This window comes from Ixodes scapularis, unplaced genomic scaffold, assembly GCF_016920785.2.
Source record: "Ixodes scapularis isolate PalLabHiFi unplaced genomic scaffold, ASM1692078v2 PGA_scaffold12__126_contigs__length_90152505, whole genome shotgun sequence".
In the NCBI taxonomy this organism is placed as follows: domain Eukaryota; kingdom Metazoa; phylum Arthropoda; class Arachnida; order Ixodida; family Ixodidae; genus Ixodes; species Ixodes scapularis.
This window is the reverse complement of record NW_024609838.1, coordinates 36221908-36292711: the sequence shown is the minus strand read 5'-3', so window position 1 is coordinate 36292711 and position 70804 is coordinate 36221908. Positions and strand designations below refer to the sequence as shown.

The following is a 70804-nucleotide window of genomic DNA, read 5'->3' as shown; positions in this document are numbered from 1 at the left end:
TCCCTCACATCTTGGGTATTGATACCTTTAGTGTCGGTGTTTTGAACAAATCACCATCGCATTTTTCTCAATAAACATATTTCTCCCTCACCCACCTCATTTAAAAATGCCCCATAAACACATTTTTTCGCTGAAAGAAAAAGAGAACACGTTTACCCTATACCCCTTAGGTGAGTACATACAAAAAAGAATCGGTTGTGGGTATGTTTATAGCCTTAGAGCTAGTCTGCCTTCAACAAGCGACTTGCTTCTCGGTTATAGATGAGCAATTTAGCCAGTGCAGTACAGCCGCTAGCCTGGGGACTTTCACGTGCACCACGCAGCAGTAAGAACGTACAGCACGACGAAACCTGCGACGCGATGGTCCAGGCTCGAGTTGCCTCAGAGCCGTATTGGCGACGTGATGTTCTGTTGGCTCCACCTTGTGGGCACCCTCCTGTGACGCAACTGGTAGGATGCGAGCAGACGACGCGCTATCTCGAAGCACGGAGTGGCTACTTTAGTTCGCATTTATGCCGATTAAAAACGGTTTATTTATTAAAGAAACTCGTATGACTTTTTTTGGGAGGGATCTTTGCAATGCATAACAGCGCCTCGAAGTTGCTTTTTGTATTAGACAAGCTTTAAAATGTTGAAAAAGAAGCCTCGAGCTTTCTCATTGCATCTTCCACGGCGTGCGTCAGGGCTATTCACAACCTCCCGGAGTCTTTTCTTTTTTCTTTTTTTCCTTTTTCAGATGTGTGGAGGCTGTTGTAGAAAAGGGTTTTGCATTCATCAGAGTAAATGACGTGCTGTCTTCTTAACTGTGCACATGCGTACAGTTGTGTTGCAAAGCGCCGCACACTTGTTCTATAGCTACATTGAGTTTGCCGATACCGACGCTTCTATTCAGGTGTGACTCGACAGTTGCTCGACGCTTAGCTCCTCCCGAATCTAATACGTAGTAAAGTTTGTCACATCGCGACTTCTGCTCGAAAAAAAAAGCTGAATTTTTCATAAATTCTTAAATTGTTATCTATGGCCTGGCAAGTTCCGTCAATTGATTAATTTGTTCTGTCCAATATTTCCCAAGAATATTTACAAATTTAAAATTACTCACTGACAAGCGCATCACGCGTTATGCTTCATTTGGGTCCGCAATATTTAAACATACAAACGGTAGTAATTCATTGCAGGTGTATTCCTCATTTCTTGGTACGCAGAAGTGTCACCGATTTCCTAGATTTAAGGCATCGATCACGAGGGGGTCTCGCTCTTTCCTCGCCCACCGGGTGAATAAGCAGGGATTTAGTTGAAATGACTTCGGAAGCCAGCCACCGCTTCTTCCTGCCAGTTATTTTGAGGAAATGTTCGTTTACTGGATTTCAAAATTTAAAAAAAAGGAATCAACTCAGAACTAATTAGAGCAGCACTCATGGAACACATTGGAACCAACAGGATACATGGAGTGGTTTTCATCGAAGTGTTTGTTGCGCACGCGAGAGGTTCTCGAATTTCGCTTTCGTGTTTTCTATTTAATGAGACATTCCTTTCTTTGTTTTATTTCGTCTGAATCAGAAAAAAAAAAATGAAAGTCATTTACAGCTCTTTGTAACACCGAATTAGAGCGCAGCTCTTGAGGAGGAGGAGGAGGGAAGGGTACTGAGGGGAGCGTATACCCCTCCTCCTCATCCTGCTTGCTACTCCTCCCTCCGAGTGGCGTCGGCATAACCGTGGGGTCACGTGACCCTCGTGACCTCACGGGGTTCACGTGATATTATGGAGGTCACTTGACTCACAGGCGTCACATGACGTCACCGAGGCCACGTGACCTAACGGGGGTCACGTGACGTCGCCGGGGTCACGTGACCTCACGGGGTTTGCGTGATGGCACCGGGGTCACGTGGCCTCACGGTTACGCCGACGGCGACGGCGATGCAGCTCAAGCCGGGAACGGGCGCCTAAGAGGTGCGCTCTAAAAATCCGGCCTATTCGCCGTGGTAGATGTTGTAGCCGGACAAAGCGCTGAATATTCTATTTTGCTATTTTCATCATCCAGCTCTTTGTACTGGGGTAGAGAACAGCACTCCACCATCCGAGCGGTTCGACACTTTAGCGCCGAAAGTGCTTGTTGGCTCGACTAGCCGTGCCATGCGCGGTTTCGAACTTTGGTAGAACGTCCTACTACAAATATCACTTCACCAAATAAACACAACGCGTGACACAGGCTTTGCCGCGCATCACCCAAATAGCGCATGAAGTGACCTGGCCAGCCCGGAGGGATCCAAGATCTGCGCGGTCTGTACCAGACTGTCCTACCCGTGACGTCACAAACGGTGATGATGATAGCTAGAGAAGCGCTCTCTGTAGTTCGCACGCCCCGCAAAAAGAGCTCTCTGGCCTCAGAGAGCTCTTGCAACTCAAGCGACCCCTATCAGCCAGAAATTTCTGCATTCTACCCGAGCTGTGGAAACCCAGTCAGCGCGACTCCCCATCTGCATTGAGCATTTCAAGTTCGCCGCGGCTTTTCTTGAAAGCTTTACTTTATTTGCCTGTTTGGGATGCTCTTTCTGTTATCTTCCACTGTGAGAACCAGGGAATACCTGGGCTCGTAGCCTGCTCAGTCTTCGCATGAAACGAACGAAGAGAGCGAACGTCAAGCAGCCCGCGACGCCGGCCAGTCGACATCCTTCGAGGATTATTTTCGCTGAGATAATCTCCGAAAGGCCTTCCCGGCTATGTTCCCGGTCTTGGTCAAAAATTGTAAGATCCGGGTTATGGGGACGGAATAGACACGTTCGTTCATTTGCTTTGGTGGTGTGCAAAAAAGCACCACTCTTCAAAACGTATCCCAAGATAAGCCTGATTCCGTCCGATCGTCGTGAAGTGACAACCGTCAACACTCTATATTGGATATGATGTGTTATTTCAGACCCTTCTCAAATTCTGTTTGGATAACACGGCATCGTGGGGTGCGTACAATATATGTTGTTTGATTGATGAGAGTCGTTGAATTTCACGTTGTGAGCGGGGAATAATCATGCAGTTCGCCTATATCCTGTGGTGTGGTGTGGACAAATACAAATATACACGACATGTAAAAAAATTAACATAAAATGAAAAGAAAATTTCAGTTGCATTTGTTTTGTCGCGCACGGACTCACCAAGAATAGCTTTTATTTGTTTGTTTTTGTCCCTAAAAAGAGTGCTATATTTTCTTTGAAACCTCGAGAAATTCTCTTCGCCATACAACACAAAAAAAAAAAAAGAAGAAAACGAGGCAATTGACGAAGCCGGTGGAGAGGTAGATCGCCGAAGGAGCGAGAGAGGAAGGAGGGAGCAAAGAGGAAAAGACAGCCATTTTGACGCAACAAGCGTGCGGCACAGAGCACTGTTGAGGTTACGCGTCGTCTGCTACGGACCGAATTCTTTTTCGCCTGAATAAAAGTGCGCGGTCAAACATCGAGAAAACTTTATTTATTAGCTTCTTAACCAACCGAGGAATAACACTGTATGATGATTCCACGTCATTTCGTGCAATGATGGTCCGAGTCACAATTGTGATATTTTTGTTAAAAATATATCTGAAAGTCATGGTCTTGAAAAGAACATTCAGCTATATATGAACGCCGTAACAATTGTTTTCGCTGAGATCTAAAATAGAGAAGCTCGAGGCGTGGAAATTGAGATTTCACGCTGCTTCTTTGCACATTCGTGATTTTCTCATCGAAGTTTCACGTCACCTTAACTTTTTTAATACATTTAAAAGAAGGCATATAACAGATCCACAAAAAATTAAAAATATCAATAAAATATTTCATGCAAACAAAATTATCAAACATAGCATAAAAACGCGTTTTAAAAACATTAATTTTTTCCCAAATAAACCATCTTTCATAATACTTCACAAAATATTTCAAAATGCGCGTCTTTCATTATTTTTTTACGAATTAATCAAAATAATATGCCCATCCTTAATTGTCTTCTTGTTATTAACGCAAAAACGCAGCTGATTTCTCAAAATGCAGCAAGATCGGGCGTTGATACTTCAAAACCTCCATCTTTTTTTCTTTTTTTTTTTAACTCCCCTTGGCGCTTGCAGTGACTTGAACTAACCTGTGAGGGCAAAATATTGAGTAACATATGACCTCCGAACGGGAAAAGCGACAAACCTTCACTCGGAGCGAGCCGACGTCTTCGTCATTGCGGCTTTGCCGCACAGCACCAAACATTTTGAGCGTTAGTTATGGCATGCATTTTATGTTTTTCAATTCTTTTTTTCAGAAGGGGCGAGTATAACTGACGCGAAAGGGGACTTTTAGCTGGAATACCATTAATTAGCTTACAATTCACAAAAAACAAAATGGCCCCACGCTGACAATTCGCTAACTATGCCTGCATAGTCTTAAAACTCTTAGTTGCGCCAGTGGCCATGTAAACATTCAACCTCTCGGTATATGCTGACCTCTACAGATGAGATGCCTCGATTCCTCTCACAGGCTTTGCGGTGGTTCACTCTGCTTGCTTCACCACAGACAGGTGGAACATGCAGACATTTGTTACTTTTTCACGTAGCACTTCCACAAAGCTTTTAGTGGTGACAATCGTTGAGTTGAGCGAAGATCTCGAGTTGGTGAGCGTTGCGTAGTGTTTAAGAGCACCACCATTTCCATCACAAGCGCTTTTTCCGTGTCCACACTCTAAAAAAAAAAGGTGTCAAGGGAGAGTAAGTGCCCTAACTTACTCTCCTTTAACTCTATCTGCATGGAAGTTACTCTTTCCCGACCGCTTCTTTCGATGATACTCTCCCTTAACCCTCCCTCGACCTCGAGAGTAACTGTAACGAGAGTTAGTTTCTCCTCGCGATATCACGGGCTGTCGATAGATGGCGCCGCTATGGGTTCGGCGCAAGTTCGACGCTATTCGGCGCAGGTATTTTTTTTCGTTTTCTCGGGGGAAACCTTTTTTTCCTACCCGCTTTTCTTTTTTTTTCTTTTTTTTTTCTTCTTCTTTTTTCTTTTTTTTTTTGGGGGGGGGGGGGAGATGGGCAAGGATGTTTTAATAAATGAGTTGGTACAGCCTGCCTTGACGGGTTTATATTTCAGTATTTATTAACTTAATTATTACCTGCGGCAGGAAGATCATTTGAGCGGGGGACACTCCTTTATCCAAGCAATAGGCAATTAATGTTTTTGCTACACAGATATATTAAACAATAAACATATAGATCAGTGTGTAAACGGGTGTATGAGCGGATGCTGACGCGCGTGTGCGATTATGTTTCGTTACATAAGTGCCTAGGGTTGTTATGTAGCCCAGGGATGTTTTTGGGGCATTGTTATATTTTTTGGGGGTCGTTTCAAGTTACTGCTGAGCCCGACCTCACTGATCGTAGGAACAGGTATATGTATAAAAAAAGTATTTTTTTCACATTCGCATTAAAAGCAAGCAAAGAGGAAAACCTCCCTCCGTGACGGAAGAGGTCGGCTTCGCGCGGTCTATTGTATACGCCACGTGACGACCATTTCATGAAACGTCGTCCTAAACACGGCGTTCGTTTCGAAGCCATGTATAGGTTCAAAAAACCTATACATGGCGGCAAGCCAGGTTTATGGTACGTGAGGGGCTCCCTTATTTTCACCGCCGTGGAGAAAATAAACGACGGAGCCAGAGCGTTTGGAAAAGTTGTTGGCGATGATTTCCAAACTTGTTATGCGGTCTTTGTTTTGAGTCATTAAATAAACCTGGCTTGACTACTACCTTTTTTCAATCTTTACATCTTACTTTCCGATGCTCGGGAGTCGGGCAGTCTTCTGCTCGGTTCAAGAAAAGCTCTGGGGGGTTAAACCTTTTAACTGTGCACAGGTTGCTACATCCATAACTGTTTTAACCTCGCTCTCCGAAGCTCCCTTGACAGGAAGGTTTTCGATATAAGGGAACATTCAAGACCGCTGCTCTTTTCCGCTGTTCATCAAACAGTTCGTAATGGACAACTGAAGCACCATGTAGCATTCCGGATATCAATATTTGTGGTGCGGATCTGACGGGCTTTAAATATAGATACATTAGTGTGGATTACAAAACTCTTATTTCGCTGTCCAACAGAGCCACATTTAAACTGCCATTGACGGGTTCACCTTACGTTCAGTTGATTCTACACAGCAAGCGATAGCTCAATTATTTGGGGGAGAACGTAGACTGCTCTATGTCGCCCTACGATATGTTAAAAAGTATGCTAAGCTTCTTATGTTCAATGTCCCCGAGGTACGAAACACGGACGACAGAAGCTCAGTTAAAATGAATGAGCGAAAATGTATATATGTTCTGTAACTAGCGGTGGCTTCCTCCATCTAGCATGGCCTTTGAAAAAGCCTGTGTCTAGAGTGCCGTGGTACTCTTGCGGAGCGTTCAAGTGCCCACGTCCGATGGCACTGTAAGCACGCATTGGAGTGCCGTCCGAATGCCCTAAATGGGCTGTACAGAAGACGTGGGTCAGCGCGTCCCGAGAAGCATAGCCTGCCGCATCCGTGAGCTAAAGAAATCCGATTCACAAAACATTTTTCACCATCAAAGTGCTTCGGAAGTGAGGGAAGTGTCGCAAGCGGAAATTTAGAGGACCCAGAGGAAATTAGAGAGTAAATAAATTTAGAGGAATTTAGAAGATAAATAAATCTGTCTTTTAGAGACAGCCAAATTTACTTATAAGCTTGGTCTTGGTACCAATCCAGCCAGCTGAAAGTCATGATGTGGAAAGATTGTGAACTTTAATTTGGTCTCCTGTGTTTGTTAGTTACCGAATCGACAACAAACCAGCACCGACCAACCAGCTCTTTTACGACGCAAATATTTTCACGAAAAAACTTTAAAAAAAAAAATCTTCGAAAAAACAAATAAATAAACACAAAAAAGATAGTGTGGAATGGGCATGCTGCGGACACTAAAGTTCGTTAATATTTTTCTCTTACTTTTTTTTTTTTTTTTTGTATGGAGCATTAGTGCAAGCTGGGTGCAAGGTGCGCAAGGAACGGGCGAGGCGCCCATTGAGTCCGGATTCCCTGGATTACCGCCTTCGGAGGCACACGCTGTCCTGAGTTGCCACACCTTTAGTCATGGATCGGGACTTTATCCCCTGTAAGCTGACAGCGCGGTGGAAACTACGTGCTTGTTATTGTTAGACCGTTTGACTGTCAGTCTCGCACCACGTGATCACCCCTTCTCCGCATACACACGCGAGGCGAGCGAAATCAAGCGATAGGAGTCAGGCCACTGAATGGTTGGCTAACGCTTAGCTTCACCGCATTGTCAACTTAGAGATGAACGAAATAAGAGCTCACCTCTACAATCAATTTCCGGCCTGTTATCGCCTGACATCACTTTCTGCGCGCGAAACCTCCAACCTTGAAAGCAACAAGATCGTTTTGCCCACGAGCAAGCTTCCCGGAACTTTAGAACGGATGCCTTGCGAACGATGGGGCCTAGGAAGAGTAGCGCTGCCATATATTTTTTTTTTTTTATTCTGTTTTTGATTTTACGAACGGTTTCGGAATATATGACCGAATACCGTTTTGGCATCTCCACAGAACTAAGATTTAGTGACACTATGAATGTGTCATTGATAGTAGGTATTCCATGCGTAATTATGCATAAATATATAGGACAACGATAATTTATTTGTTATGTTTGTGAACACGGAAAATACATAAATGAATTAATTAATATATTTATAAAAGTATCTGTTTCACATTTTTTCTCAAGAAGGTCTTTCTCGCGCGCTTCATGGGTAACAACACAATCATTTAAGTACTGACGTGTGCACTTATATGGCAGAATTTTTTTTTATACAAAAGAACTTTACGTTAATTTACCTTAATTACTTTTCTCGATTAAATTTTCCCTATAATAAGGGACGTGCTTAAATGCATATATGCTTCTGTGCAACCCTGCTGTCATTGCTGCCAAAAAAAAAAAATCTTTTTGATAGGACAGGTTAGCAGTGCTTATATTATAAATTTGAAATAAACACCCGTGCCAAAACCACCGGTGCATTTCCAATGAGAGGGGCCGCCATCCCGTGCTCGCCTGGCGTATAAATGATCAGTGACTCGTCATTCGTAATCTATAGATAGTATTTCGGATGAAAACATTATTTCAAAGCAAATGAGGGCGAAATTACAGTCGATGTGCCATAGTGAATCGTTAATTAAACAAGAGTCCCACCTACACCAAATCTATGACGTTGCGCTTAGGCGGTGGTGCAGCCTGTTGAACGGAGCATGGCCGAACGCTTCACACTTCGGAAAATGGGTACATGCAGCGCGTCGTGCGCGGAGCTCTTGTGTGCAAACGCGTGCTTGTTTACACGCAATGAGTTGGTGTACACTCGATTCAAAGGTCAAACTGTTCGTGAGAGATTATTCGGCGTGAGGTCGGTCTGCCTTTCAAGATTTGCGACACTGGTTCACGCTGTACATGAGACATGCGTAGCTATACTCTGTTTCATACTTAGCGTGCAACGCTGTGAAAGCTACTGGCGCGAGCGCGTGGCTTCATCTATGGTTTTGTTTGAGCGAGAACGCGTGCAAATGATCAACGAGATCAAGCCCCACGCTCGCGCCAGTAGCTCTGACAGCGTTGCACGCTAAGTATGAAACAGAGTATAGTGCAGCACGACCGCTAACCTGAGGTCGTTAACGTGCATCACGCGCTATACTTAGTTTCACCTCCGAATGAACCGCAGATGCTGTTTCAGTGCTTGTGCACCCGCGAGCGCTCGTGTGCCCGCCGAGGCGTCATCCAAAACAATTAGCTCGCGCTTTTAGCACGTGTGACCAACAATGGTCCATGCTGAGTTGAGACGAAGTATTCCTGGTGTTCATAGCACGTTCTACAGAATGAGCTTGCGCTCCTCGTGCTCCTAGCTCCAACCAGTCAGCGACACGCGCGGGCTAGCGCGTAAACCTCCCTTTGAAACAAATATTTCTAGCGCAAGCGGTCATTCCGCGAAAACACCTCGGAAGGCTGCACTTTCGTACCGGTAGCCTTCGCTGTTTAAGGACAAGCCTCGGGCACGTGCAGCATTCGCGCGGAAATATATGTTGGTGGTGTTGTAGTATTTTGAAGTGCAGGAGAAAAGCTGCAAGCCACCCGCATCTATTTCACAAGCAGAGTGCTCGCGAAAGTAGCGTAAGTGCTTTTAACGTAAGCTACCACTTTTAGAAACAGATTGTAATTGTGTGAATAATCTTCTTTCTTTTTTTCCCAAAAAATTTATTTGTGATAGGAGTGATCTCCGAGAATACGGGTCACCAGTGGTACCTGTATAGTGCCATATTGGCGTGATATTTGAGTGCTGTGCTCTTGATGGATCGTGTTCCTTCTTATTATTCCTGTTTTTTTTTTCTTTTTTTCTTTTTGCAATTTGAGAACTGGACTTTTATGTAGTCGGACGCTGTGTTTCTCTACCTGTGACAATTTGATAGTTTATGTACGAAATTAATCCCTAAAATAATGCCCTCTGCACACCGTAGGTATTTTATAAATAAATAGAACAAATAAATATCCGCGGGAAGGGTGCGCTAATAACTGATTGAATAATTTTCGATTAGTCTTTCATAGGTTGGCACTTTACGACAGTTAATCATTCAAATATTAAGCTGAGATCTGTTTTTGTAGTGAAGGCAACGTGGAAACCGTTCGCGAGTTTTAGAGATTCGAAGAGCTATATCGCTGTAAAACGCCAAACACTATCCAATGTACTTTTTTTTTTTTTTCGGACATGTTGGTTTGAATATATTTACTGTGGCGGATGCTTTCAACGCGTGAGCTCTTGTTTAGTGGGGACATTCCTTCAGTAGTGCACCCGCTCTCTCTTGCCTCGGTATTACGCAAATCATATGATTAATAACCCCTCCAACTAGCAATCCGGAAAATGGGTTTCATCGACGTGTTTTATCCGCTATGGCAATCAGTTTGTTGGAGGATGCTTCATCGACAAAATCGACTCGTCGGCACCCTGTGCTGTCCCATCGACGGTTTCATTAAAACGAGCGTTGTATCGTTTCATAACATAGCTTGCTTTGTGGTAGCATTTATGGGCGAGCCCTGCGCACTTTACGCGCCCGTAACGGTCCGCCGGTCGGTCGTTTGTAACCATACAACAGATTGGAGCCACCACGTAACCACAGTGGAAATAGCGCTCCATATAATAGTCACAAGGTCACGTGACTATAATCCATGCGGGCGATGTAAACATCCTCACTGATGAATCCATGAATCCCGAACAAGAGCTCTGCCGGACAAAAGCTTTTATGACCCGTACTAAACCTCAGCACATTTTTTCCAGAGACCCGGATAAAAGTACATCATTTTACGACTACACATGAGCAAAGGGTGCATGAAGAATTTTTTTTATTTCATTGCCGATCTTGATATGAGGACCGTATGTTTGTTTCTGGGGCCGAAAACTGCGATCAGAAATGTCTCGATATGGGTTCATCGGCGCCGCCAAATGGGGCTGCCGATGTCCGCGTCAATGCCTCGCAGTTCTGTCGCGGCCAAATGCATGGGACCTTTCGCTCCAGATTATTATGTTGACTCTATGACCTCGAGAGAAAAGCTTCGTACTCTAACTACGGGTTTATGGACTCCATTTCGTGTCCAGTGAAGAACCCCGGTGCGATTGACAGGACAAGAACATATTCTGAAACGTGGTTATACAAGGACGGCTCTATGACTTTACGGCACTACTGCTGCCACAATAACACGCCGAATGCCTCCAACATGGCACCAAGGCACTGATAGCAGACGATAACGTTGTTTTTGATTCAGAGTTTAGCCGGAAATAACGTCAACTGCAAAACGCAAAAAAAAAAAAAAAAAAAAAAAAAAAAAAAACGAGCACAAAGAAGTATGAGTGCACACTCGGAGCGCTACTGGCTACTGCATTTTATTTGGAAAACACGAACATATATACACACATCATTATACCTCACCCCAAATGAATCTGATTTTCTTGTTTGATGAAACGAGTGACGACGCACTGATGCAACCGTCATCCTTCTTTACACTGATTTTGAATGCCTCGAAAATTTTACCCTCTGTTTTCGGTACCTACTTGCCCGGAATAGGTATTTTATCTAGCAAGAAATCATACGAACGCTTATCACAGTGGACTGCCAAGTTCCACAAGGGAGACCGCTTTACAGAAAGTTCGTGCCCTGTGTACGATCTGGTGGTGCACGAAAGCACCCAATGTCAAAAGCCCGTGCCAAATGCCCCACGACTGACACCTCACCCTTTAGCCCCGCCTTTAAAAGGCTAGCTTGATCAGAAGCCCATGACGCGAATCCCGAGATCACATGGCCGGGTCCTCACCGTGACGGCGGAGCATTCTGCTTTTAATTAAGAGACAGCAAGTGTGCACGGGAGCGTGTGTAACGTAATCATGCCGTCATTTGTAGACCCTCAACGTATTAGCTTAAGACATGGAACAATGCTGGTTGAAGCTCGCACAGGGATTCTGCACGAGAGGCTATAATGCTACACCCGTACGATCGCCCACATGTGGTTGGTATTTTAGACTACCGATCTGGCGCAATCCACATGTTTGCGTGCATGTTTTTTTTTTGTTTTTTTTTTTGTGCGCATGTTTTGCTGTTTTGTTTATTTTTGAGCTTCGCTGGTGCTCCAAGGCCACGCGAAAGTGGCTGACGATTTTCTTGAAAATCATATTGCCTCTTTTTTATTCGTTGGGAGACATTTGATTTATCATTCTCTTTTTAATGTTGACATTAGACTTCAGGCTGAGTTCGGAGCGTCGTGTCTGCCAGACTCCTTTTGTCTTCTTGCTAGAGCTGTCATGTCTAAGCAATCTCTACCACATTGGTTTTTTGGATATCCGGCAAGCAGATACCAGCAGAGACAAACGAAAGAATAGACCATTTGCAGTCCTCCCAAGCGCCCCGGCGCGCGCGCGAGGAATCTTGGGATCGGTGTTCTGTCGGCCCCCGTCGTCTGGCTGCTCTCCGTTGGAATCGCATCACCTCGCTCTAGACATACTTTTCATCTTCGTTGTTTATACTTAATAATCCTCTTTTTTATCTACTCCAGTGTATTTTTCTTGTTCATAAGTGTATCTATTTCGTTCAGCGCTTTGTATTTCTTCTGTATATTACGTGTTTTTGTGCATATTCCATCGTTTTCGACGCGGCCGTCGACGGACACCACGCCGCTTCGTTCGCCGCTCCCGGGGTGAGTACTGACTGTTGCCGTTACGCTCTATCCCGCTCCTAGGCCGTTCATTTAACTCGTGTGCGGTCGCGAGAGAGCAGTTTCGAACATCACTACAAATGTCACCGCTGTAAGCAGAGAAATAAAGTAGTCATCACGAAGCGAAGGCCGACATGCCTTCGCTTCGTGATGCGCTCGCCCTGTGAAATGTGAGCGTGGGATATCGAGTACTGCTTGCGTGCTCAACATTCGGGACGGTGCTTTGTCGTTGCGATCTTTTTGCCCTTCGGACGCTTGCGAAGCTGTACCAGCGGTCGGCGTGCCTCGGCAGCGCTCGTCAACAACCGTCCGCGCGGCGTCACTTTTCTCGCGTTCGCTGACCGTCCGCGAGCGCCGGTGATTCATCGTCGCGGCTGGTATGCGTATGTAGTACATCGCATAGCTTCACAATCGCTCTTAACAGCGGTTGTGAGTTGAGCGGGCCCTTAGCAAGCGAGTTATGTCAGCAACTGCAACTTTGAAACTGATGGTCACTTCACTTATTTATTTCACTATTCGAGATGTCAGCTGAATGTAGTATCTTCTTAGGTCACCCTCAGAAGCCACATGACGGGCGGTACAACCTGCTGTGTACCGGGCTGTGCCCACACCACTCTCACTGCCAAGCATGTGTCCTGGAATCGCTTTCCGAAGAACAGCCATCTACGCAACATTTGGGTACAGCGAATCAACAGGAAAGGTATTTACCATATTTTTTTACTTGTTATCTACACTTTCCTGACAATGATCAGGAAGGTACAGTGTGTGTACTGTCCGACGTGGCCCAAGTCATTTTACCCATATGTACAACATACCTGCGAAACACATTTTTTTTAAAAATAAAAATAGCATTCATTATTTTTGACCTATAAGTGCAACATACGACTGAAACAAAAAAGACAATCTCAAAGAATCCCAGATGTTGCATGTGCCCTTTTCACTCTCTTGGCCACTTCCACCTGCACCGACATACCAATATTTGATTGCATCGCAGGAATGTCGCTTCATCTCACTACCCTACAGCTAAAGCAAAGATACTCTCACAGTGCTTCTATCATTTTCAGCGTGCATCCACTCCAGGTTTGTTAGGCATAAACTATGTGCTTGTTCTTAGTGCCCGCTGCACAATGGTACTGGAAGTGTTTAGAAGGCGGTGGGGTGACGATGGGGGAGGAGGAGAACTGAATTCTACCCCCTTGCCCGGATAGTTTACTGACGCCCCTGTTCAGACGCCACGGCTGCTGCATCCATTCTTACCACTGAGATTGAGTTGCACTTGCTCCAAAGTTGAATGGGTGAATCTTAATATGGTGCTAACTGCTTCTTTTGCATGCAGGTACCACTGGACGGTTCTCTCTGTGGACGCCAACCTCTGACAGCAGAATATGCGGCGCTCATTTTAACGAAACTGGGAGAAAGAAGTACGAGGACAAAGCTCCCCGGTTTTTTCCAACCAGGACATTTCCGAAGTGTATGTTATTTGCCTATTTTTGTTTCTTTCTGCAATAGTTGTTTTTCCCTGCTTATATTCTTGCTTGTGATCACTGTATACATGGGTCGTTTCTCACGTGAGCTACGTCACTGCTGGTGGCGTCTGGTGATTTGTGGACAGCGGTGCTACCCAGTGAGCATGGCGAAATACGTGACCTACGGAAGCAATCATCGCTCTCATAGAAAAAGACGGAGCTTCAAGCAATCGTAATGTCAGATTTTGTAGAGCTGCAGACATAATAACAATGTTTTGTCTGAATACATGAGATCTCTCAACGGCTAGACGACGCAAATGGACTGCAATCGAAAAGAGGTTTTGCGACGTGCGGTTAAGTAGCATCAAGGATATCACTGAAACTGAAAAAGTATAACATTCTCGTCCGTCATTAAATTTGCAGTGGGAATAGGTGGCATATAAACCTACTGACTGCCTTTTTCAAGGATTTGGCTTGGCTTAGCTAGCTTGCTGCTCAAGGCACCAGGGGATGTCGCTCTGCTGCCTTCATCTCTGATGGCCCCAAATGACAGCTTTTAATCCAGCTCTCTCGTTGTGGAAAGTAGTGAAGGCTCTGCATGTTTCCTGTCGTACATTGAAGTGCCAGCTCATCTCGACTCTAAATAACAGCAGTGTGTTTGAACGGTACCAGACGATGCTTCTTTATATTTCCGACTGCTCTATCTGACACAGTCGGTCACAATGCAAGAGGACTTCAGCGAGCTGGAAAACACTCTCTTAGCACATAGAAAAACATAGGAGAAAATGTACCAACATGAATTCTAGAAATATTTTGAGCGAAAACTGACGTCAGGTGCAAGGACTCTATAATTACTGTCCACCGTGTTTGCTTGACTAGGCAGCTTCCTAGTGACCATTCAAGCAGATAGAGTTGGACATGCCTTGTCAGGAGTTTGCGGTCGTAATATGCTTGAGCCAACTGCTTTGTAAGAAGTTGCAGCTGTGCATATCGTTCGTGTCACAAATGGAAACACATATGAATGCGGAAATATAATTATGTTTAATAAAGGGCCCTTTAGGCAAGTATGGACAGCCTAAGATGGCACCGAATATAGTCGATTTCACAGTAACATGGCAGGTGGCAGACTCTATAACCCCTGTGAACTGATTGAAGTGTTGAAGTCAAATGTATGTGACAGCTCTTTACTAGAGAAGTGTACTCTGATTGGCTCGCTTGGGACAAACCTTTTGTTGTGTGCCAAACTATGTTGAATAAGGATATAAACTTTGTTCCCTTCTTTTATACGCCGGTGGCTGTTGAATGCACTTCGTCTCAGAAAGAACTGCAACAATCGCTATTTGGCTACAACATTCCAGACCAGCTACCAAAGGGTAGAAACAGTGACCGCTATTGATCCAGCTGAGCTCTTGGTTGTTTGACATGTTATGTGCTCCGTACAGTGTAAGCTGTGCCCTGTGCTAGACAGAATTCCAGCCGGTATGTAATGCTTATAAAATAATTGCGTGAACAATTGCCTTATCCTTGCCTGCAGATGTTGCGGCCTGCCCAAAGGTCCCAAACATGATCTGCGCAAGGAAGCGCCATGCGCTGCAGCCGCTGCCGGCCTACTTTCTGTCGGACCTTGACCTGGCACAGACCGTGACCCTGCCTGCTAGCCAGGAGCCAGCACAACCCGGCAGCCCCTTGGCCTCCGCTGGTGCCCCTGACACTGATGATGTAATAGCTAGCGGTAAGCTCCTAACATTGAGCATCAGTGTTGCTCGTCTGTTTATTTGGCATCCCTGTCAACTGTGCAGCAGTCCCGATAGGTGCATGGAACACTTACATGCAGTACGTCGAACTTTACAAACTGTACTAACTCAGTCACCGCTGGCTATAGCACGCAAGTTGTGGCCGTTCCATACTCGCAGCACCATATGGCACGGTGCACTCTAAGATACCGCACATGCAAGGTACCCGCGGAGTTGTTCTTTCAGATTGCGGTCACACCCTCACTTCATTGTCTGCCAGGTACAAAGGAGATGCTGCCACAGCCCTGCTTGCATGTTATTTGCCTCAAGATCCAGATTGAAAAGTGGGGACACATGCTTTTGTTTATCCATTGTTTCCTACAAGACAAGCGGCGATTCTCTGGCGTCCACAAAAAAACCATCCCCACTTTTGTTATGGAGCACGGGCAAGGCTATGCATGCTCTTAGAATTCGCAGTTGACTCCAATGCATGCGCACGAACGCTGCACCGGAGCCTCTCAGGGCTTCGAGTTAGCGTCCGCAGCATTCTCCGTGCTCCAAGTAAGTGTAGAACAAAGCTTAGTTCCGCATTTCCCCGCAGCACCCCTGACGATCGGATCTCAAGGCGAATAGCCAGCATTCCCATTATAGCTCCTTCGTGTGGAACAGAGCAGCATTAAAGAGGTCATAAACCGACTCAGTTACTTCTGCTAAATGCTGCTGTCGCACAATAAAGCTTGAGAACAAGCAATATTCTGCTCTTCCTCACAGCCAGGTAAAATAATCACATGATTACTGTTAGGGGTTAGCTGCTACTGTTGGCGCAGTGATTAGACACAAGCCCAAGCCCCAATAGTTACCATGGCATTGATTGTAACCAAATAGTCAGGTGCTCACTCAGTGCTTGGGTCCAGTTCATAAGCCGTCTGTATTCAAGTGTCGTCACCCTGGTGTGAACCCTAGGCTTTCTCAACATTGTGATTTCTGACTGTAAATTAGCCTTCTATTCCTCAGAATATAACCTTGGCAGGGGAGCCTCTGGTTTGTGGTATATAGATTATTATATAGATTATATTTGTGCTACAGACGTCAGTATGCTTGTATGAGGTGCAGAACATCCAAATGCATATCGTTTCTTGGCCCCTTTAACATGTGATGCTTTTTTTGTATGGCACATGATATGCTATTTGGCAGAGCCAAGGCAATTACAAGGAGAAAGCCTAGTTTTTTGTTTTGATATTTGACTGCAAAAATGATGTGATATTTATTTTGCTATCTCCCCATCTGGCAGACCACCAGTACAGCATCACAGGATGTATCGATCAAGCCCTGCGTGATCGCATCAGGCAGCTAGAGGAGCTCGCTTCTGCAAACGAGAAACTGCGCAAGGACAACGACCGTCTACAGAAAGAAAATGAAGCTCTGCGGAAGAAAGTAGCCCATCTTGAGGAGATGTATGACAAAGCAGAGGAGGTCATCGATGCTACAATCCCCTTTCAGAACTTCACGCTCACAGCCGTGCAACAGGACCCAAAGAAACTGGCCTTCTACACGGGATTCGACTCCCTGGAGAGATTTCTCGCCTTTTACAAGTTTGTTCAGGCAGGTTATGAAGCTCACAAGGAAAGTCAAGGTCCGCAGAGAAGGTCACCTTATCTATCCATGGATGATCAGCTGCTGCTCGTGTTGTCCCGCCTGAGGGTGGGACTTTTGGAGCAGGACCTTGCATACCGGTTTCGTATCCACATCAGCACAGTCAGCCGGGTGTGGACATTCTGGATTGGTTACCTAGCGGACTACCTTGCTCAACTCAACTACTGGCCGTCGCGACAGGTTGTGAACAAGCACATGCCGGAGTGCTTCATCGAGGCGTATCCATCGACGAGAGTCATTCTGGATTGCACGGAAATCTTCATCGAGACACCTAGCGACTTCAGGGTGCAGAGTGATACCTACTCAAGCTACAAGTGCCACAACACTGCCAAGGGACTGCTGGGCATCACCCCCAATGGGTTCGTGTCGTTCGTGAGCGACCTTGCCCCTGGCCGCGTCTCTGACAAAGCCCTGACCGCATGTTCCGGGCTATGCAACCTTCTTGAGCCCGGAGACTCTGTCATGGCGGACAGAGGCTTTTTGATCACTGAAGAGGTCGAAGCTGCAGGGGCTAACCTGAACATTCCACCTTTCCTTGGGGGAAGGCTACAGCTCTCCCTGGAGGACGAAGCGAAAACTAGGGCGATTGCGAAGGTCCGGATCCACGTGGAACGAGTGATTGGACAAATGAAGTGTTTTCGAATCTTGAGGGGTACTTTCCCAAACAGTATGAGCAAGAGCCTGGACTCTATCTGGAAGGTCTGTGCTTTGCTGTGCAATTTCACGAGAGAGCCACTGCTCAGTCGAAGCTAGAGCTGCAGTCTTGTGGCTTCGTAGATGGTCGTGGAGAAAAAAGAGGCCATATCTCTCTATCTAGCTCACTTCAGCTCCGGCAACTTTTTGTGCCCACACGCCCTCATGACCCATGACGACCATTAGCACCGACTACGGCCCTCGGGACTTTCCTCTACCCAACGAAATGGACTCACAACCCACCGAGGCCACGCTGGCTTCTCCCGCTGTCTGAAGCTTACCGCTCAATGCACCACCCACAGCCGGTGCAACCACTCCTGCCGTCACGTCGCTTCTTGATGCACCACTTGTTGCCGCGTGAATTCAACCTGCGGTCTTTACTCAGAATCCATTCTCCATCCTCGGCGACGATGATCCCGAAAGCAAGTTGTCGCCCCTCAACAACAGTTGCCACATCCGCACTGCCGCCAATGAAACGAAGCGTGCTCGTGGCATTTTTTTCTTCGGCGCCGCTGCGACTAAGCTTACCACCTCACCCCGGTGCATCCAACGTGACTCGAACCCTGACTCGTTCCCCCTGGAGGACGGATGGCATCCTGTCTCTCGCCGACGTAAGGCGGCCCCGCCCGCGGCGCCTCCAGCAGCATCGTTCTGCAGTGAGTTCTCCCACACTGTCATTCTACGGCCGGCCAAACCATGCCGCATCATGGACGGGGTCTTTCTTGCCATTGACTCTGCAGTTGCTGCACAGATAGACCTCAGGTCTCCTACACCATTGCAGCCCCCTACCAAGTGAGGTACCTCGACTGCAGTAATCAACTTGCAGTTGATGCTGCTTTGTCTCAAGTGTGCGATGCATTCCTCAATGTAACATACATCCCGATCGGCACTCTGCAGGTCTCCGTGCAAGGCTACGAGGCCATTCGCCGTGGCCAGGTTCGCGGATTCATAAAAAAAGTCTGGCGACCTGGATTCTGCGTCCTAAAAAACCTTCATTGCCGGAAATCTGCTATCCTCCAGGCCGGTCCTCTCACAAACTCTGGGTCGGCACTCATTACATTCGACGGCACCAGCCTCGCGTTGCCCAGTGCCCCAACAGCACCCAAGCCAACGGCACAACACAGCGTCGTCAGTTGCCTTCATCAACATCCAAAGAGAAGCCGGCGTCACCACCAGTGACGCCTGAAACTAGCTCCTGCTCAGCAAGCTGTGCTGTTATCTGCGCCCAAAGCCCTCATCGCAGCACCGAGGTCTGCGAAGCAGAAGACTGACTCCCGCCCGGTGCTCGCCACAAAACTCCTAACGCCGGCACACAACATCACCGCCGACCTCACACAAGTCCCAACATCAGAACCGCCTCGGACCACCTTCGCAGAATCAGCGAGAGCTGTCAACAGCACTAGTGAGACGCCTGCCCTACTTCCGTCAGGGTCAGACTTTACTGGCTTGCAACAACAAATCACCCTTTTCACAAAACAAATGCTGGCAGCCACGCAGCGAATTCCGACGATGCAAAACTCGCTGTTTACTCTCGTGGATACCTGCACCCGTGCAGTAATCGGGCGCCTCGCGATGCAGGGCATCATTCCGTTCGGCGGCCCCCCACTATCACCACGCAAACATGGTTAGCGCCCCCAGGATTGTTCAGTGGAACTGTTGCTCGCTTAAACAGAAGAAGGCAGACTTCATCGAAAAATTTTATCTTCACTCGTCATCCGACATGGCCGCTGCGTTTGCTCTACAAGAAATCAACGGCCCCCTCCCTTCTTTGCCACAGTACGATGGACTTGCTCCGAACATTGAGACTAGTGCCCCCTTGCCTTGGATTCGTTCCGCCCTGTACGTTCATCGATCAGTGTGCTTCACTCTTCTCGACACCTCACAGAGGTGCTCTGCAATGACCAGCGTTACGGGTTGCCGCCAATTCCTCAACGGCCCGTTTTTCTCTTCTCTGTCTATGTGGCTCCAGACACATCGCTAAACCGCTGGACAAGGCAGCCGCTAAACATCCCTTTTTTTAAGCACTTCGCCCGTCTTTATCCAAAAGACGACGTTCCCGTTTGCGGTGATCTTAATGCCAAACACACGCATGGGGCTACGACATTGACCTTCCCCACGGCACGCGGCTTCTTGCAGACCTCACAGGGCTGAAACTTTCGTTCCTCAACATCCCAGACACCCCCACACGTATCAAACAATCCTCCCAACAGCAGGACACCTGCCCCGACTTTACCTGTGCTCGTTACCCTCGACGCTGGAGATGGCATGTCGCCGGCGACCGCCTCGGCGGTGATCACCTCCCCATTATTTTACGCTACGACTTCCTATCCGCAACCCTATCTCACTGTCGCGCCTGCTGCGACACATTCTTCACTAAGTGGGACAACTTCCGAGCAGCTCTTTCTTCTGTCATGGAACTTGCTGGCTTTTCCGACATTATACAAGCTATCCAGTCCGCCCACAAGTCTGCCACAAAGCGGCTAACCGTACCGGACGATGCCGCTTTGACGAGCATTTACTTACTGGACCGCCGCATTCACCTGTTGGCCTGTTACCGCCGTTCTCGCAGACCACGACGACTCCTCAAACCTTCACATAAACTCCAAAAGACTATCTCGTGCTACACTTCGGAACTCGCTTCCAACTGCTGGACTTCCCTGTGCAGATCCATCTCCGGCAATAGCCATCTTTCGAAAGTTTGAAGGCTCCTCCGTTCTCTCCTCGGGGACCACAAACCTAGGCAATTTGCTGCCACTGTTGCCCTTCGCAAAGGTGTCTCTCCCGAGGAGCTAGCTGAACGGGCCTCGGACGTCTTTTTTCCGCAACCAGCGCAACATGACTCTGGATGCTACACTTGTGTTCACCCTGTCACCAAGCTCTTGGGATGGATTGCCCGTTCACCCTCCACTCGCAGTGCACCTGGCCCCCAACAACGTCACAGTCGGGCAACTTCAGAACCTCCCTACGGCACTCAAGGAAACCATACTCGCCGAGATCAACCAGGTGACTCCAGACTACTGAAGCCCCAGGAGTCCCTGATCGCTGCCACTTGTCTCATTCGCCCTGGAAGCTCCCGAGAAGATTAAAAGCTTTTCCTCTTTTTATGCCCAAACAGCAGGGCAGATATGGTGGCCACTTCTTTGGTCGTTAAATAAATGTTTCAAAGCAAAGGTAGATGGTCATGATGAAAGAAATCAAGGACGTTAGGATTCCTGTCAGAAGTACTCAACGCAATAAAATGTTGTCCAAACTTGCCAGGTTTTAATTTTAGATTGGTTGCACACTACACGACAGAGTAGCGAGCATTTGATTATTCTTAATTTTTAACTAGGACTGATTAAATTAATTTCAATACTTTTGGATGTTTTATTTTAATACACACATATCCTCTAAAAAGGGCGGAAATGTAGTGGTTAATAAAGAAAAATAGACGTAATGGTGGGGCCACAGTCGACTCCTAGCAGAACTGTTTGGTGGGGCAACAGGCAGACTGAGATTAAAGCCCCTCTATCCTGGGAAAAGTGGCGCCATTCATTGTTGTGGAAATTCTCAAGACACGTACCGTGTGCCACTTCTGGGAAGGACATGGCGTCTGAAATCTAGCTCAGTGCTGCGCTGTGTCGCCATGATCTTCCCAAGGGCTGCATGTTGCACGTGCCTCGTGCATCGACGCACTTTGCGCTACTTTTAAAACATGAAGGGGCTTTAACTGAGATGCCATTGCGTGTGCCACAGGCAAAAATTCAAGATGTTGAAAACAAGCTGTTGCATTGTAAATTGTGCGAATTACTAAAATTCTCCGTCAATATGCCCCAGCAAATGAAGATTAGAGGGTTTACAGATTAAACCAAAGGAAGATGTCTGTCACCCCAGAGGAAGAACATGTGGGGACCTTGACGTGCAACCAAAATTTCACCATCAATAGCGCTGAAATCAGTAACGACACTACCGTAAACCAATTTTGCTCCCAGGTGGGCCGCCGGAAGCGGCGTTGGTAGCCACAGCACATGGTCGTTGTTGGAACTTTCGCGCATAATGCAGAAGAGGATCATGCCCTCTTTAGGTGTCACACGCTCTCATACCATCTTTAGTGTTTGTGTGTATGGCGCGTGCTTTGGACGGTTTCACAACTGACGACCACGCGCATGCTAGGCTGTGAAGATTACACGCTGGGGCGTGGGTTTGTAAACAATGGAAAAGTGTATGAAATTTAGCATGCACAGTGCACAAACTCTATTTTCAGTACACAAATATTGCGACTACTATATCGGACAGAGGTACGCGCTACAGTTTGCAACAAATTCTTGTGCCGACATGAGCAGTCTGAGGCATTCCAACTACTTGTCATGACAGCCACTTTCAGTTCACAAAAGTTGGTTTATTATATGTTCTCCAAGTCTTTGGCATTAAAAATGAGGTTGATTCCTTTGTGACACTGCCGTGCCGGGCTGTGGCCGGCGGTGAAACTGCACAGCCCACCAGCGACGGCAAGCAACCAACTGAGCGTCCAGAGCTAGGAACCAAAAGGCACCTTTATCACACGAGGCAATGGCTTTTTACACAAGACGTGGGCACAGTGTTTGCAACCCGATTACCGAAAGTGTCCAAACTTGGCACTAGCACCGCCCGCAAAATCCCCCCTTTAGAATGTTCAAGGAGAGTATCGGACACCTTGGCTGTGAAAAAAAACAAAGTTTTACAGATTGAGTCTCTTGGGAGCGACCACTTGTCTTCCAGAATGGGTTGAGTAGTGTCGGCCCGTACCATCACCACGAACACGTGGTGGTGATGCTGGACGAGGCACATCACGATGACGCGAGTAGACAGGTCCACCTGAGGCCGAACCGTCGACGGAAGCTAGGGGTGACGCCGGCCTCGGAGAGACACAACAGCACCTGCCGCAGGCGTTGGTCATGTTCCTTTTTCGTTCTGCCGAAGACTAGGATGTCGTCGACCATGTTGACCAATCCGTCTAGGACTTCCAAGATCCACGCCACCTGTCGCTGGAAAAACTCAGGGGCCGACGTGATGCCAAATGGGAGTCGGCAAAAGCAATAACGCCCATACGGCGTAATGAACATCGTAAGCTCTTGAGAGTCCTTGGAAAGCTTGACCTGATGGAAGCTTGAGGTAACTTTGAGCTTCGAGAAGACTGCCGCATCGCCCAGAAGTCCCAGGACTTGATCGACGGTGGGGAGCACATGACGTTCTCTCGGGACAACTTGATTTAATTTTGTAAAGTCGATACAGACACGGTAACCTCCCGACGACTTTGGAACCATGAACAGTCCAGCGTCCCGAGGTGTGGGGTTGGTGACACGCCGAATGGCTCCGTCTTGCTCCAGTTTGGCCAGTTCTGTTTGCACCACCTCGCGCAGGGGTATCGGTATGCGGCATGGAACACTAAGTGAAAACGGAACCGCATCCGGGCGTAGCCGAATCTTGTACTCCTCCTTGAGCGTGCCGAGACCTCTGAAAAGTCCCTGCGGTGCCGGCACTTTCATGTCGTCCAAGAACTTTACCACACCCAGAGCCTGGATGGCTGGGAACCCGAGCAGGGGCATAGAGAGGGACTTGATCACGTACAGACGCTGATGACCGGTCTTGCCTCGCCACAGGAGGGTAGCCATGAAGTACCCAATGACTTTTAGCGACTGGTCTCCTGGTGCTGTCAGCAGGTCGTCGACCTTGTCCAGATGATGAGGTAAGTTCGGGAAGGCTTCCGAAACAGCAGACGCCTCCGCGCCGGAATCTACCTTGAATATCGCCGTGTAGTTGTCGACATTGACCTCAACGTACTTGGCCTTGGCCTTCTCAGTCTCGAGGATTGCGTGGAGCGGTAAGGAACGCCACCTTGCTCTGCTTTCGTTTCCGAGCGCAACAGACGTCCGCGAAGTGGCCCTTCTTCTTGCAATAATTGCACAGAGACTGCCGAGCAGGACAGTCTGAGCGTGTGTGGGGGGCCCGACTGCAGTAGCTGCAGGAACCTGGGTCGTTATCGCCAAGTGAAGACACTGCTGATGCGTCGTCTGACCGTTTTGTTGTCTTGCGTTGGTGCGTCGGACCATGACAAGACTTGGTGGCGTCAACGTTGACGGTGACCTGGACACTCTCGACTCCCGCGAGCAGTTTTTTTCTTTTTCGGCGTCTTCGATCTGCCTCACCTGCGTCCACGCGTCCTTGAGGCTGAGCTTGGCTTTCCAGCAGAGCTGGCCGGACAGGCGTTCGTCGCAAAGACCAACAACGAACCGGTCGCGAACCAGGCGTTCTTCGACTTTGGGGGACGGGTAGTTGCACCACTTGACAAGCTTGCAGAGCTCGGCGTAGTAACTGTCGACGCTCTCTCCCGGCTGCTGAACCCGCTCGTGGAACCTCGAGGACTCTTACACCTCGTTGACGGGGTACAGGAAGTGTTCCGAGAAGCGCTTGACCACCGTGTTGTAGTTGTTCAGGGAGGCGGCGTTCAAGCCGAACATGTCGAGAAGGACCCGAGCCTCGGGGCCCATGCAGTAGAGAAGTGTCCGCACCTGAATGTCCGGTGGTGCTTGGCGAAGTACGGAGGCATAAGCGTACTCCTCGAGTTGCGTAAACCGGGTAGGCCAAGAACCGGTGTTGTCGAAGTCGAAACCAGCAGGCTGACGTACGGAGCCGCCCACCCACGCGGGCAGTGTTTGCAACCCGATTACCAAAAGTGTCCAAACTTGGCACTAGAACCGCCCACAACAGACACTACAATTTTATGATCAACACTCAGTCTTTCCGATATTTAAAAAAAAAGTCTGTCAGGCGTGGCACCATAACGTTCACCCAGAGTGCCTCATCAAAGGGCACCCGTGTGACCCAGCAGTCTTTCGCCCAGTCAACAACAAGGTCACACCACTCCAGTCCTGTGAGCGCAAGTTGTCCTGTCACCTGGTAGTAGTGCTTGTGCTTTTTGTCGACACTCTTGTCCGCATGGATAAACTCCACAAACCCTCTGCTCATCACCTCCTCGAAGGTCGTCAGGTTCGCATCTATCGCCCGTGACACGGTCTTCACTTCGACTAGTCCGTACTCCTGTATATCTTCGTCCCAGACCAGCCCGTCTGGTGATGCCCCCAGCATGGGAAGGCCAGGGTTGATGCAAAGGCCAACACTGAAGACTTGGACCTTTTGCTTGGCCTTGTAGCGCTTCAGAGCAGCCGCCTCATTCTGAAGTCCCGCCCTCATGTGACGTGTCGTGCCATGTCCGCCCGAGAAAATCGTCCTGAGAAACTTTTCGTTCACGGGTGCTTGTCGTTTGACGATGTCTCCGAACTGTGATGCCGTGATCCTTTTCTCACGTTCCGTGTGCCACAGCATACTTCTGCTTTGGCCACGTGTCTGTTCCTCCAGGTGCTGAGCTTGTGTAAGAGTCAGGGTGCATGGATCGCTTGGTGGCATCTGGTGATTCCAGCACTCTTTTATGGGCAAGCTGATCCGTGCTGCAGAGGCCCCATCATCCGTGTTCGAGTGCTCCTGAACCTTCCTTGGCAAGGGTGTGAAGGCAGCTTCTTCCATCACGTCCGCAAACATTGGGAATATTCCCTTCTCAATGAAATCTGTATGCAGCCTCTTGACGGTTGCCTGCGCCACGTCCACATGCACTTCCGTGGTTTTTCTCGCACTCTTCGCCTTGTTGCTAGAGTCGTGCTTGACGAATTCTAGTTCGTTGAACGACACCGTACTTGCACCTCTCTTTGAAGATGGGCCCCACTGCCTTGCTCCCTCAGTGCAGGCCAGAGCATCCGGGATGTAGGACCTTCCCTCCCTTATCAGGTCTAGCATGTGCCAAAGCAGTGCTGCCACATGCTTGCACACACCGCCTTGTCCAGCCTTGCAGGAACAGGAAGCCTTGCTGACCTGCCCATCTTGGCAGAGCACAGCATGCACTGCGTATCGCTTCGTAAGGGTCATGGAAGCCTCCACGTTAGCCTTGACAATTGTCTCTGATGCACTTGTGGTGTGGAGGAAGATGTTCTGCACTTTGTGGGCCTTGAACATTTTGTAGCCAGAACTTGTGTGCTTCTGTGCTCCAGCTGCTTGGCCATGCCCTTGGATGTGGCTTTCCGAGAATGCGGAAGGAAAGTCCTTCAGCTGCTTGGTCCAAGGTCCTGCTGGAAGTGGTAGCTCTTGCGGCTCTGGTACATCCCGTGTCGCCATAGCCTTCCCTGAAAAAAAGGCAGCTCAGTCAGCGTTTTAAAAGGAGGACGGAAATTTGACCAACACAGTTTTTTAATGGGTTTGGTGTTGTTTTGACAGAATTAACCTAAACTTGCGAAGTAAGAGTTCATCTAGGGTAACAACCCCTCAAAAAAAGCCTGCTGTAAACTTTGTGCTAAAAAAAGAGCGTTTGCTATTAGGCAAACATGCCAGCTTTTGTAATCTACAACTTCTTGTGCACTTTCGAACATTACACAGTCGAAGGAGCATTCTGAAAGCAAGCCACGCACTGGCATTGGGGACAAGCATCTCCAGTGTCACTGAGCTGCTTGTTGCTGCTGCCCTGTCAGTGTCCATGATATAGTGCAGCTCTGAATACGAAGAACGCGTTTTGACCATAATCCGTTTCGTGCCAGCAGCATAAAGCTGCTGGCACGACCGTGAAGTGTTGTACAGGAGTGGCAAAGACACTCCAGCTTTCAATGCGTCAGTGTTCGTCCAAAAGAAGCAGTTCGCAGAGCCACTAAAAAGTGTCTAGCATTTCATATGCACGCGCTTGCGTGAAAACGGGATGATCAATAAAGATATGCACTCGCGGGACGCTGTGTTAGCGCGGTTCGCAGGGGCAATCTTGCCTCACCACAGTGAGCGCGCTAGCTGAACTGTAATTTCGATAAACAATGGAATCTCCCCCATACTATGCATAAAACGCAGTCAGAACCCCTTCTCCCGCCGCGACGAAGAACCGAACGCGAAGGATGTGATGCTGCGCGGACGGTTGTTGACGAGCGCTGCCGAGGCACGCCGACCGCTGGTACAGCTTCGCAAGCGTCCGAAGGGCAAAAAGATCGCAACGACAAAGCACCGTCCCGAATGTTGAGCACGCAAGCAGTACTCGATATCCCACGCTCACATTTCACAGGGCGAGCGCATCACGAAGCGAAGGCATGTCGGCCTTCGCTTCGTGATGACTACTTTATTTCTCTGCTTACAGCGGTGACATTTGTAGTGATGTTCGAAACTGCTCTCTCGCGACCGCACACGAGTTAAATGAACGGCCTAGGAGCGGGATAGAGCGTAACGGCAACAGTCAGTACTCACCCCGGGAGCGGCGAACGAAGCGGCGTGGTGTCCGTCGACGGCCGCGTCGAAAACGATGGAATATGCACAAAAACACGTAATATACAGAAGAAATACAAAGCGCTGAACGAAATAGATACACTTATGAACAAGAAAAATACACTGGAGTAGATAAAAAAGAGGATTATTAAGTATAAACAACGAAGATGAAAAGTATGTCTAGGGCGAGGTGATGCGATTCCAACGGAGAGCAGCCAGACGACGGGGGCCGACAGAACACCGATCCCAAGATTCCTCGCGCGCGCGCCGGGGCGCTTGGGAGAGACTGCAAATGGTCTGGGGGGGGGGGGGGGGGGGGGGGGGGGGGGGGGGGGGGGGGGGGGGGGGGGGAAGGAAGGCGCACGCACCGACGGCCTCGAAACGGAATGCTTACAAGGTCGCTCGGCCCGGTGCAAGACCTCTATCTTTCCCTGGGAAAGGGCGAGAGAGGGTGATGAGAGGACAGTTCCCCACCCGTTTTCCCCACACTGCCCTACACCACCACCAATATCTCCAAATCTCTTTGTAAGCGGACTCGGCGTCCTTGAGGCGGAACTCCCTTCATTTAGCTGATAGTGCCAAGCGAGCTAAGCGCCCACCGGACCAGTTACCACCTGCCCCGCTCTCTGCGCGTGGTTACAGGAGGGAGCGTGATCACGTGATTATGGACAGACGTGCGATTAGTTCACCGGGCACCCCTTAGCTTCCTCTACACTTTCAGCTTAGGAGTGACGGAGCCCAACCCGCAAGACACACACGCTCTAAAAAAAAAAAAAAAAAAAAAAAAAGAAGAGAAGAAGGCGTTGAAGCGGCGCGCAGCAAAACGCCGTCGAGGCGAGATCGGCGAGATCTCTTTGCTCTGGCGGCATTTCGCCATCGGAGCGGCGGAGGGAGACGAAAGCCGGTGCACTCAGCTCGCGGACGAACACGTCCGTCACGTGATGTTTACTTGCCGCACCATCGACAACGCTGCGTGCGCTCGCTCGCGCGGGAACCACCACAGGCGGTCCGGATGACAGCTCTTCCATGACTTCGCTCTTGCCGCTATCACCTGTCACCATTCAACCACACTTAAAAGGTAAGTAGATCATTTTCGCATGCGCCTTTTAGAGGTAATCGAAGTGCAGAAGGAATGAAAGACGCGTAACTTAACGCGATAGCGCGTTTTGTGCAGGAAACGCGCTCAACCTTGTTGCTTCCGCTTTCCCCACTCAGTCGCACGAGGTCAACGCTTCCTCGCATCAGACTCGACTCGATTGACGTGTGCAGGACAAGGGCTCATTGCCATGGGAGTTTGGTTTGTTCTGGTTTCTTCCGAACACTTCCTGTTCGTACCTTTTCGCTTTCCGGCGCCGTAAGAACAGAAGAAATCAAAAACATTGAACCGCGCTCGTTGAATAATTGTAATGGGCGCTCTCGTGTGCTGAAATTTAAGAGAGCATGTCATCTTTTCTTTAGTCGATATATATATATATATATATATATATATATATATATATATATATATATATATATTTAAAAAAAAGTTTTTGTCTTAGGCAGTGGTGTGTTCGTTTCACATCGCGCATCCCCGCTCCGCGAGTGCGGTCACCGGACGGCCATGTTACATGTCGAAAAATTGCCTATTTGGAGCGTTGCGGATGCTGGCGGCAGCGTGCTGAAGATACGTGTTCTACTCGTTCGCCGGTATTCGCCGAAGAAGTTATTTAAAACCCTGTGTAAGCCGTGAGACTTGCCGTTGAGAACACGTGAAAAGTTTTACGGAAGCGCAGTGCCGAAGGGAAAAGACGCAACTCGTCGAGATCAAGTTTACCGCGGCGTGATCAAAGCTTCCTTGGCACGCCGAAGCGCTGCGTCCCTCTGCCTTCGCGCGCTCGGATACCGATCAAGAATCGGCGCCGCGGCAAAGTTTTGAAGGTGTGTCGCGCGTATATGTCATTGCATCATATATCGGGCACGGAGTTCTGGGTCGTCCAGCTGTTCCGGCGAGTTGCTATGAATAAAGGGGGAAAACAATATGGGGACGGTTGCTCTTATGCACTATTAACCATGGCTAATAACCAAGTTCCATATCTGCTCTAATGAATCACATGGCAGCACAAATAGAGCAACGCTGCGGAGCAAGTTTGGTTTTTGAAGGCAAACCTACAAGACAGCGAGAATTTAAATTTTTGAAGCGCGACCCATACGGTCGTGTGCAGTCCCTTGGCCAATCCCAATTAGGCGAGTCGCGCTCAAACGTCAAGTGCAATAAAGTAGGTTTATAATGCGTCAGCACTGATCATTATAAACCTACTGAGGAGCTGTTGTGCACAATATTCTGTAAACCGTCTAACGACGAAAAAAAGACGTGCTGAGTGCGACACAATTTGTGCGAACAAGTGATCGCTGGTTTTTCCAGTTTTTCTCTTTGAAACCAAGGGATGTCATCCAAGTTATTATTGCTACGGAAAGAGCTCATATAATGTAAGCAAAAACATTTTGTGTTCGCTAATACTATTTGGAAGTAAAATGTGCCGATGTCGTGTTCGCGCTAACAATGTCGTGATGTGTACCTTCCTCTCCTCGTTCGTTGCCACTGGACACTGGATCAAGCTCTTTCTGGACCGCTAGTGCCGGAAGTTACAAATACAGCCGTCAGAGTAAAGTAAAACGCTGCTCCAGAAGCACATATGGCTTCATGTACATTGCACTCGCAAAGCACATTTACACATTGATTCCTGATAGTTATCTGAGCATGGGAAGGCACAGAGACACAGCACTTTTTTGGGCCAGGGAAGCTTTGATCACGCCGCTAGACCGGTGAAACTTGCTTTCGACCAGTTATGCCTTTTTCCTGTGGCACTCTGCTGCCGTAAAAATGTCCACGTTTTCTCAACGGCAAGTTTCACGGCTTACACAGGGTTTTAAAGAACTTCTTTGGCAAATGACGACAAACAAGTAGAAAACGTCTTCAGCTCGCTGCTGCCAGCCTCCGCCACGTTCCAAAAACAATTTTTCGACGTGGAACATGGTTGTTCGGTGGCCGCACTCGCGCTGCAGCGAGGAAGTGGGAATGCGTGATCCGGCAATTGTCATAGAGACCAGTGGTTCGTTCGTTTCGCGGTAGGCCTACCGAGGTGAACGACGACCGTGCTTGCATAACGTACCGCAGGATGGCGCCACCGACATCATTAGATGCTGGCTGGAAGCAGACGAAGACGTGCCACCTGCTTTTGCCACTATGATTTATTAAATACTTTCAGCGGATATGATATGTTACCGCTCGATAATAAATAGGACTGAGGTACACGAACCACTTCTGTCCCACGGTGAGCTGAGCAAGCACTCTGCCATAGACGGAAACAATTTTGTCCTTTCATGAAATTAAGGAACCCCAAGTTACTCGCTTATATTTCTCTACGTAAAAGCAACCATTAAAATATGTGCTTGAGCGAAAAGTAGCCACTTTCCGAGAAAAGTTAACTTTTACTTTTCCTTTATGGTTGCTTCCCTTTGGCTGGAACGATTATTGATGCCTTGCATGGGAGGAAGTGAGGTGTCAATCATTGTTTCAGTGGCCCCCAATTACTTGAGGAACACTCGTACGATTCTTCCTCGCTGTATTTGCATTTTAAAGGGATGCTGAACCCAAATCGGGATTCCACAAAACACGGCGGCAAAAGCGTGCAACGGGATGCTACAAACACCAAAACATCACCCGTATAGCGATATCTCGACCATATTTTCTAAAAAAGAAGGTGTATTTGACAGATATGTTGACGTCTGGTTTCTCCGAGAAGAGTCGAGAAGGAAAGGGAACGGTCTCCCATCTTCCCCGCCTCGCCGCCTTGATAGGGCGAAGCGAAGAGAGGAGAAAACCAGATACGTTGACGCCACGTCCCTCGTCGGCCTCGTTCAATCTTGACCTCTTTTTCCAAAAATACGGCCGTCAATTCAAAATATCACCTTACGAGTAGTCTCGTAGGGATTCTAGCGTCCCACCTACAGCTCCTGCATTGTTTTCTGAAATCCAAATTTCGGTTCACCATCCCTTTAAGCAAAAATGCATGTTGCAATGTGTGGTTTATTCGCTCTGTTGAAATAGTTTTATTGCCCTGCAGTTGTCGAAGACTGAACTGATTTAGTAAATGGATCGAGATTTAAAGGCGTTTTGCGTTTTTACTTTCTATCCCCTTCTATTACAACACTTCCAACAACAATCTTTTTGCTGCAAATATTTGTCTGTGTTTAATCACAGTTAAAATAGTTTTTATGGCACTTCGAGGAACTGCGGGGTTTTCTATAGTACTTGCATCGCTTTTTACAAGGTGATGAACCAGAACCACCTGCTCCAAAAGCTGAATTCAGAGGGGGGGGGGGGGGGGGGGGGGGGGGGTCACACTACCACAGCCATGATGGAGCACTCACACATATTTTTGTTGCAGACTCTATTTCTGAGCATCGCCAGCAATGACGGGGCCCATGTGCTGGACGGACCATGGGACGCCACTGAACCGATCATTTTCGAGCCAACCACGGGAAACAGCGGCTCCCAAAACCCGTCCTGGTGGATTTCAAGTTAGGAGCATTAGGAGCCTGCTAACATTGGTCGTCAGCTGCGATGCCTCTACAAAAGCCGTTATCCCATGCCGGTCATTCGGGGCACGCTACCACAGCCGTGATGGAGTACTCAAACATCTTTTTGCTGCAGGTTGGTTATTTGAAAACTTCAGCTTGCTGTTATTCTAGCAACTAATGTCTGCTAGTGGTATTGTGGCCCAGTGATTGCCAAATTTAACATAGCTCTCTCGAAATTTTCTGACAATTATGATGTAAATTTTTTTTTTTAATTGTACAGTTAATGACAACTAGTTACCTTCCAAACAGAAGTTGCTAGAATTTATTCTTGCCTTTGTTCTATGCTTTCGTATTTGGTTAGACAGCACTAAACCCCGGTACAAGGAAGATTTTGAAAACTAGTTCAACAGAAAGAAAAGACTATTAAAGATAGCCAAAAACTCGAATGTCGAGGCAGCCTGGACCAAATATAACTCTTGGGCCAAACTCTGTATCGAACGTATGCATTTCTTCGAAGACAAATTTTATAACTGTGACCTGCCTTTAATATTATAGAATAACCAAAAAACGTTTTGGAAACTTATTTTCTCATATCAGTCATCCTGTTCAATACTCTTGATGAACGATGATGGCAGTGTTATTTCGGACGCTGTATGTCCCACGGTTTTGAACAATTGCTTTTAGTCTACTTTTACTGATGGAGATAGTTCCTTCTTACCTTTTGTACCAGATGTCGATTTTAGGTATATGAACACTATTTCTATAACACCGTCTGAAATTGCGATATTGATGATAACCTCAAAATTTTCAGCTTGGCTGGTGTCGACTCAATTAATACAAAAATTCTAAAAAATACCAAGGGTGTAACCAGCGAAATATTGTCACCAAAAATAGGTGATGAGGCAAAGTAAAACTGAACAAAATGAACGTTTAATGGGGCGAACTTTGCCCAAATTAAAGGGAAATAACAGCACGTCGGAGGCGTCGAGTGTCTTCAATGCAACAGGGTCGAGCACAAGCGATAACTGGTTGCATAAGGCCACGCAGGGCTTCTTTTATAGCACTTTCCTTTCTAGAACATTCTCTACTCGAACATTCCGTACTAAAATATAGAATTAACCACGGCCTTCTGAAATTTTCCAGAAGCATCGTCTTAGGAGTAAATAAAAACATCCGCCGGTCCCAAAATTCAAACCCGGGACCTCTGCATGACAGTCGCGCGCGGTGCCCACTGGGCTACCCCTAAGCACGCCGTAATATGCAGTCTACTTTTCCAGCATTCGTCCACTGGTTGCATCCCACACGAGCGGAAGGTTGGGAAGGTCGTTCCAATCTACAAAAGTGGCGACTGTCACTCTGCGGGAAACTACCGTCTTATATCATTAACCAGCGTTGTATGTAAGTTGTTAGAACCCAATATGTTCTCATGTAGTATCGCATTTGGAATCTACTAACAACTTTTTCTACCAAGATCAGTACAGGTTTCGTAAAAGATATTCATGCTAGAGGCAGTTGCCGGAGTTCACCCATGATATTCATGTTAATATGAACACTAACTCCCAAATATGATGCCATATTTTTTGATTACTCTAAGGCTTTCGATCATGTATCTCTCTGTCATTTAATATCAAAACTTTCCTCACTGAATCTTGATTCTCTCACTTTATCATGGATTCAAAATTTTCTTTGTGAAAAACAGCTCAAAAGGGAAAAGGACAAAAAGGAAGGACTACATAGGATAAGTGCTGAATAACAACTGATTTTTCATTGGAATGTGTAGATGGCACTATGTTCGCACGGGCATAGGGCGCACCGTGGATTTTGCACTTCTATCTTCTTCATTGCACACTCCACATGCTAACCAAGATCCAGAAAATGAATCTCACTGTTCGTTGGAGTCAGTGAAGGTTGGCTCACTCAAGATGGTCTGTTTTTTATTATGTAGTAGGTTTCCTTCATTTCCTTACACATTTGGTCTTGGTGTTTAAACAATACAATGGTGTCGGAGAACTGCGGTTTGCACCCGCAATCGCGACAGTGCACCGCTAAATACTAGTATTAGGTCCCTTGCAATGAGCTTTGGTGTTCTCAGAGTTCGATGTTCAGGCATCGCCCGATCACCCAGGTATCCTGGTCACCAGATAGAAATCAGAAACATTAAAAGATATATTTTTGTAATTATTGGAACTTTATATATTCTGAAATGTTTTCTGTATGTCCAGTAACCTATGGGGCTGTCATGTAATGAATACTCTTACTTGCCTAATTTCTGTGTCCTGGCCCCTTTCAAGTAATTTCATTTGGGTTTACAGCTTTCTTGAATCACACTGGCACCTGCAGTGCACTTACGTGTAACTCATAGTTTGCAGGTATCGGGTGGTTTAGTTCGTCATTGCATTCTGTTCAGAACCTAACCACATTCCACATTTTTTTTATTTTTCTTTGTTTTCGAGGTTCTATAATTGTTCATATAGACTTGATTGCTGTGCAAGTTACGAACATTGCCTTCCACTTGAAAGCTGGACGTAACCCACTAATTATTTTTCAAGAAAAAAGATACGAACATGTTTTACTCAGTGCTGCATCTTGTGTGCACTTGCTTGAAATTTCTTACTAACACGGTGTTCAAACACCTATCTCTGGGAGGTGCACTTGGCAGTAACCTCTGAAATTAACTTGTGACAGCAGGCTTGATGAAACTCATTGAATGTGGAAATTTCATTTTGAAAGGTATTTTTCGAACTTGCCTTGTTAAAGTGGTTTCATAGCATAAGTCACAAGTTGGTTTCACTGCTTAGTGCCTGCCAGAATGAATCTGAGTTACCTGCACTGCGCTTATGTATAACTCATAGTTTGCTGAAATCGGGAGGATTAGTTTGTCATTGCATTCTGTTCAGAACCTAATCACATTCCACTTTTTTTTTCCAGGTCCTGTAGTTTTCCGTATGGACTTGATTGCTCTGGAAGTTAGAGATTACCTTCCACATAAAAGCTGGACATGGCCCACTAATTTTTTCCCAAGAATAAAGGTATGAACAGGTTTTACTCCGTATTGCATCTTATGTGCACTTGCTTGAAATTTCTTACTAACATAGTGTGTAATTATCTCTGAGAGACACAGTTGGCAGTAACTTTTGAAAGTAACTCGTGACAGCATGCTTGAAGAAACTCATTGATTGCAGCAATGTTGTCTTCGAAGGCATTTTCGGACTTCCCTTGTTAGTTCGTAGCATAAGTCTCAAGTTGGTTTTGCTGTCTAGTTCTCGCGAGGAGTTAAGCTGAGGCTCTTGCAATGCGCTTACATGTAACTCATAGTTTGCAGAAATTGGGAAATTTATTCGGTCATCGCACTCTGTTAATAATCTAATCACATTTCATATTTTCTGTCTTGCTTTTCCAGGATCTGTAGTTCTTCATATGGACTTTATTGCTCTGAAAATCAGAGATTGCCTTCTACATGAAAGCTGGAAATGGCCCACTAATTATTTCTTGAGAAAAAAAGGTATGAACATGTTTTACCTAGTACTGTATCTTGTGTGCACTTGCTTCAAATTTCTAACTGTTTAAGCACCTGCTAACCGCTGGGATGCGCAGTTGGCGTTAACTCTTGTAAGTAACTTGGGCCCACAACCTAATCACATTTTATGGGCGCTAGATATTTAATTTGAATTGTTCCGGCATCAAAAATTAGTTGGCGTGTTCTCCGTAACTTGCAGCACCAGAAAGCTGCAACTCTCAATTACTGAGCTGCACGTCAGGCGTGACAACGGGAATCATTCACACATTAAAAATTAGCTGCCGTGTTGTCCACACCTTGCAGCAACGGCTAGAGCCTGTTGAACTGCTAGCTGCAATGATCTAATAAAACGGACGTCTCAGTGAACAATAATTATATTAGTAAAATGCCATATTTATTGTTCACTGAGGCGTCCATTTTGTTAAGTCACTGCAGCTAGCAGTTCAACAGGCTCTGGCCGTTGCTTCAAGGTGTGAACAACACGCCAGCTAATTTAAACGATTCCCGCCGTCGCAAGTTACGGAAAACATGGCAGCTAATTTTTGATGCCGGAACAATTCCCGTATCCGTGCATCACGTGCGGTACAGTGACTGAGAGTTACAGTTTTCTGCCATGCTTCTACGGGTCAAGTTACGGGGAAAACCGTAGGGCCTCATTACTCTCATGCACGTAAGACATAGTTAATGCTATGACCATGATGGAAGACAACGGTAATTGTACCGGCATCAAAAATTAGCTGGCAATTTCTATTAATTTGACGGAATTTGTTTTTACAGTGAATGTACTTTTTGTCAGGATCCGATGAGCTTGGATTGTGTCTAACTCTGGACCGGGAATCTCTGACAAGTCCAGCGTGTAATCCACGGTGAAAGGCCCTGTACAGCGCTATTTGTAAGTGCTTTTTATTCTAATAGTTCATGAAAGACGTTATGATTGGTTACTTTTGTGTTCGAAGTCATGTTTATTTCATTTTTGCTGTTAAAATATGGCTGTCTTCTTGGCGGTAGATGTGTGCTGTAGTAAAGTCCTCCCAGTAGGTCCAAAGCCGAATGCCACAGAGCGTTGAGTTAGTCCTTATTTGCCAAGATTCGGCTTGTTGGGTGCGAGTGGAGTGTCAGCTACGTCACTGCGATATGTGAATGTATTTGCCAGTAATTGTCTTTAGTCTACGATTTCTTTTTATATGACTGATTTATTTTAAATTCTTGATTCATTCAAATGTCATGTTCTTTCCTATAACAGGGTATTTATTCTACTTAATTTAGTAGTACATTTGACGCTAGTGAGCTGAAGAGGAAGGCCAGCGGTTTGATTTTTAACTTGTAAATGATATGGAGGCAATATGGGTACATTTATGACTACATATTTCTGTGCCGCAAATACCGTAAGCCTTAATACATTTTTTTGTTTCTTTTCAAATCAACATAGAAATATAGGTGTGAACTTAAATGGCGAGGTTGTAATTATCAGTTCTTAAAAACCGGTGAAAGGAAAAAAAATGTTTTTTTTTTTTAAATCTGGTTGGGGCAGCGTGTCAAAGAAAATTGAAGTGAAAAAAATTTTTTATTTTAGAGAAATATTGATGGCACGAGGTGCCTTGCAACTAAGTCAATAGTCACCTCCTTTCAACTGCTTTTCTCTTGGCATTCGGGCGTGCAGAGGAGAGGTAGATCGGCTTCGCCTTTACGTTGAGGTGGAAACAACGAATGACCATCTCGTTGAGGTGGAAAGAGCAAATGACCATTCTGGGATGTCATGGACTTTGCCCGCATAATTTCAAATCAATCTTTTGCCGTCAATATTGCTCTAAAAATTATTTTTATTTTTTTTTCGCATAAAATTTATTTTTTGACACGCGTGTCCCAACCAAACTGCTTAAAATATATATATTTTTTTTTTTTTCAAAGCCTCTTCAAGGTTAGATGAAGGGTTGAGGGTCACTATGATGTTGCAAGGTTAGGCCTAAGCAATTTATAGATTCACCTTCCTACTATTTGAAAAAAAGAAAAAAAGAGCTCTAAATTCGACCTTGCAATGCAATGCATTCAGAGTGGTGCAACCAGTTCATTCACATGCAACGAGAAATTTAGAGCCCACATCTATTGTGCAGCTAGCTGCATGATGAAGTGGCACACATGAACAGCTTGCTGACTATCTAGTAGTGTCGGTTGTGGCGGAGCTTAGGCATTCCACGATGCATTCTTTGTTTTGACATGTGGCACATTTATCAATTATTTTAACTCTTGCGAATCAAAACCTGTGTGTTCTTGGGTTGGGGTACTTTTATATATATATATTTAGAATTTGTGCATTTTAGTATGTATAATTGTTTTTTTTAAAGGTTAAAATGTACTTTATGGCAAATTAGCTCCTTGTAGAGTTGAAATTACTTTTAATTAATGGTCTCCCCAAACTGAGATGTTACATGCATTCGCTAGCCTTTTTTTTTTTTTTGTAAAGTTGTAAAATAAACTATAATATATGGCAGTCAGCACTGAACCACCACAATAGATTGTTCACACTAACTAATCTATAAAAACTTGGACGAGTCTACTTGGACAAATCCAGATGTTAAGAAATTGCATTCATCCTACCCTTTGGGAAAGTCTGTATAAATATAGAGCTATGTCTTTTGCCACTGTGGGCAGAGGCCAGCTGAATTGCTACCGTTTGGAAGGTGGAGGGGTGATGTGCAGGGAAGCTAAACCCTGTCCCCCTCTCCCATATTGTTTGCTATAATTGTTTCAAATGTCAGGAAAAAGGGGGGGGGGGCAACTGCCCCCTCCCCTTGCACCCTTGTCCCGATGCCACTGGCTGGGGGTGCTAGCTTGGGGATGCCATAAATAAATGCAACCACTTACGGCTGCCATTGCATACAAAGGAAAACATAGAGAGAGGGAGAGAGATGTGGATTATTTTTCTTTTAGGTGTTCATGTCAGAAGGGGTACTAATGGTTTTGGATGGTAGCGGCTGAGTGAGCTAGCCATGAGTGCTGCCTAAGTGTTTGGTTCGGACTCTTGTTCAATCGGCAAAAATGCAAGTCCCAGCCAACTATTCAAGTATATTCTATGAATGGCTCCTGGGATTTTCGAAAATGGTCTATTGTCTTGCAAATGAGTGCACTGGTATTAACTAAGGGCACTTAGCAAGCTTACCCTTTTTTAATATTTCTGACTTTACATTTATGCATTCATTCTTCACAGGAGGAGTGGCACGACGGATCGGCCTGCCCGGTGATGCGCAGTGATGAAGAGGACTCAAGTGCCATAACTCTGGTGTCGGAGGACCACTTCTTTGAGGTGACGGATATTGTGGCTCGTGCTGTGCTCGTTCTTGCACTGCACTGGGTCCACGACATATCTTACCGTCAAAAAGCAAGCCGGTCACTCGCAGTGATTGGGCACTTCATTGGTTTGAAGTACAAGATAAAGTCCGTCCTGGCTTTGGATCTGATATCAAAGTTAAAAACTTTTAGCCAGAGGGAATTTAGGTGCCAGTTTTGGTTTTTTTGCCATGTGCTGAAATTAAAGTCTTGGTTTATTAAGCTTTTTTCTACTGTTTTTATTCTTTCCATGCTGACTTTTCATGAGGACCTGTAGCCTCTGTACAGGCTCATTATCTATGTGCCGTTCCACATTTCCTATGCAACCATCTTGTAAACATGTACATAGCCGATTTTAGATTTTAGGGCTACTGTTCATTGCAAAATACTTGAGTTGTCCCTAGTTGTATGCAACAACTCCTGCAATAAGGCCAAAAGCATTCCACATTACAGTGAAATCAAGAGAGGTATTGACATTCATAAAATAATTGCAAAAAGAAAAGTACAGTGGTCGCACTTTAACTGGCTAGAAATGCTGATTGCCAGTAGAGTTTTTTTTTAACTTTTTTTCCAGCAAACTTTTTATTAACAAACAGCCAAATTTACACTTCTGTTCTAATTTTCTTTTCAGGCGTTTCTGTTACTTTTTACTGAGTTAACTTGCACTCAACAACACTACAAAAACAACATAGAGTATAATTGAGTGGAGTTTGTGTGACCCCTTCCTGGAGAGTGTGTTTAATTCTTTTATACAGAGTTTAGGCACACGGAGGTGTACTTTACACAATTCTTTATGGAAAGTAATTGACTCTATTAAAGAGTCAATTAATTAGCAAAGTAATTGACTCTTCGAAAAGGGGTCACACAAATTGCTCAAGTGTGCTGTTATTTGACATTAACTCTCGCTAGAGAGCATACTTAACTCTTTAGTATGAAGTGTAGGCAACACTTCTAATGGAGTTTTATTTACTCTCCTCAGAATGGTCATCACAACTCTTCCTAGAGAGCATGCTTAATTCTTTAATACAGAGTTTAAGCAACACTTCTATGGAGTTGTAGTTACTCTGCACAAACAAGTGAAATCAACTCCTGGAGAGTTTTTTTAACTCTTTACACAGGGTTTAGACAACACGTTTAATGGAGTTCTCATTACTCTACACAAAAAAGTGAAATCAACTCTTCAGGGAGAGTATGTTTAACTCTTAAGTACAGAGTTTAGGCCACACTTCAAATGGAGCTGTAGTTACTCTACACGATGGAGTGAAGGTAACCCTTCCTGGTGAGTACGCATAACTCTTGAATACAGAGTTGAAGTTACTCTACATGAAGAAGTGAAGGTAACTCTGCCTGGAGAGCCTCCTTAACTCGTTAACAAGGAGTTTAGGCAATACTTTTGATAGAGTTATAGTCACCTACACAAAGGAGTGATATTAATTCTCGTCAAAGAGTTTAGACAACACTTTTTATGGAATTATAGTTACTCTACACAAAGGAGTGAAATTAACTCTCACACTTACACATCGAAAGAGTAGTGCTGACTCTGGCAAAAGCATTGGCATGACTCTTTATAGAAGAGTTAAGTGAACACTCGCATGGGAGAGTTAAACTGACTCTCGTCGTTGAAGAGTAACCGTTACTCTCAATAGAGAGTGTGGTTTGCGACAACCCAGATACTCTCCAAAAAGAGTCGAGTCGACACTTGTCGACTCCTTTTTTTTTTAGAGTGCAGTGGCTGAAAAGATCCATCTTGCCGAAGAGTACGGCTTCCGAGACAATTCGTGCAATTGGATGTGATTCTTAAAATGCGCCGCCGCTCCGTCTGATACAAAAGTTGTTTCAGAAAAGACTGTGCAATGTTCATCAACATACTCTTCTATGGTCACAATGGCTAGAAGAGCGTGAGCTGTGTCATGGTTCGTGTAATCGCTGACAACGGCAAAGCTTTGCGTGCCTTGCGTGGACGTAACCACACATGTGAAGAGAGACGCTCGAGTTTTTTTCCAATGAAAACTCTGCACTTCGGTTGGGACGATTACTGCCCAATTTTCCGTAAAATTGAAGTGGAACATCACTGCCTTGGGAGGTAAGGTTGTTCTTGTGTCACGTATCAGGCTTCGTTGAAGGTCACGGATGTAAGAATGGCTCATACACTTTTCGCTCCGTGACTCCAGTTCCCGCAGGAAGGCGGCTCAGCAAGTTTCTAATTATAACCATATCATTTTTAGTTAAAACCTTAATTAACACATTTCAGTCAATTAGCCGACTAATTAGCCCCCTATACTATGTCACTCTGGCCATATAACTCACTTGCACAAACTGCATTAGTGTTACTTTCACATTGTTTTCTAACAAACCTTAAAAAGGCACTGACACATCAATGTAATTTTTTTTATTATCCGAAACGATTGAAAACGATGCCGGAACATTACCCTCAAAATTCGAAACTTAAGTCTTCAGTATTTGTGAAGTGAAAACAAAAACAATTTCCAAACGCCGAATTCGAAGTGCCCGCGGGATCCGCGCCGGTGTGTTGACGTCAAATATTGCGGAGTCCTGAGAGTCGACTTTCTTTCACGACTTCGTGCTGTTGCCCCCGCGACCCGATGCGAGGAGGGAAAGAGCGGGAGATAACGGCGCTGGCGGACCGAGAAAACCCGGTTTTATTTCGTGCGAGCGGTGCTGCCTGCCCAGGCGGCATGTTTTCCGAGGGAGGATACAATTTCAGAAGGCGATATTGTCACGGATGACAAGTGACGAGGCGGCGAATGACTGAGTAAACTGAACGTTTAATGGGGCGAACTTGTGCCCAAAAATAAAAGAAAAAAGAAAGATAACAACAGAGCGTTGCGGGCGTCGAAGGCGGCGAACCAGCAAGATCGAACGCTGAGGCGAAACTGACTCGACAATGTCGCGGGCGGCATCTTATCCATAGAGTTATTATAATGCACGCTAGAGGTTCAACTGGCGCTAGTGTGCTGCTGCAAATTGAAGCAGACAGCAAACAGTCGGAAATTGACTTCCAGTAATGCTTTTCTATGGGAAAAAGCGGGTACATTTTCTCTCTGCGCTCGATTAAAAGAGCAAATATCACGAATATCTCGTACGTACTAGGCACATTGGAACATTTCCCAGTCACGCAGACGAAATAATTGGTCAGTTAGAGCATTTTTATTTGAAATTCGTGGCATGAAAACGGTGCTAAAACTGCTTCGTACATGTATTTATGTATGCACTGTCGGACACTGTTAGCGCGAACACGGCGTCGGCGCTTTCCGCCATGGGGGATACACGTGTCAAACGAACGAAGGAGATTTGGAAAACCAAGAGAGACGGCAAAAACTACGCAGTAACACTGGATAAGTAACCCCTCGTGCATGCAGGCGATAAAAATAAATTGAAAGCCACGTAATATAGTCCGATTTGCAATAAATAAGTACTGCATTATTCTTTCTGCTCGTGATAATGTGCGAAGATGCATCGTTCTAGGTTCAAATCATCAACCGCGCTTCAAATTTTTACAAGAGGGAGAAGTCAGAGAACAGGTGCCCGATAAAAACTGCCTGACATAGAAAATAATAAAAAGACACACCTTTCGTAGCCCACGTATTTATTTTTTTACATTCGAATGGTCTTTAACCGATCGTAAAGATGCACGACGGAGTCATATTCATAGAGTGACAGGACGGGCATATTGCTAGCGAACCTTGAACACACTCTACATTCCTTTCGGTCGTTATTTAGCTCAGAAGCGTCGCTCGTTTTTTACATACCTGCCATGGAACAGAGGTTTGGGCCTGAAATATAGCGAAGCGTAACATCGTTCAGTAGTAAAGAAAAATGCTGTAATTAAAGCAATTACACTTTTACAATATTAGTAAAGGTACATACTATCCGGTACAACCAAAGTAATAAAAGTTATTCATGTTATTTTCTGGCGAAGAGACAAAATTCACGCGCGTTTTCCCATAGGAATGCACAGGAGCACCGCAAAAGTAGGCTGGTTGCTGTCTGCTTCAATTTGCCTCCCGGAAGTCGCATAGACACTAGCGCCAGTTGAACCTCTAGCGTGCATTATAATAACTCTATGATCTTATCTAAAGTGAGTCACTATCTCGAAGATTCGGCGAAGGTTCGAGCGTAGCGCGCTCGGGGCGAGAATGAACACGCACCTTCTAGAACAACAAAAGCAGGGATAAACGATAGAAGTTCTGTCCAGAGCAAGAATAAATGAGAAAGTTCTAGAAGCCCGTGACCCTGCGCGCGGCAATATCACACCGGACTCCGATTTTTGGTATTTCAAAAAGAAGAGCCGTTGTGCGTTCGCAATTGCGTTAAAAAACATGTTTTACGATTGCCATTATTAAATGTTATAGAAATGTCGCCTACAAAGCTTCTAATTCTTTTTTTTTTTTTTTCGAAGTCACGTATTGATTTTCCAATTCACGAAGTCAGTAAGGGGTGTCGGCAGATTGTCTTTGCAAAAGGTTGTAGTTGATGTAACAACCGTTTTCAAGCGCTGCTCTACAGGCCTAAAGTTCACTTACGAACTGCAAGACGGTCAGTACTTGCAGTTTTTGGATTTACGGCTGCAATTCACTGGGCGATATGTGTGTTGGCGCTACAACCCGCGAACCAAGAAGGAAATCCTGCCATACGATTCCGCCCACTCTAAACTTGTGAAACGAAACATTGCCACGTCATGCCTCCAAGCTTCACTGTACAGGTCCTGTCACCATGTAATGCTTGACAGCTATGAAGCTCAGGTAAAGCGACTTTTAGGAGCAGGATTTCCTCTGTCCGTTTTGCTTGGTGTCTCCGACACTCTTGAAAAAAGTCAAGAGCGGTTCTCAGGAACCAAAAGTAAAGCCTAAACAAAGGCCTCAGGTTGTCCCATATAGACATAAGGTATCACATAATTTAAAAAAAAGTGGCTATCCGGTTCAATGTGCCAATGGTTTTTTCGGTGCCTCAAAAATTAGCACAACTTTGCCCGCGCGTAAACCAGGCAAGCAGTAACAAGATGTCATGTACGGTTAAGCATGTCAACAAGTTTGTGGATTGCGTTGTGGGTGTCATCTACAAAATTCCATTGTCATGCGGACGGGTTTATATAGGACAATCGGGACGCTGCGTCAACGAGAGAATGCGTGAGCATGTAAATTCCCTGCGGTCAATGACAGGAGGTCACTTATACGTACATTGCAGAGACTGCCAGTGTCACCCCGTCTTCCAAGATACATTAATCATTGGCAGGGGGCGCACAAAAGTGCAAAGAGAGGTGCTGGAGGCGCATGGCTATCGAAAATGCTGGTGCGGGGTACTGCGTCAGCCAGGCTTTGGTTTATCTGCACAAAAAAGAGATTGAATTTATAGATGCATGGTAAGCGACACGCCATTGGTTGTTTCAACGTTGGTTTGCTGTGTGGTGTTTTCTTGTTTGAGCCGTTTTTAATAAAACTTCAGTTGATAGTCAGCGCTTGTCCTGTGCTCTTCTCTCGTTGTATTCGTCTTTTTGCGCGCTGTTTCCAATTTCCTAAGTCACGTATCAAAAGAAGCGAGGAGGCAAGCAGCAGGAGAGGAGCAGGAGAGGAGCGGACGAGGGAACACGCTGCGTCAGTGAAAACCCTGTCAGCAGGAGGACACTTGCCAATTCATTGTCGTGCGTGTCAATGTTTGGCACTGTTCTACGACGTAAACATCGTGGCAAGGAACAAGATAAAACTGGGACGTGAAATCCTAGGGGCACTTGCCATTGAGGAAAAAGGCGATGACTGCATTAGTACACCTTCTTTCGTGCTGCACGAGAACGAAAAAGATTTCTTCAGGGGTAAAAATTTTAAGGGGAATTAGAAAGAAAAAAAAATTTAAGGTATATTTAGAAAGTAAAAAAGAGGAAAAGAGCATTGTTCCCTCAAGTGTGGTTCGTAGTCGAAGAGGTGGAAAAAGAGAATCAGTTGTTAGTCCAGCGGTGTGAATGGTCTTTCCTTTATGTGTGTGTGTGAGTTTTTTTTTTTTTCCAGTTCAGCTTGGGAATTCAGTATTTGTGAAGTAAAAAAAAACTCTAAATGACGAATTCGAATTTCCCGCGCGATCCGCGCCTGTGCGTTGACGTAAAATATTGCGGAGTCCTGAGAGTGACTTTCTTTCACGACTCCGTGCTGTTGCCACCGCGACCCGATGCCAGAAGGAAAAGAACGGGAGATAAGGGCGCCGGCGGACCGAAAAAAAAAAAAACGGTTTTATTTCGTGCGAGCGGTGCCGCCTGTTTAGGCGGAATGTTTTCCGAGGCAGGATACAATTCCAGAAGGCGACATCACACCGGACTTCCATTTTTGGTATTTCAAAAAGAACGGCCGTAGTGCGTTCGCAATTGCCTTTAAAAAAAATATGTTTTACGATTGCCGTTATTAAATGTTATAGAAATGTTGCCTACAAACCTTCTAAATTTCATGATTTTCAACGTCACGAATCAAAAGAAGTGAGGAGGCGAACAGCGGGAAAGGAGGACGCCATAATAAAAAAAAAAACGCGCGCGCGCGTAAAATTTTTTTTTTTTTTTTAGATGCTTTTTTTTTTTTTTGTTTCTATGACTACAATTTGCATCGTTTAGACAAGTAAAAAAATACGTCCCTTGGGGCGTCAGTGCCCCTTTAAGGAGAAATACCCTTTATACGTATACCATATCTTACACCGCAACCCTATTTACCCTATGACCAAATCACTCATAAAGTTCGCAAGAGTCGAACCTTATTCGACAGGTCAGCAACATCGCCAGCAAGAATGTATTATTTCCACGTCTTCTAGATCAAAACGTATCATGGGGATTACACAATTGAAGTCCCCAGTACACTGGCGGACCGCCGGGGAAGGGGGAGTTTAAACTCGTCCGCAAAGGCTCTTCTTTTTTTATATTTTACGCCGAAGGTTCGTGGGGTGAGACAGACAAATACATTTCTGCCTGGCAAGTTGAACCATTTCCGAAATTCCATCTTCTCACTTCCCTCGCTATCATCATCGGAGTGTTGGACATTTGTGAGAGCATGCTATACACCCACCAACGTTACTAGATTACCTCAGTTGTGGAACTGCTGCTTGAGGCCCCTATGGCAGGGGTCTCACACATGTTGAGATTGGTTACTTCCTGAGTTGATTGGGCAACGGGAACGACAGTGTACTTTGTGGGATTTTGGCTACCAACACAGGTACCGATAGAGTAACCAAAGGATTATCTTAACAGCGGCGGCGATCTCAAACCAGCCATCAAACCTATTAGCGCGGTCCCCACATCTCCGCGGCAATATAGACGACGTTTAGGGCTACATTACCGCGGGTCGGTTCGATAAGTTACCTCCGTCGGTGCGAGTGATTGACTACCTTGTCTCACTCTCTCGAATATAGCGGGAGGGAAGACACGCGTACCAGAGTAAGGACAGAGTCCAAGAGCATTTATTATAACACTCTTCTAAAAGAACTACAATGTCCCCATCCAAAATGACCCCCGCACCGGCAAGGTAAGGAACGGTCCTTACCTACCTGACGCGGGGTTCCGGAGATCCAAGATCGGGGAGGCGTCGGAAAAGTCGTCGACACACTTCCTATCTCTTTCGCGGTCACCCGACGAGTCCCTTTCCCGAAAGCGGGAAAACAAGAGGCGAAACCTCCTCGCATGTCAGCAGTGATTCGCATCTGAGCGGGGGGACGGAAAGAGGTCCCCCGGGAGAGTGAGAGGAGGGCACCTCAAGACAGGGAGCCCTCTGCTTCACGAACAGGTCGGAGGTCACGGCAAAGGCGGCCTAACGTTCCGACCCGCGGCCGTTATCACAGCCATCGGGGAAGGAAGACCACAGGAATCCCCACATAAAAAATAAAGGAGGCCCACCTGCTTTTATGAAATAATATATCTCTCTGCGCACCCCCAACAAATACACGGGACACCCAGCGCTTGTCTTCACAGTGTCCGCCGTCGACAGCTCACGCACCAGGCCGGAGAAAAAGAAAAATTTCCAGCCCCAAGCACTTGACAGTCGTCCACAGCACCGCAGAGCATCACAGGCACCGTGCTGACGCCGCTGGACCCAGGTGTCGCGGTACGAGCTGGCTGGCAGCGGAGGCCAGCTGGGGAAGTCCCGGACATGCCGTCCAGGGGATTCGGCGCCATCTCGGCCGCAGTGGGTTGGTGAAGGGGGATGGACGACCTAGGCTCGGAGCAGACCTGCAAAGTCGTAATGCCAGCAGCCAACACGCCCAAAACCGACCGCAGCCCTCCCGAAAGGGAAGAAAGGGCGCCGCAGCCTCCAAACGAGGGTGTCGCGCGCTACCGACGCTCGCCTGCCCCGGGCCGCAAAGACGGCACAACGGGCAGGAGCATACGAGAAACAAAAACCACAAAAAAGGTGGCCAGTTTGTCAACGGTGACCGGAAGGCGCTCAGTTGGGAAACTGACCCGACGAGCAATACTTGTTTATGAAATCCATCCAGCGCTTGAACCATTTTCACACAAAGATGACACTAGGTGGTGAACGCTCGAAGTCCGATTGGCGCCAGGAAAGGAAATTGGCTTGCCCCTTTCCCTTCACCCCAAAATAAACAAACAAACATTACCTCTCCTTTCTAAAGCAAGTAGCGTCAAATATGGCTCAAAGAACTGAAATGAGCGACCCTCGAGTGACGGTGCAGCACTCGATCGTTGCGGCAGTGTCTTGCGCGTTCAGACGACCACCGTATGTTTTCGACAAAAGCCAGTTAATCCCTTATCGTGCACCTTCTTTCTTCCAGCGAACACGATAACCGAAAGCGCGCGGCACTCTCAAATCGCTCCTTCGTGATGCTGCAGTATTTTTTTACGCTGTCACATATGCCGGCATAAAAACAAACAACGCCTCATCCTCATCGACAAACGGAAGCCGTAGGTGATGTCAGTTCCTTTCAAGATAAAATCTATATAAGGAGCGGCGATTCGTCGTAGTCTAAGTCAGTCGGTTTTCCGTTCTCAAGATACGCATCAGAATTTCGGTAAGTTCGAACTCGAATGTCGGGAGCGCAACAGCTTCTGATAAACCCCTGAGGTGTAACCTCGATAATTAGCGGGTCGTGCAAGCTTTTCTTTTATTCTCTCGGCTCAGATTTTTGTAGCTTTACCGCCTATTGCTTGTTTGTTTTTCAGAAGATGAGTGCTGAAGTTCAAGCATCCTCCTCCAAGCAAGAGGCCTCGGCCGAAGTCCTACAGGCGAGTCGCGCCAACTTCGTGACGCGCCTGAACGCTCTGCCGGCTGTGACTACCCTCTGCGGCGTGGTGGCTCAGTCTTATGGTCGCGCAAAGCAGAGCTACGCCTTCGTCGCCGTCCCCTTGCAACTGGCCGAGATCGGAGTCCAGTACGCGGTGGAAAAAAGTCTGCCTGTTCTGGACAAGTTCAGTCCCCAGCTGAACTACGTCAACGGTCTTGCCTGCCGAGGACTGGACAAGCTCGAAGCCGCCTACCCAGACGTGACCCAGAAGCAGCCACGGGAGATCTTAACCGACACAGTGGCCTTCGGCCGTTCCAAGCTCGCCAGTGTCAAGGACTACGGAGTCTCCAAGGTGTGTACGGTGGGACTAGGTAGGCTCCCTTAGACGCTCCGCCTCCGGCCCACGTTCGTTTGGCGGCCTGTGACTGCGCGTGCATCGGGTTTAAGTAAAGGCAACAAAGGTGGCCTTGTAGCCGGGCATCTAATGAATGTTTACCCTGTCACTGAAGTAACGGGAAATAGTCTACGTCCGACGGGCTTCTAGAACATATGCCCGCAGGGCTTAAAGTCTAGCAGGTCTCGGGGGGGGGGGGGGGGGGGGGGTCTCGGACCCCCGCTGATTCATGGTCTGAGACCCTCCTGCACAACCCCAGCATTAATGGAATCAAAGTTATCTTGCAATAAAATAGCTTGTTTTCAGGGATGCAACATTTAGGGATTAGCAGTTGGAGGGTTGCAGGTACAGCGTGGGTAGGGTCAGGAGGGGTGTTTATTTTATGTGCATCTAGTACATCAGGTAAGAACCCCCTCCCCTTCTAGGAGCGCCCCTCAACTTGCGGGAGACTTTAAGCACTGTACGCCCGTACCACCCGTCTTACTTTCTCTACATAGGCACAAGGCGTCAAGACCGCTGCCGTGGGTGCCCTTCACCTAGCCACCCATCCCGTACAGACTCTTTCCTCGTGCACTCATCGGACCTTCAGCTACACCCTGAAGGCGCTTGATGCCTTGGATGCTGCCCTGGACAAGGTATAGTTCCGCGCGTGTTCGTCGCACGCTCCCTTCCTTTCTACCTTTCCGCCCATGCTGATTTACCAGTCCTTTTTCAGCACATCGCTGCTTGCGCCATCGACATGCCCGAACGCGCCCCTTCCGACGCGCCAGGCTTTACCACCCTCCTCACTCTCCTGGACACTGTTGTCTTCAAGGCAACTGCTTGCGCCAAGGTCGCAGTTCGTCAGCGGAACGACCAAATCCGGTACTTCCTCAGAGTTCGACACTTCATCACTGACCCTGCGCCGAATTCTTCGGCAGAAAATATGGTACGTACGCTAGTGTCCCGATTCTCGTGCTTTGGCGCTCTGTGGAAGAGTTTGTTGCTTTCTTGTCGCACTTTTTTCTTCTCTGACACTTTGAGAAGCTTTGGGATTGCCATCCGTTCTGCCCTCCCTATCCTCGCCTCTCAAAAGGCCGCAAGGCTGCTACCTTTTAGGTAGACGGTGCCGTAGACGCTCCTGCTAAGAACGTTCTCGGCGCGAATGCTGACGCGGCTCTCGTGTTCAGCCACTGCCCCGAGTTTACTTCAGATGACGACGATGATGAAATATAGCCCTGCAACGTTGTCATCTAAGTTGGTTCGGCTAGTCCGTCCGTCAGTAATGAACTCTGGTCTTTTCTTTCGCTCCTTGGCTTACCTCCCTCTGTCCGCGGTTCGTTCCCCGGCAGGAAACCGTGCCACGCAGCGAGACTCCAACCACGGAACCCAAAGTACCGTTTGAAGAATCTTCCACTGACTCAACCACCAGAGGAGAATCCCCCACTTTTTAACCGCCTTGTGTCATTATCGCGGTTCCAGACTTGGGCGACCATTTTGGCGGCCCTGCGAGGAATCTGCTTGTGTTCCATTCCTAGGCATAGTACTGAATAAACTTGTGACCTTTTAGTTTGTTTCTCGTGGTGTCCAACATCGTCCTTCGCGTATTGGTTTCCCCTTTGTAGCACCTATGATGTTACCGTTGCTCTTTATGAGGTGCCAAACTATTGCGGGTTCAGGAAGCGGGACATTCGCTGCCCAGCGTCTACTCCTTTCTCTGGAGATAAAGCGAGCTCCTCCTCGCCTCATCTCCAGCACGCAGTCAAAATGCCTGTGCACACGTCTGCCGCAACGCCGCTTCGGCATTGGACACGACTCCGATGCGGCGCTAACACTGTGCCGAGTTGTCTTGTGCATTGGTGTTGTACCGCCGCTCACCACTGTGAAACATCACGTGGAAAATAATGGGAATTCCAGAGCTCAAGGCGGCAACCAGACAGCTGACTTGCCGGTTGTCTGGTGGCCGTCGTCGCTCAGAGATGGCGGCACATAGTGCAGCTCCGCTGCTCTTCACCACAGTGGAAAGTCTGAAAGTTTTTTGTTTTTTTTTCGCAACTTACAAAAATGTGTTGGTCGTATGTGGCTGAATGCTGGCGCTAGCCGAGTGATCTGCATTTCAGCTATTCTTCGAAACCTGACACATGCTGAGCGTCGTCTTCTAGTGCTCGCCAATCAAGGATTTGAAAACCGCTTCCGTATTTTTCTTCGCTACCTCGGGTCGAGAGTATGTCCAGAGCTTTTGGCATTGTTGCGTGTCCGTAACGGTCGTGCAACAGCAAACTCCGAAAAAACCAATGTCGATGTCCGAGGGAAGCACGAGCCGCAATCTAACCCGCAAAGAGCCGCATGCAGTTTGGCTACCCCTGGTGTAGATCGATTCACTGACGGCCATGCCTCCGCATGATCTGAGCATGCGCTCTAAACAGTGCCTTCAAATATGCCGTCCAGTGAATTCGCGAAGAGAAGTTTGGGTATCGTCCCCCCCCCCCCCCCCTTTTTTTTTTTTTTTTTTTTTTGGGTGGGATTTTTTTACAATTCAGTGTGCGGATACTTCAACTTTCTCTGCTGGTGCAAGCACGTGCAACGCCAAGCTTCTATGCACTATGAAGTTTAAAACATAATTGCGTGGGTAGTACGCGCATTACCGATACATTGTAAGGAAAACAGAAGCGCCTTTGGTGAGCATCTCGGAGCGAATAGCGCAGCCTATTCCCGACAAGTTACGAGCTTGGTGGTGTTAATTGGAGGATTGGTCGCCGAGTGTGTTAGAGTACCACAGCGTGAGGCGCGGTGGTACGCTAGCAGGCTACAGAACCCTACCCAGTGTGCGTGCGCAAATAAACGAGCTTCTTCAGCACTTCTTTTTTAAATGAATACTGGAAAAATTTATTCTAGTACAAAGAAAAAAAATGGCGGCACACTGTTTGTCGTTTGACCTGCAATTCCTACATGTGACGGCGCCCTAAAGCCCCTTCATGTTTTAAAAGTAGAGCAAGGTGCGCCGATGCACAAGGCACGTGCAACGGGCAGCCCATGGGAAGATCATGGCAGCACAGCACTGAGCTAGATTTCAGACGCCATGTTCTTCCTAGAAGTTGCGCGCGGCCCATGTCTTGAGCATTTCCACAACAATGAATGGCGCCACTTTTCCCAAGATAGAGGGGCTTTACGTTGCCCCGCTGAAGAGCACGACGAAATTTGAATGTTGATTTTCTAACTGTTTTGTATTTACACATCATGATTAGCATGCCGGGAGAGTAAATCCCGGGTATACCCAAAAATATATAGCTATACTTCCCGTCTCACCCTATGATGGACTAAAGGCAAAAGCTACGGACCACCAAATCCAATCCCGAGCCACTTAGAAATTGCCTGGTGTTTCGCGTCGATGAACGTACTGAGTGACTCGTCAATTTTACATTGCAAAGAAGTCACGACATACTTGCTCTTTGCAGTATCCAGGCTATAGAAATGGTGCAGCGCATTTTGATATATATCATTATTCGTCCATCCTTAATCAATGTTAAGCATATCATCGTTTAGCGTGGAGCGTGATTGAACCTGGCGGCCTGTAGTCCATCGTAGGATGAGACGAAGTATAGTTAGGCTGGCTCTAAACCTAAATTCCAATATTTTTTTAGGTATTAAAATAAATTATAGAGTAAACACATTTTCAAAATACCCAGGCCTGACACTTTCCGGCGCGCTATTTAGTATCATTAAGTCAAACTAGCCGTCGAGAAAAGGGAAAGACTCATTACCAGGTTGCTTATCCTACTAGGATAAGCATGGTGACGGCATAATACCTAAACAAATGTCTACTTTCGTGACCCTATAATTTAGCTGCCATTGCACTTGTGATCGGTGAATTCCGTGGTTCAAGGGCACTGACCGCAATAAATTGTTTCAACGATTGGGAAAACAAAATGGAGCTTACAAAACTTATAATGTCGTCTACTCCCGTTGATTGCAGGTCCGCTGGAGGTGCCACTGTCGTCTTTCGCAACTACTTCCGCGGGCTTTCGAAAGAATTTCCAGCACTAGCCTTTATCGTGTTTGCTACGTAGGGTCTTCGAACAGGACTGCGCGAATAGTTAGAAAAATTTATTGATTTATCAGCTCTGGTCACTTGGTGACCAGAGCTGATAAATCAATAAATTTTTCCTTTTCAGGAAAATTTTCTTCCAGAAACTTTTTCTGGTGAGTTTGGACATTTGGATGGATGGACGGATGAATCCGGCTGAGCCCTTTGGATCGGACGGTAGCTTACGTCACCTAGCAATTTTGTTTTACCATTTAAGCTCAAAATATTTAAATGTGAAATCTATATTTACTCCGCACTGCAAAGAAAGTGAGGCTATAAAAAACCCTTTGCCATCAGTTAATAAAAGAAATACCTATTTTTCTCTCGCTTTCTGCCACCATTCACTTAATCTTTGCTTGGTAATCTCTACAGCCTTGAAATCCACTCTCTCTTCGCTGTCTCTAAAACCCAATGACTTTATTATAGAGCAAACACATTTTTATTTAGCACCAGCTATCGATATGTGTGGGCAGCAGGACGCACAGATAAGATTAATAGGTGCACCCAGTACTTCCGGAGGCGATGGTACTTGCTTTTCCGAAGAGCTCGGGAAAGGGGGGTTCCCCGAGACCTCCCACTCCCCTCCCCTCCCCTCCTCCTCCTCCCCCCCCCCCCCCCCCCCCCCCGGGTAGTCGGCGCCTATGGTCTGCACAATTATTCATTAAATCGATTTCGTTTTTTTTTTTTTTTTATTTATTTCAGCTTGATCGGTTAGAAAAGAAAAGCAAACACATAGTTGCTATTGTTGGGAACATACGTTTGCGGTAGTGTTTTCTTCGACATTAGTGCTTTAACAGTAATATAATGGTAGCAAAATAACGTTTGCGCCTGTTTTATCTATTTTATTTTTAATCTGAATACTTTAATTTACATTTTGGGCATAAAAAGTGCGTTTTAAAGCGAAGTACTGCCCGTCGCTCTACGTTCAGTGCCGACGGCGGCCTAGCAACTATGTGCGTCGCGCGACCGGCTTTTGCGTGCATGTGTCTTGGCATGGCCTCCGAGATCCCGAACAGAACATAATGTTAAAAATTTGTGTAGCACCATGCCAATGCCAAAAAATTGCTGTGGATTTCTTTTTTTTCCTTAATGAAGGCACGTGCAACGGTCAAAAAAGAACAATGTTAAAATTTTGTGTAGGACCATGTTGTCATTTGTGCGCGAAACATTAACCAGAAAAATATTTACTGTTTCTTATTTCCATTTGATGCATTGAGTTCTGGCAAAGTCGATTTTTATGTTTTCAACTTCGGCACATGTAATACCATCTTTGGCATTCAAAATAATCTATCACTGTAAGTGAAAGTTATTTGGGCTTAAAGGGGCCATGAAACGAATTTTGGGTTCGGATGAATGATTTTAAATTGGGACTTTACTAATCGCATATCGTTTAGTTGGCCAAAAGAAAGAGGCTAGAAAGTCAAAAGGCAGCTTTTCGGTACGAACATTTGAAAATATAGCGGACTATATTGTACCTTCTTGCCTTCGAAAGCTCTCCGGCGCGTTACCGGCGCCAAACTGACGTCAGCAGAGCCCACCTCACGCATTGGACACGAGAACTGCGTCACACGGACGTATGCGCTCGTCAACAATCAATCCGTCGACAAATATTTGGATTCGCGTTCGTGGCCAATGAGTGCCCTGACGGAACTTATTGTCACTGGGGAATGACAAATTCTATGGTGTGCATAAAAAGCACGGTGGAAGCAAGAAGTCATCGCACCGGTGCCGCATCACGTGGTCACGACCACGTGATTTCACAATTCGCATTTGAGTTGAGGATTAAAGCTAAGGAGGAAGAAGTAGGAAAATCGTTTCATGACCCCTTTAATTGCTGCAATACAATTAGCAAGTGTACAAACAGTACGGGATAATAAATCCGTTAACAGAGCCTTGCTTCGTTGTGTGCGTCTTAACCCCCCCCCCCCCCCCCCCCTCTGTGCCTATTTAGATAGAAATGTTTAAAGAGTCGATTTGGCGTTGGAAGCGTCATAATCTGATCAATTACGAAGCCTTGCTAAGGCATCGTAATCGGATTACGGCCGCGCTTAAGCGCACTCCGACTGAGCAAGATGGAGGCGCCAGCTGAGACCGGACTTTCAGGGCACTTTCACTGGTGTCACTGTGAAATACGCCCACACTGCATGTTCGCAAGCCGGCATGCACTTTATAAGTCGCAAAAAACTGGGATTTTTATGACGTGCGGGGTTATAATCATGTACAGCTTCATGCAGTCTGGCCATCTCGCGACCAGGTGAGACCGTCGGAAGGAGCCGAACACATATAGATGCGTACAAAGGAGCAGTATCACATCGAACACACCCATATCTTGTCGAAAAAAGTCACGAAAAGCAATTTTAAAACATATTGAACGGTTAGCGAAGAGCACCCGGTGGATGTCGCTAACGCCTCGTTTGAAATGCCCGTCTAGGAACCTTGAAAAATAGTAAAGATAAAGGCCCGTTCACACTCTTGCAACCGAGTGCGACCGAGAGAGACCAAACCGGTTTTTAAGCCTCTTGCGAACTCTTAGGACCAGCTCCGCTCAGTGCATCCGGTCCCAAGAAGTCTTTCTCGGTCGTACTCGGTTGCAAGAGTGTGAACGCGCCTTAACTGTCCTGCCTCCGGCCACCACGAGAGAAGAGGGGAAGGAGGAACTCTCCTCTTCCCGAAAATCCCCTTTGTGTGTCCCAGAAGTAGCGATTGTCCGTCTACAAGATTATAGAAGATTAACCCGTCACTCAAAATTCGTACAAAAGCAGCCGTTTCGGTGGCTCGAACGACTAGGCCATTTTCTCGACGTCAGCCTCGCCGTAGCACTGCTCATCCCGAGACGAACTACGTCACGATTGCGTTGGATGTCACGTGCTTTCCTCTGGCTGTCCTCCGAGCGCTTGCCCAGAGTAAACCGTTTATTAAAAAAATAAATAAAAAATACAGCCACCAGGCTCAAAATACAAACGTGCGATTGTCATTCACGGATATAGTGGATCATATTCAACCTATTTTTTAATACGACGGGTATATTTCAAATTTCGTTGAAGTATTCCTTTAAAGCAAAAGCCTTAAATGTCTCGTCGTTCAGTCGACCTTCGAAGTTCTTGAGTGAAAACACGTTGACAATAGAGTTTAGCAGCAAAGTAGAAATTTGGGCTAGTTGGTTCATGATCAGTATATACAGCGCCAAAAAACGACAGGACAAAGACGAGAGTAAACAGGACGAGGCGCCCTTTTCGTACTTTTCGTATTGGGGAGTTTAGCAGACCATGTTTCCCCCTCCACTAAGCCCTCCGCCATCGGCACTGCGCCTGCGTGCCGATGGCCTTGGCTGTATAGAGTTCCAAGTAGCGGAGGGGGAAACACAGTCTACTAAAACTCCCTAATACGAAAAGTACGAAAACACGTCGGCGACATGAAAGGTACCAAAATCCACGGTTCGCCACTGGACCACGAGTTGGCGTTACTTGTGCCAGAACCGGCGGGAGGGCACTCATACTCATGGAAAAGGTGAAGAGCTGGCGTGCAACATACCGCGAGATTAACGGCGCCAAAAGTGCGTAGTCAGAAAGCGCGGTCTTCGGAGGTTCGGTATCACCGGGACCAAAGAAGACGCCATGATCTGAGTTAGCCAATGAAACAGCGCCAAGAGTGCGTCGTCGGAGGTTCGCTATCGACCCCAGCCGACGTCAGATCTGAGTGAGCCAATGAAACGGCGCCGAAAGTACGTCGTTGGAGAGCGCGCTGTCTCCGGAGGTTTGCTATCACGTACGTGACCACTCGGGCAAATTAGAGGCAATGAAATTAAGAAAAATGACAAAGCGAATTAAGAGAAATCAAAGTGAATTAAGTAAATCACGTGTCTGTCTTCAACGAATCGACGCTTGGGCTTTCGCCTTCATTGTCTTAGGGATAACATAAGAGACCCCGTGAATTCTTTTCAATATAGGTGTGGGAAAATTTTGAACCGAAATAATGTTCTATTGTTTGGTACCCACATTAAGCACTGAACTTTAGTGTGTTGTAAAGTCACTAATAATGGTTAAATCTAAAAAATGCTTCCAACATTGCATTCTTGCTAATTCATAGTATCTGCATGACCATATGTTAAAACGCTTTTAACAAAATATTTCTTTATTGTTTTTGGAAAGACTGGTTAATTATAATTATCCTGGGAAGTACCCTACTAATTAAAAAAAGACCGCATCTCCACGTGGTGAATGATGTTGATTGGGGCAAAGCTCTGGTGGTGCTGATGATACTGATTTTCTTCATAGGTAGTGTTGATTTTTTTCCATGTCAGAAAGAGAATGTGTGGTATGGAACGGGGTTATATACGCATTTGAGCATTTGACTGCAGCGACCTCTCGTCTATAAACGTTGAGCCAGTGCATGCAAAGATTAACGCGATTATATACGCATTGGACCGCAGCGCCCTCTCCTGTATAGATGTTGAGCGGCTACATTTAACGTTTCATTCATGACATCCCCAGCTCTTGAGTTACTACCACATCTCAGAGCCCTCTACTCGTCCCGCTGTCGTGGCTGAGTGGTTAAGGCGATGGACTAGAAATCCATTGGGGTCTCCCCGCACAGGTTCGAATCCTGTCAACTGTGCAAACATTTTTTCTTTTCTTTTTTTGAGAAGACAGATGGGATGGCAATCGGTGTGAGCAAGGACGCCGGACGGACAAGGCTAGACCCTAAAGAGCTTCGCCCCTAAAAAAAAAAAAAGATACCTAAAATCAGCTCAAAAGTCTGAACAAGCTTGTGCTGTTTGATTAAGCTTATCCAAAAAAATGAGAAAAGCCCAAAGACCAGTGTCCCCCCCAGTGCACAGATCAGGGTAGCAAGCCGAAATTTTCTACGCCAATGCAATTGGGTGTCCGACACTACGTGCTCCATAAATTGCAAACGTTCCAACAGTTTCACTATGCCTGGCCGCCCCTCTAAATTCATGTTCCGAAAAACGAGAAATCATTTTAAACTGCCAAGGCAAAACCCACCCAGACAATACGAAGGCTGGCCATGGTTTTCCAAGGTCTCATTTTATCGAACTGAATGCCCGCAGCAACCACAAGACATCATTTCTTCCTTTCTTTTAGCCACAACTGCCAGTCCTCGTGGAAACAAAGGATTTCATTTACAACTTCTTAACCCGTAGCCGGTAAAATGCACATGTCCTGTTGCCTCTCCACGAAAAAATATGACATACCTATAGCCGCTGAGAAAGGGAAAACTGCGGGGCGTGTCTTCCAAACACCCTATCTCCAGAGTGCGCTCCTTGTCTTCTGCCGTGCTTCGACCGCACACGCGCGCTCAAGGTGCACGAGGCGCAGAAGCATTGTCAAAGGTAGAAAGGAAGCCCGCGCCGGAAGGGGGGCAACTGAAGCTCCTCCCGACGGTCTCATGTTGTCGGCGACTATAGAGAAGTAACCAATTTATGTTGCCAAATAAATTAGCGGCACATTCATAGTCTCATCCCCTCTACACTATCACACTATCTTGTCACCCCTACGAGAAATAAGCAGTAAAATTGGAATACTAATGTCACTTTCATGACAATACTAGGGTACGGCACAGCCAAAAAAAACTGCACTCCTTCGGACATGTCCACAAATTTATTGCGGTGCAGCACACAGGTACAAACAAATCGACGAATTCGCACGCCCTAAAACTCTAGAGTTTTAGGGCGTTTCCCGACGAGACCGCCAGCGCGTCTTCGGCCGACCGAAGATTGACACCGGAAGGAGATCTTGCACGGAGCACCAGGTAACTGCACCAATACCTCGAGCCTCGCAAGAGACACGCTGTGATATCGTACAAAAATAAACAAATGCACCCCGTGATTATTCGTGTTACTCTTGTTCGAACATGCGCTCACAAAAACAAAAGACCAGATGTATGCTACCTCAGAAGGATGCCTACACGACGTACACACACATACACATGACAGCCTTTCATGGTAACTAACAACTATTTACATTCAGTACCGACAATGCACGACCAAAAGAAAGACTCCATTAAGTAAATTTCCTATTCGTGCAACAACTGGCTTTTAGGGTCGGACACCAAAAACCTAATGGAAGGAAAAGGTTAACAGTTTGGTGAAAAATGTGGTCTGGTCGAAACAACGCCACACTTGAAGAGAACGATGAAGTTGACGTGGTCCTCTTCTACCTTCTTTCTCTGTACCTCCCGCTCCGCTCGGCGCGACTCGGCGGCGGTCGCGCGGTTCTCCGAATGAAGTCGTCCACCGTCATTTCATACTGTCGGAGAAAAAAAAAGAGAAATGAATATCAAAACACCAAACCTTACAGGCATCACAAACCTGCATAAAAAGATTTATGTGCCCTTAGGCCTGGTTCATAAATTTTCATTTGTTGTGACTGACTATGTGGCAACTGCTTGTGACTACCGGAGGTCCACGTTCCGATGCATTCGATGAGTGCAATGGAGACAAAGGCAGCTTTTGTCTCTACTGCACCGTCCGAACGCGCTCGAATGCACACGCCAAACGGTGGACACCCGGTGTTCTGCAGTGGAACACGTTCGACGAGTGCAGTAAAGATAAAGGCAGCTAGCTTCGCGTCTAATAACTGATCCTTCCAACCAGAGCTCGATGTTCTTATCTCGCCGTGCACTCTCATCTCCTTCTCCCCCAGTTTCTGCTTGCATAGGCTCGTTCGCACACTTGCCTTTGTGATCTCTTACGAGAGGATACGCTAGCACCATTTAGACTCACCAAAAAGTCTACGCTTCAGAGTAACGACCTTCCAGTCAACTTGGCACTTAAAATTGTGGATGCCAGTTAGTGTATTTACTCGCATAATGAATGCACTTTTCCCGAAAATTGACACATACTTGAGGGGGGGGGGGGGGGGGGGGGTTGTTACGCAGGGTAAAATTTTTGCATTTGCACATTTCGTGCAAGCGTCATATTAGGTGCCAATAGGGAATTGTAGTAGACCGGTCCCGCCGCCCGCTAAGCACCGGGATAGCGCTCCGTAATCTGCCACAAGACCTTGAACTATGCAGAGAAGGCAGGCGGCGCACATGCGCAGCTGCGGCGTTTTTTTCGGGGATACCGTAGCGGAGGAGAAAAACGATCTACTACAACTCCCTATTACGCCACCGCAAGGTACTGTGGCACGTCTCCGCTGGTCAGGGGCACGCCACAGTAACCGTGCTTTATAAATTGCAAACCTTTTTAGGGTGCTTTAGGCCGAACAAAAAGCGCCCTATGAAGCTCACTCAGCACAGAAAGCAACGCGACTGTTCTTAGGTGATATATATCGCTAATATCCGGTGGCGCGCTCAGGTATATACCATGACTACGCGTGACTATGCATATAAGAACTCGTACGAAGTCCTATCGCTAGACTGCCGAAACCTGCTCCCATGGATCAAGTTTCGTTTACCGACATGGCTGTTACCAGACACTCTCAACCTACCATGTAGCGTGCACCTTGCTGCGCCATTCTGCACAGATTTTCCCGGAGTATGTGAAATTAGGCCTAACCACCTTCACGATTTCACTGTCTGAAAGTGGACCACAGACGACGGCGTGTTTGTTGACATCAATGCATCCAATAGGCGAAGAATGTCCGGGACTGGGCAACTCCTCGACCCAAGCTTCATCAAGTGTGCGCGACGCTCGGTTTAACGATTGATCACTTCCGCAACTACCGCAACTACGCACTTGCGGTTATTACGAGAGCGGCTTGACTTGGCCTGACCGCATCGCAGCAAAAGAAAATTGGCTTAGTGGCTAGCTAAAGTGGATCAAATTCGAGACTCGCAGAGCCCGAAAATTAGAGGTGATTATTGATTAAGCGAGGGAAAAAAAAAAAGTCCAAATATTGGTACCCGTTGTGGTCGGTGCGTTCGTTATGCGAGTAAATATAGTATCTTGAAGGTTTACCTGAAATCCCTGGAAACGGTTTTCCGTCCTCCCCAAATGTTTATTAAACAGTTTGCAACGGAGCAAAGCAATGTTACGTGAGCTTCCCAACGCCAAATCTAATGCGGAAACAGTCACACTTCAATCGCGACAATGGGCGGTTGCGCAGTGGCGTCGGAACAGGGGGGGCAGGGGGGGCGACCGCCCCCCCAGAGAGTTTTTAGTAATGGCGGCTCGCGAGCTCGATATTTCGCAAATTTCTCAGAGTGTGATTTTTAAGATATTTCGCGGGCATGAATTTCTCGCATTACGAGTGGCATGATGATAGTCATCATCATGGGATTAGTTATTCGAGGGCTCAATTATTTGCGGCCCTCCAAGAAGGTTCGCACAGAGCAGCGAGCCCTGTCAACCAGCGTTTCTAGTCGCGGAGACAGGCCTTCGGAAGCAGTTCTACGAAGCATTAATTTGTGTTCGCGCCGAGCTTGCAAGACGATTCAAGCAACCGGGCATGCAGAGTCTCGCACAACTAGAGCAAAAAATTTTGTGCGCTATTCAAGAGAAGCCACAAACTGCAGAAGAACTTGAAAGGAAGTTAGGATCCCACGCTACTGATTTTCACCCGGAAAGCCGTTAAAGGCAGCTGAACATGGTTCACTCGGTCAGATCGGCTCCGTACCCGAGTTGTGCCGTGCTCTGGGCGGACAAGTCCCAGAGGTCAAGAGGATGATGACTGAGGTGATGCGCCTTGCGGCACTTAAAATGACTGTGCCAGCGTCAGCGGCATCAGCTGAACGAAGTTTCAGCGCACTTCGGCGTATCAAGAATTACCTCAGAGCTACCATGTCACAAAAGCGACTGACTCAGGTAATGCTGCTGCACGTAAATAGTAAGCGAGCAGCAAAACTTGATCTGAACTCTATCATCAGAGAGTTTGTGTCAAGGACGGCTGAACCACGAACCGTTTTCGGGCACCAGTGAGCTCTTTCTTATTTCACGCTGTTTGAAGACGTCAACATGGGAGAAAAACAAGATCACCACATTCCAAAAGAGGAAGGACATATATTCGTTCTAAATAAACGTTTTTTGAGCGTTTCGATTTTATATATCCATACTGTTCTAGATGCTTCATCCCTCCCCCCCCCCCCCCCCCCCACCCCACCCCAATTCCGTTGCCCCCCCACCTCAGAAATACTTCCGACGCCACTGCGGTTGCGTCTGCTCTGTACTAAGCACCAAGATGGCGGCGCCCGCAACAATGTCGGGGAACAGAGAGCCGATTACTCTAAGCGTACCTCATTTAGTGGCTCCGGCGCAATCTATGAGCTGATTCTGGAACTGCCTTTCACTAAAGTGAAGGCTTTGCAGCATGTGCAAGATTGAATGTACATGCCATTTATGAAAAATGGTAGTTAATAACATTGTCAAAAGGAAATGTACAAAATGCCAAGTGTTCCATAACTTCCCAATCGGTGGAGCAAGTGTCTTCCCTCGTCGTAAGAGATCCCGAGAGGTATTAAGGCACTCGGTCATAAGTCAATCAATCAATTAATCAATCAATGTTTATCTTTTAATAAGCATTGATTCTGCAACCTCGATGTTGCTGAAGTCAATTCAAAACGGACGGAGGAGAACGGGAAGCGCAAGCTAAACCATAGCCGTCGGGTTCGCCGCTCACCGATCGTTTCTCGAGGACTCTCGGAGGACGTGGAGGCACGCCGTGGTTGTAGTCGATGTGCTGGATGGCACGCTCATAGTGGTAAGACATCGCTTCCATCGGGAAAGGGGGCTGCACGCAAACAGGCACAATTACCTTCAGAATTGACGTGCACCACATACCACCTTCAAAAAAATAGCTACTGTGCCTCGAGCACCTTTTCGACCGCCGTGTTTTGTGTCCCACATCACCCAAGCACCGGAAGTGGTCCCAAAGTGGAAGCGTGGAAGCGCCCAGAGAGTGTATACACGCCCTCACCTATCATAGTCCCACGAGGGACTGATAGCATTTTAAAGTAAGTATATAAACGAGCAGCGCCACAAGAGCTGGCATGTCAAACCATAGATTATTGCGATCCTGGTACTTGGTCGTAGAAGTGCTGGCACAAAAGCCGAGAAAAAACGCCAGTTTTGTTTGCGTGGACTGTCAAGCTGAACAGCAACCTGCAGCGGAACGAACGTCTGCCACACATACCTCCACTGCTAAGCCAGCGCTAGGATCGCAGCATATGATGGCAGGACACAAGTAGGACGCCATTGGGCAGAAATCAAGGGATACACGTTCCAGGTACCATACACGATATATAGAAGTAGAACTCTGAGAGTCCCAATTCTATAAGTACTATCAGTCTCACAGGAATGGTCTCTTATCATGTGCCAAACAAAACACCGAACAAAAGCCCACCTAAAAGCAGAAGGCAACGACTGCAAAAGTTAAAGAGGATAGGTAAACAAACTCATGAGCACTTTATGAAGTCCGTCTTTCACAAAAATGACAAATGGCGCGAGTACTTGCACCAACGTGGGTACTCGCATCAACAGAGCACATACTCAGACTTTTAAAGGGATGCTGAACCGAAATTTTAATTTCCCAAAACACGGGGCAAAATTGTGCAACGGGATGCTACAAACACCAAAACATCACTCATACAGCGATATCTCGAACGGATGACCGTATTTTTAAAAAAAGGAGGTGCATTTGGCAGGAATGTTGACGTCATGTTTCTCTGAGGAGGAGAGGGAACGGCTTCTCCACCTTGCGGCCTTGAGGAAGCGAAGCAAAGAGAGGAGAAAACACGGTATCTTGACGTCACGCGCCTCGTCGGCCTGGTTCAATCTCGACCTTTTTCCAAAAATACGGCCGTCCATTCGAGATATCGCCTTGCGAGTAGGTAGTGTTGTAGGGATTGTAACGTCCCGCCTACATCTCCTGCATTGTTTTTTTGAAATCCAAATTTCGGTTCACCATCCCTTTAACGTATGCATGCCAAAAGTTACAAGCAAATCGGTACACCCAAGTAAACTAAAGGTTTACTACATGTCTTTCGGTGGTGTCATTCCAGCTACTTGCCTGCCTAAGTTACATCTAGGGCCACTGTATATGGCAGCTTCAGCCGCCAGAGCAGCGTCATGCTTTTTCCCGTGCCGCCTCTCGCCACGATCGGTCACGCGCGGCACCGTAGCATCGGACCGAGATGGCTTGGTTTCCATTGCAACCGACGGAGTTGAATGAGGCCGACGGTTGCCGAAGTAGCATTCAAATATTTCGGAGCACCGCCCGCAAACCTGTCTGCTTCTTTCGCTTTTCGAGCAGCACAAGGTTCGATCTGTCAGTGTTCTTCCCAGCATGCATTGAACATACGGCGACTGAGGTGCCTACAACTTCAGATGTGCCCGTGCTGTTATGCTAACCGCACTTGTGATTGACTTTTACCTTGTTTTGAAGAACGGGTGGAGAGATAAGACGAGCCACACTAATGAGGAGGCCGCCACGCACCGCTAGCAGCTCAGTTACCATGGTAACCTCCAGAGCCGAAATGGAGAACACTGTTGGCACTCCCAAAGTTCATATCTAGGTCCTTTTGCGTCAAGTCACTCCTCTGGCAACTGAAGCTTCCATATACAGTGGCCCTAGTTACGTCCAGTGCCAAGCCATGATGACAATAAAGCCATTGATTCCAAAACTAAAAAACACACGAAACTCTGAGACGTACCGGAGGACCGTACGGCATTGGCGGCATTGGCGGCCTCTGGTGGTGGTGGTATTCCCTCAGGTAGTCTTGGTAGCCCTGAAATGCCCCCACAAGGGCTTAGCACAAACCACTCACACTAAAAGAACATAACTGAAAACCAACCATGTCTTTATAATGAAAGCTAAATTTTTAACATGTTTGGTGACAAATGGTGAAGCCAGTTTAAAGACAGCAGAGAAGGCTGCATATGGATTCGTAGGTCTTGATGAAGATAGTAAATGAGGTGATCACAAAGCTAATTTCGGTCTTCAAAATATGGCACTGGTCACCACATCCCAACCACAAAAAATTTAAGGCATCTTAGTATTTGCTTATAGTTCACTCAACCGGTGATTGACTAAACTCTTCAGCAAAAATTCTGGAATCTGTTACATTGAATGCCTACAAGCATTTCATTCCCATTAAGTTTCATTCAAGGAAGCTGGTGGTCACTTACAATCATTAGACAGGTGAGAACTGTTTTGTGAGTGAGATTCCCCCACTCAGATACGACGAATCTTCTGGCGCATAAGTCGCATTTCTTTTCTGTTCTGACTTTCCATCGGTGCGTCTCATACACTGGTGCGACTTACATGCATTTCTTTCAACAAGTATGGACAGTGTCTCCTATATACTTTCGGTGCTTGGCGAAGGGTCCTCTCGAGGCCGTCATTTCCACCGCTCGTGGCAACCACGCGAGGGCGCCAGTTTATTGAGGTAAATCATCATCATCACGCATAGTGTGGCTAGAGTTTAGAGTGTTTCCAACCACTCCAGTGGGGTCATGTGGCAAAGCAGTTTTGGAGACATCTTGGGAGCAGACAAAACTGCAATTAGGAGCAAGTTGGGAGCAGCAAAAACGAGGTCTTGAAGCAAGTTGGGAGCAGCATACGAGTTTTAAGAGTGTTAAAATAGGGGCTAAATGCCAACTGGTTTTCAAAACTAAAAGGAATATGGCATGCAGATAACTCCAAGTGAACTTAACGGTAGTTTCAATCAACTTTTTGGTTGCAAATATTTTTCACACAACTACGTGCAAATTACACACAAACATATGAAGCAAAAGTGCACACGAATGTGTGACACGTGACGAAACCGACTTGAAGAGGTAAATATTAACAGGTAAAAATTGCTGCCAATGCTCAGGATTGACTTGAAAGGTCCATCGGAGAAGAAAAATGCAGGTACAAAAATGGTCTTTCATTTTTCAGTGACTAGGAGATACCTAATAAATATCCGTGTACATATAAATCTATAGGGACTTCATGAATAGCTCACGGATACACATCACTTTTTCGAGATTCTGAGCCAATTTCGCTAACAGCACTTGTGCAGACCAAATCTTCTATAACTTCTTTTCTTTTTTGCAAACCTTACTCAATCAATGACTGAGCATGTTCAAGCATAGTCTGCGAACAGATGATGCGCAGCTCAAGTTATCGCTCTCCTTCCTGAAGACGAGCACTCTTCGTACTCCCTTCCCTCACATCAATGTTCTTCCTCTTCAGCCTCTCATTGTCTTGCTTACCGGCCTCTAGCCTTTCTGTGTAAACTTAATGAGACTTCTTTGCAGCTTGCAGCAAGTCTGCTGTCAAGGGCACTTTCGTGACATCATTGCCAAATCACTTGAGGTAGCTCTTGTCTTTGTGCATACTGTCTTCAAAGTGCAATCAGGGCAATCCCGAACTGACAGCTCGTATCTCGCTCCGGGGCGGGGCCAAAGCAAGGATTACAATAGTCACACATTTGCTTCACTATTTAGATCTTCAGACGAAGTGACTCCAGGACTTCAAAAAAGCACGGCGAGCATGCAACAATGGCAGCTAACGTTGACGGCAGCAACCTTCACATAGAGATCTTCAGATTCGGATCCACTGGCATCCCATTGGGGCCGGAAGTTCCGGTGTCAATGTTGCCAGCAGAAACTGCGAGACGGCTAATTTCAACGAAGCTCGTTTATAATTTCGGTTTGGGCGCACCTTGGCCCAATTTTGTTCTTATTTATACTTTTGTATCAGTGTGGCACATGAAAAGTCATTAGGCGCACAGTGGCACAATAGGCGCAGGTGTTCCATCCCTGAGATAAGCTGCAAGGAGGGGAAGCGTTGATCGTCTGCAAATGTCTTCGCCTTTCTGCCCGCTTTCCTTCTTGCCTCACGACAATGCAATGCAAGCACACTTGCAATCACTCTCTGTGGTTTCAGCTGCTCCCACTCTTTCCAAGTATGCACTGTGCCTACGTCATCTGCTTTGACCGCCTCGGTCCGTTTGGTGCTTAGCGTTCGACGTCGTCTGCCTGCGCTTCGCTGCGAAGATTTGTAAAAATGGCCTCCTGTTGTGTGCCTCAATGCAACTCAGATGGAGAAAAGAAGCCTGAGAAAAAAGTGGCTTGCCGCAATACGACGAGAAAACGGGACACCAAATGCGACGTCGTGCTATACTAAGGTGTGCAGCGGGCACCAAAACGCATCACGTCTGCTTCTTCCATATTTGTGGAATGTCTAAATATCAAACAGGCCAATCAGAGAACCAGAATTTCCTCGTGGACACGTGACTTTCTGAACGCGTGGGAGGTACGGCGCTAGCCCATCGCCCACATATTCGGAACGACCAGAATGGATGAATGGATGCATGACATCCGTCCATTTTTCCATCTAAACGACCATTTCAGTGGCGCGCCTGGCGGCGAAACGTTGCACGTGCGGTGACGGTGGCGGTTAATTGCTTTCCGACTCTTTAGCTGGGCACGGAAAGTATAAAGGAGGCACTGGTATGGACCTTAAATGCATAAACTTGCCACGGGGGTCATATTTCTTGTTTGATTCGTCGACGAGAATATTAATCTTGCTCTCACTTATGCACATATTGCAGTCATAATACAAATAAGTGGGCTTTTCAATGCAGGTTTGCCACGGTTTAAATCGCCAAAAAAGGTGCGATAAAATGACTAAAAACTATGGTAAGTTCCCTTTTTCTTTTCTTTTTTTCTTTTTTTTTGAGGTAAAAGGAGGGGGTAGGGTGCATGCACCCAACCAATACAGGGCATCTAACACACCAAAGCAAAGGACAGATATAGTGGGTTCAGGCCACCCGGAGATCTTGAAACTCAGTCACACTGTGTCGTCTGATCCTCAATGAGCCCCGTCAGACGGTGGGCACCTCAGCCAAGGTTCGAACTCGGCAACGGGAGATCCGTGAGCTGACCTTACAGCAGTTAAAGAGGGGTACCAAATAAATTAAAACCAAGTTTGACCACAAGGCGTCGTACCGAAATACAAAGGAACGAGAACATGGCCTAACAAAGCATCTCCTCGCGCGCATTATTTACGATAAATGGTTTGGGAGGTGCATCTATTTTGACTATGAACAGTTTCTTACTGCTAGGTCTATCTAGTACCCATGCACGAAAGCAGGCCAACGCGAGACGTTTTTTTGCATGAGGTATTTGATGGCATCTTTGATGCAAATTTGCCTCCTAATGACATTTCATTTTGTGTTCCACAAAGGCATTTCAATTCCGTCTCCTCTCTTTTACCCACGGAATGTTGATAATGAGTCCTTAATTACACATTTGGGGCCTCTTTATAACCGTTATAGCAATAAAACAAGCAACTCAGATTTGTCCCACCGCCTCCCTCATAACATTTAAAAGAGGCCTGCAGGCATCTTTATGGCATGTCTGGTCTGTCATTTTAGCATCATTTTTTAATTTTTATTATGGCTCATTTATTTTGTTCTCTTTTAGTTTTATATAATGTGTGGACAATTAGGGCTAAGAGCTGCTTGTGGTCACAGTATACATAACAATAAACAAGAACCTTGTACGCAAAAAGTTGCGCTTCACAATTAGGTAGAAAATCCCAAATCCCTTCACCACGTACAAACGGAAAAGACAACCGTGGAAACAGCATTTACCTCGACTGTATGTTTCCCTGTAAACGCAAGCCACAAACACAAGAAACAGAACAAGAAGCGAGAGTAGTGTAACAAAGAAACCCCCTGTTACATACAGTCCTGCTTGTTTACGCTTAGCGTCCCCACCTGGTTAATTGGAAGCCTAGGCAAATAGTTTGGGTAAACAAGGGCCGAGTTTCGCACGTCGCGCCCATCCTGCAAGCAAGCAGAGTGACACGTGTGCTTCAATCAGCGTCTCAGAATGCGCACAAGGTTCCGTCCAAAACAATGTGCCCGTCAAAAACAATGTGCCGCCAAGCGTCTCGAAAGAAACCGTACAGGTGCATGTAAACAATGTGTGTGTGTGTACATCGAGTCTATATTGTGTATATTGTCGTATTTGCTCCCTCTAGTGCGACGGGAAGGCTGAGCGCAACCTCCATCTGCAGTGAGGCAGAACATCCTCCTAGCTTACTCCTGTCCCAAGCTGCGCAGGAATCGAAAACTCCTAAGTATGAAGCTATGTCCCTACATAGTGACGATGTAGGAGGGTGGCTCCCTACTATGTCCCTACTTAGGACTATGTAGAGAAGTAGCTCCTCGTGTAAGCACTATGTAGGGAAGTAGCTCCCTACAATGTCTCCACTCGGGGACTAAATAAAGATGCAGCTCCCTACCAGAGGCTATGTAGGGAAGTATCTCCCTACCATATCTCTACATGGGGATTATGCAGGTAAGTAGCTCCCTACAATGTCCCTATTTAGAGAGTAAGTAGGGATGCATCTCATCACAGTCCCTACTTATGGACTAAATAGGGATATACCCTAAAAAATTGCATTAATACAAGGTTGTTCTTTTTCAAATTTTGCCACGTAAATTTTGCGGCTCGTAGTATATGCGGGTCTCAACAATATTCAGCTTCGATGAGGCGCAATCTAACGCAGTTTGACGTAGTTTCGGTTTCGAAGCAATATGGCGTTCAAAGCAGCTATCATCATCATTAAAATCACATTGTCCGAGGCGCCACCCTCTATCCACAGTTAGGCCTGGTCAGGCTAGGCAATGGCGTTGGCGCGAACACAACGCTCGGATGCCTTGAAAAGAAAAGTCATTTTGGCTGTGAAAGACATCGGCAACAGTGCTGCCGGATGACAATTCGCCGTAAATAAAAGCAGCATCCGCGGATGGAGGCAATAAAAGCAAGCTCTGTTCGCGTGCAACGAAACGAGAAGCTTTAGAGGCCTAAAGAATGGCGAGTTCGCCGACATCGAGGCAAGTCTCAGAGGCTTTGTAAAAGAGCAATGTGAATGGCACCTCGCCGTGAACATCGAGCTGCTGCAAGAGAACGTGAGACAACTTTGGTGAGCCGACATTAAGTTGCTTGCTTTATCCACCACGCCGGGTTTTCACTGCATCGGCGCACGCTCGTGGCTTGCTTTTTCAAGAAGTGCGGGATTTCAAACGCGCTCGACGGCACTGAAGACGACAGACTGTCTTTGGGAGGAGGCGTCGGACAAGGAGTCTGATGGAAGTGGTGACAGTGATTAAGGTTCAATTACGACGCAAATAAACGCTTTTCTTACGGCCTCTTGGGTCACATTTTTCACGGAAAATTTTTGCGGTCCTTAAATTGTTTTGTATTATACGCAGATAAAACTTTTAGGTTTCTTTCACTGTCCTCAAACCATGCTTTGTATTATACGCGAGTTTTTACGGTACCTCTTCACTATGTTCCTACTTGGGGACTAGTAGGGATGTGGCTCCTTACTACGTCCCTACTTGAGGACTCTGAAGGGAAGTAGCTCTCCACTACGTCCCTACTTAGGCACTAAGTAGAACCATAGCTCTATGCCCCTCTTCACTGGGAGAGGATAGAATCAATCTCTGGGGAGTGAGAGTATCGGGGATAAAAGGGGAGAAAAGCAAAAGAACAAAACGCAAGATGCAGGTCTGCTTTTCAAAATATGGCAGTGCTGCAATGATACAGCCCCAAACATTTTGTCCTGCACTAGGCTGTTCGTTTTGCAGGTAGAGTCCACAAGCCCTCCTTAAAAAAGCTCAGCTTCGACTCTGCTCAAAAGGTTACGTGCACACGGTGCGAGAATGCAAGAGCAAGCCAACTAATGCACCCAATGAATGCGCTGAGAAGCGCTATGTCATAAGTTCAGATCTCAACCACAGCGGGCAGATCGAGCTTACCCCGTTCATGGGGGGTGGTTCCCGTCGCACTTGGAAGCGGTCCATGGCGATCCTGAGGAAAACGGGCAAACATCAGTCATCCATTTGTGATAACACGCTTCTAAGACCTAAAATGACACGCTGCAGAAACAGAAGAACCACTCACTCGTGCTCGCCCGAATACCGGACACGACGAGCCAGGCGATATCCTGGAATGCAACGAAAATGTTTCGCCATTAAAACTATCAGCGAAGACTGCCTTTCAACATGGTGCCTGGAACATGTCCTTGACTGGTGTGTTTAGTGTCCTTTACTCCACACTTAAAGGGGGGAAATAAGTAATGCTTCGTGACTAGTCACTTTGACTGTTTCTAAAACTGAAAATTAGTATAGATCTTTTCTGCCCAATCATTGTTTGCGTTAAATACAAAATAAATGCCCATGGGATGCAGACATTGATAGACAAATGGTAAATAGAAAATATTTTCAGTATTGTTTTCGGGAAAGTTGTTAGATTTAATTTAATATAGCCAGACTGGTGCAATCTAAATCGTTATTTAAACTGTGATTTAAATCATCTCAATTTTTTTCTCTACTCCACTCACAAGGCAGCCGAAGAACAAGCACAACTTGTCCAAAACTAAAGGCCGAAGGACTGCAACAAAGTGAAGGAGGTTAACGACAACACGCTCCATGTTGCCGTTACTTTCCTCACCTTGTCCCTGGCCTTCGGCGCTTCTATCCAGTCAAAACGCAACTAGCCCAACAGTACTTCTTGTGGTCGAAAATGCTTAGAATTTGTCAAATTCGGCAAGGACAAATGATGCTGCGCTTACGGGCAAGTTTATACCATGCTCCCTTTCCTAAGATGTGAGGTAACAAAGTGCTTCAGTAAAATGCCAGTCACATGCCCTTAAAAAAACTCGCAAA

General features: G+C 46.6%; 4 protein-coding genes across 7 annotated transcripts in view; 2 read left to right on the top strand and 2 right to left on the bottom strand.

Annotated features, from left to right (window-relative positions):
* Window positions 1-11906: 11906 nt before the first annotated feature.
* Window positions 11907-21328, top strand: LOC121046401. Of its 2 annotated transcripts, XM_040500606.2 has the most exons (5): window positions 11907-12228; window positions 12796-12946; window positions 13583-13717; window positions 15247-15444; window positions 16737-21328. In XM_040500606.2, the coding sequence occupies exons 2-5, from the start codon at window positions 12814-12816 to the stop codon at window positions 17849-17851; spliced, it is 1581 nt and encodes a 526-aa protein (XP_040356540.1). In that variant the 5' UTR covers window positions 11907-12228; window positions 12796-12813; the 3' UTR covers window positions 17852-21328. The 2 variants fall into 2 exon arrangements, with proteins under 2 accessions (XP_040356540.1, XP_042145218.1); XM_042289284.1 differs by lacking the exon at window positions 11907-12228 and having other exon boundaries at window positions 12331-12946.
* Window positions 21329-22148: 820 nt separating this feature from the next.
* On the bottom strand, window positions 22149-27330 carry LOC121046402. The gene is made up of 2 exons (XM_040500608.2): window positions 27074-27330; window positions 22149-25980 (listed from the first exon to the last, which is right to left on the bottom strand). The coding sequence occupies exon 2, from the start codon at window positions 25970-25972 to the stop codon at window positions 24542-24544; it is 1431 nt and encodes a 476-aa protein (XP_040356542.1). The 5' UTR covers window positions 25973-25980; window positions 27074-27330; the 3' UTR covers window positions 22149-24541.
* A 19986-nt stretch (window positions 27331-47316) lies between these two features.
* Window positions 47317-49659, top strand: LOC115321744. The gene is made up of 6 exons (XM_040500607.2): window positions 47317-47324; window positions 47468-47504; window positions 47656-48069; window positions 48609-48746; window positions 48827-49039; window positions 49443-49659. Exons 1-6 carry the CDS (start codon window positions 47317-47319, stop codon window positions 49542-49544), a joined length of 912 nt encoding a protein of 303 aa, XP_040356541.1. The 3' UTR covers window positions 49545-49659.
* Window positions 49660-57773: 8114 nt separating this feature from the next.
* The window catches only part of LOC8038806 (YTH domain-containing protein 1), a 40736-nt gene continuing 27705 nt past the window's right edge, over window positions 57774-70804 (bottom strand). The window contains exons 16-21 of one of the 3 annotated variants that reach the window (XM_042289520.1): window positions 70041-70083; window positions 69896-69947; window positions 67844-67912; window positions 63785-63859; window positions 61753-61863; window positions 57774-58440 (exon numbers count right to left, since the gene is read on the bottom strand). In XM_042289520.1, the coding sequence (XP_042145454.1) occupies window positions 58348-58440; window positions 61753-61863; window positions 63785-63859; window positions 67844-67912; window positions 69896-69947; window positions 70041-70083 (443 nt within the window). In that variant the 3' untranslated portion in view covers window positions 57774-58347. Of the gene's footprint in view, window positions 58441-61752; window positions 61864-63784; window positions 63860-67843; window positions 67913-69895; window positions 69948-70040; window positions 70084-70804 lie in introns of those variants that run through there. The other 2 variants (XM_029982003.2, XR_003918834.3) reach the window with 2 other exon arrangements.

Excerpts from the sequence above, each read along its gene's own strand:
- LOC121046401 (XM_040500606.2), top strand. The coding sequence starts at position 12,814 with ATGACGGGCGGTACAACCTGCTGTGTACCGGGCTGTGCCCACACCACT. Across the intron at positions 12,947-13,582 it reads ACAGCGAATCAACAGGAAAG|GTACCACTGGACGGTTCTCT; the intron begins GTATTTACCATA and ends TTTTGCATGCAG. Across the intron at positions 15,445-16,736 it reads TGATGATGTAATAGCTAGCG|ACCACCAGTACAGCATCACA; the intron begins GTAAGCTCCTAA and ends CCCATCTGGCAG.
- LOC121046402 (XM_040500608.2), bottom strand. The coding sequence starts at position 25,972 with ATGGCGACACGGGATGTACCAGAGCCGCAAGAGCTACCACTTCCAGCA.
- LOC115321744 (XM_040500607.2), top strand. Across the intron at positions 48,747-48,826 it reads TGGATGCTGCCCTGGACAAG|CACATCGCTGCTTGCGCCAT; the intron begins GTATAGTTCCGC and ends GTCCTTTTTCAG. Across the intron at positions 49,040-49,442 it reads ATTCTTCGGCAGAAAATATG|GAAACCGTGCCACGCAGCGA; the intron begins GTACGTACGCTA and ends GTTCCCCGGCAG.